Source organism: Astatotilapia calliptera, chromosome 7, assembly GCF_964374335.1.
Source record: "Astatotilapia calliptera chromosome 7, fAstCal68.1, whole genome shotgun sequence".
Taxonomy (NCBI): domain Eukaryota; kingdom Metazoa; phylum Chordata; class Actinopteri; order Cichliformes; family Cichlidae; genus Astatotilapia; species Astatotilapia calliptera.
This window is the reverse complement of record NC_137428.1, coordinates 14,874,672-14,932,302: the sequence shown is the minus strand read 5'-3', so window position 1 is coordinate 14,932,302 and position 57,631 is coordinate 14,874,672. Positions and strand designations below refer to the sequence as shown.

Here is a 57,631-nt window from a genome sequence, read left to right as displayed (position 1 = left end):
TTTTTTAACACCCAGAAAGGACTGTCCATACCATGCTACAAAGTCATCTGCAACTGGGCCATGGTCACGATCTGCATCCTGGAGCAGAGAGACATTCACTGAGTCGTCTGCAAACTCGATTATATGTTTGTCCTGGTAGAGACTCTAACACTCATTTTTATTAAGGACAAATAAAAGTGGGGAAAGGACACACTCTCACGTGGAAGATAAAAGTGCATCTGATAAGATGACTCTCCCTTTCTGAGGACTATCCGTTAGAGTTGGATGTCTCAAGACCGGCCTCGAGACATCCAACTCAACTCTTACGTGGTCTTGGTCTTGTCTTGGTCTCGACGGACTTTGGTCTTGGTCTTGTCTTGGTCTCGGATCCTTCGATCTTGTCTTGGTCTCGCTGTCTCGGTCTTCCTGTCTCAGCTCGACATAGTGGTCGGGAGATTTGGAGTCAACAGTATCCATGACACACAACGTAACGGTCGATAATTTGTCATGTGCATCAGCTCTAAGAGCCGTGCTTAGAGAGTGCTTTGTAGTGAATCAGAAGAGTCGACTCCTATTGAGTGAGAGCCGGCTCCTCACTTAATTTCCTTTTGCTGCTCAGCTCTCACACAGTGGCTCAGCTATACTCCAATCCCTCCATATTGTGGCCAATCACATGCGAGGATATAGGATAATATCATTATGTGAAAAACAGAGAGGGTGAGAGACGCGACAGTCAAGTGGAGCGTGTGTCTGTCCTCTCAGTACTCAGTAAGTGAGTGAGACAGTAGACAGCGGTGAGGAGGGCTGTGCGAGTGCATCGCAAAAACACATGAATATGCCCGACACCCGGAAACGAAGCAGCATCTGGCTGCAGTTTAAAGACTTTTTTGTCTCAGTCTCGGTCTCGTCTCGACTTTGTTTTGGTCTTGACTCGGTCTGTCTTGGTCTTGGTCTTGTCATGGTCTCGATACCCTCTGGTCTTGGTATTGTCTTGGTCTTGGTTTAGGCGGTCTTGACTACAAGTCTACTATCCGTAAGTCAATAAGCCAAGAAATCAGATCCAAATCAAGATTACGTGTACTGGTGAGATGTCCTGCTAAAATATGGAGCTGGATACAAATAAAAACAGATCAAAAATCCACAAAAACAAACAGTTTTGGACACCATCCAGGTACTTTAGAACCATATGGAGCAAGGTGCACACAGCTACCCCTCTCTCCCCCTATCTGTTCAGCAAATTGGAGGGTCAATTCAAAAATTCCGTTTTTACAAGTTTCTTGGATAATCTCATCACAGGGGAAGTCAAAGCAAAAGGCTTTGCAAAATCATTTAAAAATTAAGTGCTTTCACTTTAGGCACTGGTACAATAGTCCTTCTAGATTTGAGGGACTTTCCAAAACTCAAGAGACTTTAAGAAATGAGGAGAAAAAAATCCCAGCCAACTCATCCACACAATTTTTAAGGAGAAGGCTGTTTATTTTATCTGGGCCTGCACCTTTCCTCTCTTTCACGCTCCTAGGGAAACATCCCCATACTTCACATGTCTGTGAAGGTTCTCAGTCATCCAGGTCATCGTAGTCAAAGGAGCTTGGAAAGAAAAGCATCTGGACTTCTTTAAGTTGCTTGAAGACGTTTCACCTCTCATCTGAGAAGCTTCTTCAGTTCCAGGGTCAAATGATGGAGAGTCCCATTTTTTTGGGCTTTCATCAAGTCAGGAAAGATGCACAGTAAAGAAGATCAAACACCAACTAGGTAGGATCAGAAAGACAAATGCAACAACATTAAAGCTAATGTTTTGGGTTTTTTTCTCTTGTCTTCTTTTTTTCTCTCATGCAATTGAGTGTTTGTGTACTGGGCTTTGTTATACAGTCCTTGCAAATGAGTGTTTTTGATCACCGTTGCTTGGATTTTGCTCTGCCTTTCTCTGCATATTTTCTCCAATTCTTGTTTCTCATCCTCAATATTTCAAGATTTTTGTACTTTGCTGCATTGCAAAACACTTGCAATTCAAAATCTTTCAGAACTTGTTGCATCTATTTCTGCATCTCCTCCAGTTCTTCCTTCTCTTTTAGCAGTTGGGTATTTCTTTACAGCTGTTCCACACCGTCTCCATACTTTTGTCTTGCCATCATTCTGGTAGAGGTTGATCTTGGCTTCATCTGTCCAAAAAATATTTTTCCAGAACTGTGCTGGCTGTTTTGAAGGGGTTTCTCTTCACTATTGAAATGATTCTGTGATCATCCACCACTGTCTTCTTCTGTGGATGTCCAGGTGTTTTTGCCTTGCTGAGTTCACCAGTGGCTTCTTTATTTCTCAGGATGTACCAAACTGTAGATTTTGCCAGTGCTACTATTGTAGCAATTTCTCTGATGTTTTTCTTTCTGTTTTTTCAGCTTAAGGATGGCTTGAACTCCTCTGAACAGGTTGTCTGTTCACAGCAAAATCTTCGCATTAACATTTTGCTTGCTCCAGGCCTTTTATTTGCTTAATTGATAGTGACATAACGACAAAATTGCCCACACCTGCCTTTGAGTCCAATTACTTTTGGTCCCTTTAAAAAAGGGTAGCACTTGTTAAGGAGCAGAAACTCTTAAACCCTTAATGCAATTTGAATGTGAATACCCTCAAATGAAAACTGAGAGTCTACACATTATGTCCATTATATAATTATATTTGGAATATGTTTCGGTGAACAGGTATTACTTTTGTCATTGTCCAAATATATATGAACTGTAAATCCTTTGTTTGTAAACGGTCAGTTAAATGTTGACAACTACTCTTTCAAAAGACTCCTAACAAATATCAGTAGTTATTAGACTTGCTGTACTTAGTGGCAGATTTGTGGGAGACTGGGAGTAGAAATTTCAAGTACAGGGGAGCAAAACAACAGGTAAGAACAACTGAAAATATTTTTTTGAGGGTGGATAAGGCTAAGAGTCAGGCCTTGAAATTAATTACAATTTTGTCTTGGTGTTTGGTTGACTATCAAGCTAGAGTGAAAGATTGCTGCCACCTGTGCTTTGAGGATTCTGACAGTTAGGATGACTTGGAGGTGTTGATTTATTTAAACTAATATAATCATCCTGCTGTACCCAGGTTTCTGCAATGCAGATTAGATCAATATGTTGATTCATTATTAAATAATTTGCTAGCACAAAGAGACCTAATGTTTAATACACCACATTTAATTGATTTACTCTTTGATATAATGGTAATGGTAAATGGACTGATTCTACAGCACTTTTCTACTCTCCCGGAGTACTCAAAGTGCTCTCTGCAGTTGAGGTAGTTATAATATTCTGTCTTTGTGCATTTTTATACTAAATTCATATTTTTATGATGATATTTGTGATTATTTGGGGTTTGTCTGAGTTTTGCTCTATCTATAGTGGGATTGATGTAGTCTCCTCATAAAATCAGGTTTTCCCCAGTAAGGTTTTCAATTCAGTTATCCATTATTGAATTAAAATGTGGCTAAGCATGTCAATCCTGGTCTGACTTGGAAGTGGACCAGAGAAAAACTACTTTAGCAAAATTACATGTTGACTCAATATTAATTTTAATGATGCAGCCAGGTGTTATTACTGCTATTGTCAATTAGAGTCTTACCAAATCTGTGCCTATAAATCTATACGATGACACATTGACACGTGACATTGCCCCCTAAATGAACAAACTGATGCTTCCACAATGATATTCAGTTCTTTTTGTTTGTTTGGCAATAAACTGACTGGAGGCTTTGCTTTCCACTCCAGCAGAATCTGTTACAGTGAATGTAAACCTTCACCTGAAGATGAGGCCAGACATTAATCTGTCGCTGCAGGTGTAATCCATGTTTTCACTGGTGTCAACACATACTATCACACAGCCTCCAAGAGCAGTTACACAGAGGAAGGATGATAAAGACAAGAAAAAGATAGCCCTTCAAACTTCTCAGCCCTCAGGTGTTTCCAAGAGATTTGGTGTTGAAAATATTGTTCTGTGTATAATATTCACACAAATATATCAAGGCCGGCTTATCTACGTCAACTCTCTTGAGTGAGGCATCAACCTTTAACCTTTTAAGTTTTCCCTAAACTTTTGTATTTGTTACTATTTTTGTGTGTTGCAAGTGAAAAGAGTACTCTTTTAGTTACTAACTTATCTTACTAATTACTCATTTCCAGTGCATTTAAAATTATCAACATGACAACTCGTGTCATAAGTAGATATTTATATATTTATACAGATATTTTTATATTTTATATATTTTTATAGTAACAAATAGTAGTATATGTAGGTTCCATTGGTGTTCCATTCCACTGATTATGTTTATGCTACACAGTGCAGTTCCTCATCCACTGAGGAGGATTTCCTTTTAGTCACTGCTCTCTTGCACTATATTCTATGACTTCTCTGCTCGAGACTTGATTGCTACTGCCCTCTATTGGCAGCTATAAAGAAGTGTGCTGATCACATAAGAAATGAACATTTTGTGCAATTGGACTCATGATGAAGTATTACGATTATCTTCTTAATACTTTGAATTTTCTGTTGTGTTCAGTGAGTCGCTGGGCGTTCATCATAATTTTACTCTATTTTATTATACATTTCAGTATACACAGTAAAAATTGTTAGTTGTTATAACTGAAAAACTAAAATAGGAATGTATTTAATGCACTGCACTGTGTGTGGAAAAGTACAACCTTATTTGTCATCCACATGAATTAAAAGTGCTGTAGCAGCCAGGTACTGCTAAACAAATCCACTGAAATAAATGATCGTCAGCAAGTGACCATAAAAGCAGTTTTAGCAGTATGATGCAGGGAACACATTAGTGTGGTGGTAAGTGTCATTGCCTTGCAGTAAAAAAGTTTTGTGTTAAAATCCAAACAGGACACTACTTTCTGTTGCTTCATATCCGCACTGTGCCTTGGGTTCTCTCTGGGTCCTCCAGCTTCCTCCCACAGTTCAAAGACATGCAGTGTTGTGTTCAGTCATGATTCTAACTTGGCCATAGATGTGAAAATCTCTTTTGTGTCAGCTTTCCCCTTTGACAGATGGGATAGGTTCTAGTGATCCTAAACTAGTAAGAAGATGGAGGTGTTGTACAAGAAACATGCAGCAGGCAGAAAAAATATAATAGGAGACAGAGTCTTATGGAATATGCAGTACATACAAAAGAAATATTTCAGTAAGTCTTCCATTTGACTTGACCTTGCTCTAAAAATACAAACTCTTAAGATTCTAGCCTAACTGTGGCCCTGAATTGGATAAGTGGAGAAGGTCAATGGATGGCTTGTTTGGGAGAAGATTCTTCTTTTCTCTAAAAAAGATGATGGCAGCATGGGTGATGTTTGCAAAGTTGCATCTGAAAAAAAAAAACACTCAAGGCTTCTGGACAGACATGTCCAAAGTAGAGCTGTTTGGCCATAATGCACAAAACCACATGACAGTTGATGATTTAGGTTTGTTTTAAAGCCACAACACCTGGCCTTGTAATCATTAAGTCAATCACAAACTTCTCTGTATACCAAAGTATTAAAAAATTAAATGTGCCATCTGCCCTGGCAGCTAATACTTAACTTATGTTGGAGTCATACAGCAGAACAGTGATCCCAAGCATGGCAGCAAGTGACCGCAGAATGGCAGAAACATGTTGCATGTTGCTTTCAGCCAGTAAATACAGTTCATGACTGAACTCATCTACTAAGTAAATGACATCAAACACACTGGAGAGATGAAAGCAGACTGGACTATGACAACATTCACATTTAACTCATGTAGTTGTTACAGAATGGAGCTCTGCTAGTTGAGACTGCAGGCAAACAGGTGTTGACTCGTGCAGTTTAATCATTTTTCAGGTGATTTTTTTAAATCTTTATTGTGGAATGGGTACAACCTGAAATACAGTAAAGTAAAAATTTGAGACAATGCACAATTACAAGGAGTAAATAAAAGTTTTTATTCTACAATGCAACTGCTTTTCCAATATCATAAATTTTATGTTTTATTTGTATTATTTTTAATTTACCCTTTGTAAAGCTAAGAAATGTGTTTGTACAGTTTAAGATGTGTGTGATGGTGTTTAATGAAACATAGCTGTTGAAGACAGAAAACTGACCAAATGTATGCCTACAGAACATCACATGAAACCTATTAAAATCTCTGCTGTGCAAAATTATTTTATCATACTATAGAAGCAAGAGCTGTGGTCTCTGCCCCACTTATGAATAATAGCATCATTTCTTTTCTGTAAACAAGCTGAAACTGAGCAACAAGCCAATTACTATTCAGCATCAGAAAGGAAGTGCTTTTGAATGCATGTCTCATTTGACAACTTTTTAGTGATTAATTACTGTTTTGGTCTGATGTTGTGTGTATTGGTGTGTGTATGTGCGTGTTCCCTGTCTTATGATTTGAGAGTGAGGGGGCAGAAAAATGAAAGGGCTGATTGTTAACATGCAGTAGTGAAAATATAACTTGGTATGTTTTTTTCTGAGAATGTTAGGAGCTAAATGACATCGTCTCCGAGTTGAATTCTCAAGAAGACGGAAGCTCCCTCGATGATTTGGGTCAAAAATGAGAACTGTTGAGGCCCGGCTCCTGAGTCCTGGCTGCAGTCCTTGTGCCCATGAAAAAGGGCCTTTAAAAAGCGCCTTCTTTTAAAATGCATGGGGGTGGAGGGGATGGTGGAGGTGGGGCTTGAACATACATAAGAGGCTAAGACAGTCCACCAGTCCAATTTGGCACACCATCACCAGGCAATTTGCTGTCGCTTAACCTATTACGAGGAAGCTTGGATCCCTCTTTTCATTCAGACCCTCTTTATCCTCTTTGGTTGCTTGTTAAAAATAATCCTATTGGATCAGCCATCTTTGGAAGAGAAACGCCACATTAATGATGAGCGTGGGCGGGTTACTCAGAACTGAGACTTTATCTTGGATGTCATATGTAGACAATGTGACTGGGGATTATTCCCAGGACTTGGTCCTGCAGCCTATTTGGGACTATCTCCGTCAGAACTACCACGACCTCCTAAGAAGTCCTCTCTTCCCCGTGGTCCTCTCAGTCACTACCTATTTTCTCCTGGTCGCTCTTTACACTGTGTTGGACCTGCTGGCTCCCACCTGGCCGTGCATCAACCGCTACAGGCTGCATCCAGACAGACCCATCACCTGGCCTAACATTTGGCCCACCTTGGGTGTCACCATTTACAACCACCTGCTTTACATCTTTCCTGCTGCAGTTGCACAGTGGCTGTGGAGGCCACCAACCCCTCTACCCCCCGAAGCCCCCACTCTGTTCAGTTTTTTCCTGGGCATCCTGGGCTGTATGGTGGTCTTTGACTTCCAGTACTACCTGTGGCACCTGCTGCACCACCGGGTTGCTTGGTTGTACCGCACTTTCCACGCCATCCACCACCAGTACAACCAGCCTTTCAGCCTTGTCACCCAGTACCTGTCTGGTTGGGAGTTATTTAGCGTGGGATTTTGGGCCACAGTAGACCCCATCCTGCTGCAGTGCCACTGCCTCACAGCATGGAGCTTCATGGTATTCAATGTCTATGTTTCCACTGAGGATCACTGTGGCTATGACTTCCCTTGGGCCACACATAACTTGGTGCCCTTTGGCCTCTGGGGTGGTGCTCCGAAACATGACACTCACCACCAGAGACCTGGCACTAACTTTGCCCCATTCTTCTCTCACTGGGACTGGCTGGGGGGCACCCACACTGTACCAACCGCCTCCAGCCACTCTGCCACGGGAGAGCCAGAAGAGATGAAAGGAAGAAAAGACTAAAGAACTTGAATTAATCTTTCAATGACTCCATCGCTAGTTTACTCAAACTGCCTCTTTTGTTGATGCTTTTATTCCAGCAGACTCATTTTTCCTCTTTACTCTCCTGCAGACTAATTTCTCTCTTTTACGTCTCCCACTCTTAACTCTCACTTTGATAATAACGATTTCCACTATGTGGCTATCTTTGACTGCATGGATATTTTTCACATTTTACGAGCTGATAATCAATCTAACATTGTTTGACAGTGTGGTAAGTTGTCAAAAGATATTTTTTATGTTTGTATTTTGTACAATGATAGTATAGATTATCTTATACTTTTGTGCAATGAACATATATCTCTTATTCATAGAGATTTTCCACTTATGTCAGTGAATTGATGTGCTGTTAATTGTCTCAGTGGCATTCTCAGGTCAGGTACCTTACATGTGTAATTTGTTTGGAGCTACCAGAAATATAAAATAAAATTTAAAAAATGATTTGAAGTCCTTCCTTGATTTGTCGAATGTCACTGAGTAGCTCTGAGTCTTTGCTGACGGAGGATGGTGTGATCTGTCAGAGTGATTACACAGAAGTTTGCACGTACATTCTTCCTCTCTCCCTCCTCAGCAATGACCCTCTCACTCCCACGCATGAATGGCTGCCTTTTAGCTGCATCCCAGTATGATGCGTGGGCGCAATACTAATCCATCATTCTCTCTCTTTGAGACAAAATGGTCCTGCAGGAAGAGTTCTTAATTAAAGCCCCCGAAGAGAAACTGCAATAGCTGCCCTGACAGCTAATACTGAACTGCAGGTGCTGTTCTTTTGAAAGATTTTTATTGACTACGATAGAATATTATTTGCTTTTATGAACATCAAATGATTTTTCGCTCTTTTTGATTATTTTTTTTTACAAATTATTTAAAAGTAGAATCACAACCTTTTTTTCAGGTAGTTTTTCCCAAATAACTTGGTGTTTAAATAAAATCATGAAATCCTAGTTTATATTATTACAAAGAAACCAGTAGGGGTCAGTCTTTTTCCAAACCACAAAAAGAAGAACAAGTGTACAAATACATGTAAAGCAAAAATTACATCCCACTGGGAAAAAACAAAAAAAGACCAAAAAAACTCCCAATGCATTCTTGGTTATTTTCCAGTTATGCTTCTGGTTATATCACAGTTCTAGGCGATAGGGATTCATAGTTCTGCAGTAACAGTTATTGTGACTTATCTGTCCTTGTTATTCATCACTGTGCGTTCCTACCTGCAGTCTGAACCGGTTTAGCATGTTTTTTGTGCTCAAACATGTTGCGTTTATTTTAGAAACACTGCAGACAGGGCTCTCGGGCACAACTTATTCTTTTGTTAATCCTGTTCTAATTATGGGATATGCATGTTGAGGAACAATATGAATAATGTGTATATTTTTAACATGAACTATTTTTTTTTATTGCAAATGAATATATGTAACACAAGAGTAATATAGGTATTTTCTTTCAGGACAGTATTGAGGTTTAACTTATTTGCCTCAATTCTTATTTGTTTAACTCTTCTCGGAAAAAAAATCTATTCCCTTGAGCAGAAGTTGTTCTTGTTGTAATATTAAATTCAACAAGGTTGTGTTAGGTCTGTTATCTCATTTTCCATATGTCAGTTAGAGCACGCTTCAAAAACATTGCATGTGTAGAGCAATGACAAGAAGTGACATCATCATACACATCACATCTTCGGGGGTGGCTGTGGTTCAATAATTACCTCTTCCAAACCATCAACGTGTCTTTCAGAGCCCATTCCTACAAAACTGCTCAAAGAAGTCCTGCCATTAATTAATTCTTCGATCTTAAATATGATCAACCTATCTCTAATAATCGGCTATGTACCACTACAGCCTTCAAGCTGGCTGTAGTGCTATGCAGAGGACACCCAGCTCTATCTATCTATGAAGCCAGATAACACACACCAATTAGGAATGTCTTAAAGACATAAAGATCTGGATGGCCGCTAACTTTCTGCTTCTTAATTCAGATAAAACTGAGGTTATTTTACTCGGCCCTGAAAATCTTAGAAATATGGTATCTAACCAGATTCTTACTCTGGATGGCATTACCTTGGCTTCCAGTAACGCGGTGAGGAACCTTGGAGTCATTTTTGACCAGGACATGTCCTTCAACACACATATTAAACAAATATGTAAGACTGCTTTCTTCCATTTGCACAACATCTCTAACGTTAGAAATATCCTGTCTCAGAGTGACGCTGAAAAACTAGTTCATGCATTTATTACTTCCAGGCTGGACTACTGCAATTCATTATTATCAGGAAGTCATAAAAACTCCCCGAAAAGCCTTCAGCTAATCCAAAATGCTGCAGCAAGAGTCCTGACAGGGACTAGAAAGAGAGAGCAGATTTCTCCTGTTTTGGTTTCCCTTCATTGGCTTCCTGTTAAATCCAGAATTGAATTCAAAATCCTGCTCCTCACATACAAGGTCTTAAATAATCAGGCCCCATCTTATCTTAATGACCTTGTAGTATCATATCACCCTATTAGAGCACTTCGCTCTCACTCTGCAGGCCTACTTGTTGTTCATAGAGTATTTAAAAGTAGAATGGGAGGGAGAGCCTTCAGTTTTCAGGCCCCTCTTCTGTGGAACCAGCTTCCAGTTTGGATTCGGGAGACAGACACTATCTCTACTTTTAAGATTAGGCTTAAAACTTTCCTTTTTGCTAAAGCATATAGTTAGGGCTGGACCAGGTGACCCTGAATCCTCCCTTAGTTATGCTGCAATAGATGTAGGCTGCCGGGGGATTCCCATGATGCATTGAGTTTTTCCTTTCCAGTCACCTTTCTCGCTCACTATGTATTAATAGACCTCTCTGCATTGAAGCATATCTGTTATTAACCTCTGTCTCTCTTCCACAGCATGTCTTTTATCCTGTCTTCCTTCTCTCTGTTAGGTATGGCTGTGTGCAGGCAGGAATAGGACCCAAGGTGCAGACTCTGGAGACAGACGTGAACTCAAAAAGGCTTTAATTTAAGACTCAAAATATAACATGACTGAAAAACTCAAAACAAACTTAAACTGGAAAAATGACAAAACACACAGCTTGGTAAACGGTAGATCGCGACACGGACACAGAGAAACACAGGGCTTAAATACACAGAGGGAGCAATCAGGGAATGAATAACAGGAGGGAAATACAGCTGGGGCAAATCAGAACTGACGAGACAAAAGGAAGCGTAAACTGAACACACTAAGACAGAGACCTTCAAAGTAAAACAGGAAACACATAACACAGACTCACATGCAGGCACTACAGAGGGAATAGAGACGTGGGACCAGGGCAGACACAAACACTGACTGAACACGGGGATATAGGAACTAAGGATACATAGAGACGCGAACTAGACAAGGGGATGCAGGTGATAGGGGAGACAGAGCAACTAAAGAAGACAGAGACATAAGCCATAAGACGGAACTCAAAGAAACCAAAAACTAGAAATTATAAATAATAACATAAACTCAAAAACCCTGGGTCGACGACCCAGGCATCCTAACACTCTCACCCCAACCGGTCGCAGCAGATGGCCGCCCCTCCCTGAGCCTGGTTCTGACCGAGGTTTCTCGAGTTGGATGCTCGGATGGAGCCCGAGTAACATGGAGATGGGGAGGAGGTGGATTGAACATAGGTGTCTGCGAGGTGGAATGACAGATGTTGGCGGTGTGCAAAACAAACCATGACATGAGTGGGGCAATGACAAGAAGTCAAATCAGTGGTGAAAAAATTATTCAGACATTTATTAAAATAAAGTTTATTCCTACAATCACAACTTTGCCATTAAATTATCAACTCATATTGAAGAAACTACTTATCCTACTTCACTGCTGAGTGCTGTATTGGACAGACATGTGTTATATTCTTTGTGATCACCGTGTGTAGTGTGACTATATCTCTAAAAAAAATTGTTTTTTCATTTCACAGTGAATTTAGAGTGAATTAAACTATAAAATAGTGACTTATATAAGGGCCAAATGAGTTAGAGTAAATACAAAATACAAATACAAATACAAAAGTGTCCAGATGGTGGATCAACCTTTAGACTAGTTTAAAGTGTGTTTAAATGTGTAACAGAAATAGAATGACTTCCTTTGGTTTAAGCATTTTTTAAAAATTATTTGTTAAATGAGCTAATGTTTTGTCACAACATCCTTATTGAGACAAAACATGTGATTGCTTAATTCTAGGTGACGTGTTATTTAATTCCCTTTAATTCCATTTGTCATATGTGAAAAGTCTTTTTGGTCTCTTCGGACCGTAATTAGTTACAGCTGTGATCCCACCTGTTTCCCATGCTCTTGTTGACCTGTGTTGACCCCTGCTGTTTTTAACTTAAAGTCCTAGTTTGAAACCTGCAAGAGTTGCAGGTAGTATATTTATACAGCAAAGGTCACAGTGGTATAAGCATGCTACGTAAAAGATGACAAATGTACAAAATGTGTTGTATTTATAACTAGACGAGGTGTACCTCTTCCTGTATAGACAGAGGTATACTTCAAATAGATCTGTGTATGCATGTGTGCATTTGCTCAGCATAGGGGGGAGGCAGAGTAAAGTGCATGACTGCTATGAAACAACCTCTTTTATTATGGTCAGGACAGGAACTTCATAATTTAAAATTTCCTCCCAATACATCAGTCATAAAGTCAACTATTTGTCCTAGATGTTGTTAAAGCCAAATTAAAGCCGTACAACTATGACAAAATTACGTGTTACCTAAAATCCTGCATCTTCAAATACCGGTATCTGTATTGTAGGGCAATACTGACCTTGCTATATCATGATTGTGTTCAGTATTTACAATCAGCTTAATGAAAGATGTAATAAATAGGTCCAATAAATATGTTATGAATACAAAAGTGTTCTCTTTATCACAGTAATGTGGAGGTTATCTCTTCTGTGATTCATATTAATGATCTATGAAAATTCATTTATGTTGGGTTTAAGTGGACCCTGCTGGTAAACAGAACCTGTTGCTGAAAGCAACCACACAGACACCAGTGTACATTTTACTTGCGAGGGGAGCGTTGGAGAGCAGTGAGTGCGACTCGCCTGTCCAAGCAACTCCAATTCCTCTGCGTCCGCCTCACTCTTATTGACAACAGAGGTTACACATATTTCAGCTAACCACGTGACAGTTTTAAGCAGGCATATCTGTACAACATCAGTGTCTGTATTCTGTGTGTTTCCAGCTATACCATACGTAGGCATACGACCTTTCAATGAATTTAAACTGTGTATGAGGTATGCGGAAAAGCAGAAGTAAGCATCTTGCTAAAGTATAAAAACAGTGACCCTTCTGTGTTTGTGCTTTAGTGTGTCCTTTGTCCTGTGTCACAGCATCTGTAAGTTCTTTGACTTTTTGTTTTAAACTCGATTAAAGGTCAGTTTAACTTCACCAGTTTGGACATTTCAAAATGCAAAATCTTCATGCATTTTGAACATTTTGTACCTTGTTCAATAGCACACTGTTTTGTAACATCCAACACTCCTGTGCTTTATTAAAACCAGGTTCTCAAGGTCAAGGTAACTTTATTTATACCCAAAGGCAAGGTAAATTTGCTTTACAGAAAAATGACAGCATTTGGCATCCCTTTAAAAACACACATACCTAGTATATATAAAACTCACTGTGGCACATATATAGTAGTTTTGATATTTCGAATCAAAAACAGTTTTTATTTAATTCAGTGACAGCAACGGGGACAAAGCTATTTTTATAACGCTTTGTCCTACATCTCGGAAATAGAAACCTCCGTCCTGAGGGAAGAAGCTGAAATTCACCCCTTAGAGGATGGGAACCATTTTTAAGGATTGATAAAGCCATCCTCTGTACCTGCTTAGAGTACAGGGAGGCTAAACAAGACTGTGGCTCACCTATCAGACGACTGGACCATCTCACTATCTGATTTAGAGAGTTTTTCTCTGTGACAGAGGTCTGACCAAACCATGCCACCAAACAAAAGGATAAAACAGACTCAATAAAAGAACGATAAAACAAAGTTAAAATTTTTTGGTCAATGTGGAAGTGAACAAGTTTCCTAAGACAATAAAGGTGCTGGTGACCCTTTTTACAAACTGATTTGCAATTTTGATCAAAGTTCAGTTTTTCATTTATTATGGTCCCAAGATATTTATATGATTGTACTTGCTCTATTTTCTGACCTTTAATTAAATCTGGTGGTTAATTCTTGCCTCTTTTTGGTTAAACTATCTTCCTTTCCTTTCTTTTTTTCTCTTTTTTTTGTGGCTTACCAATATTATGCAAACTCTATTTCTAATTCTAAGGTGTGAAACCCATGACACACCAACAAATGGTTTACTCTGGGCAGACGTGTAAAACCTGCCATAAAAATGTAAGTCGCCCCTTTACTGATGAATAGCAAATTGAGTCGGGGCCTAAGAAAGAGCCCTGGGGAACACTAGGGATGACTGGGGAAGCTTGTGATGTGAGATGTTTTAACTGTACATACCTGATTACAATCTGAGATTACAATTTACAACATGACATGGAAAGTGCCTTATTTAAAAGAATATCATGAGAGACAATATCAAAGGCAGAGCTCAGATCAAGGAGCATTTGGTTAACAGCCCAGTGTCAGCTGCCAACAGAAGATCATTTGTGATTTTGACCATGCCTACCCCTGCTCTATGAAGTGGCTGAAAACCAGATTATCTATTTATAATTTTATTTATCAAATAATTCAAAAAGATGATTGCTAATAAGTTGAAGTTAGATCTAAACAACAAGAGTTATTTCCCAAAGGTAAATTAGCATATGGACAATAATTATTTGAAAGGGTCTGTATGGGGTTTCCTAAGAGTTGGCATTATCATTGCTTTAAGCGGTGCAGGAAAAAGCCAGATATTAGGGAAGAGTGAATAATATCAGCTAAAGACAGAGAGAAGATAAACAGGATTTAGCCACTTGAGTGAGAAATGGGTCTTTATTAAGATTTCTTAATAAATCCAGATATTTCCCCAACAGTCAGGAGGAAAGAGTCCTAGTATTCCCTTGAGCAGACCTGATGAGTGTTGTATAATATTCAAATTAAGGTGTAGACAGGGCATCCTTATTGTGGTGCCTGTGTTCCTGATACATGAACCAGGGAACATAGTGGATGAAAGAGAGTCTGACAGTTCTGTGAATTTTCAAAGGAGTGAAGTCCATAATTGTATTAAGACACCAGTTTATCAGGAGTACATAAATTATCTCTTCGAGGCAGACTGTCAGTTACATGGGAGAAAGTAGTTATGTCAATGTACTTAATGCTTCAATATGAGAGAGTGAAAAGAGTTTGACTTAAATATACAGTTCTTAGGAGTAACACCAGAAACTCAAAAGGGATCAAGAATATGGCCATTAGAGTGAGTTAGGAAATTACTGAATTCTGATTAACGAAAATGATCAAGACATGAGAAAGAATATTGCCTCTGTAAGAGTATCCGTGACATTTTCCACACATACCGTATAAGAACACATAAAGAAAGCAAGGTGCAAAAAGGCAATACTTTTTCCTGTGTGATTTCTCATTCTTACACATAACTTAATTCACAAACATCTGTGATTTTATTTCTTTATATGGGTGGAACACATGGGTTGGTACTGACATCTGGTGAGAATTTTATGTCAATAGCAACTTTAGAAATATATTTATTTAGAAAATTGATGGCGTGTTAATTACTTATTTTACCCTCTGAATATTATTAACCCCCCAAAAAATAGCAGTGTGGGGTAAATAAAGATGTTTATATTAATAAAGGCATGGTTTGGTGACCATTAGAATAGTTTCGGAGAAACTGAGACCCTCACTAACCTTTGATGTACACTATAAGCAGGCCTGTAATATGAAAGAAACTGCTCAGTTCAAAAAAGTTTTAGGCACCTAAGAGTCTAAGGTGGCACCAATTCAGCGTGAGAAATTTATTTTCACCATTTTACATTTTGCATGTGAAACAAAGCTTGCTTTGTCTGCGGTTCAGCATGTCATAACCACAGTGCCACTGGTTTTATTTGGTCTCACGCACTGCTACTTCACTGCTTGTTAAATGTAGCAGTAGTTATTGCCATTATTCCAGCATAGGCAGATCATTCAAAAAAAAAAAAAGTCTTACGCACACAGAGGTTAAAGTGAAATTTCCACCATGCTCACTGTCTGCATTCTTTGTTTACTTTAATAACATAAAACCAGACTTCTGTTAAGTGGAAGTCTTTTGGCTTAAACCACAGGCTGCATTTCCTCTTTTCTAGTTGGCCCAGCTGGAAACCATGAGGTCTTTCGGTAAATAAAATGAGTTGCAGAATGAACAGCAACCAATAGCAGTCTTTTACATATACAAATTTACATGAAAGTCTGGCTCATTGGAAGCAACATATTCAAAAAAAATAAGTGGCGATCAAGACATTTGCAGAGTATTGTACATCTTGCATATTGTCTGATATCCACCACTGTAAAGGTCAACAATGGAACACATTGTACTGTAATCATATTAAACAGAAGTACAGAATCACTGCAGCCATTTGCGTTGAGACTGAACCTGTGCACTGACTATTTGGAGAGCTAAATGTGATGTGGAACAAACCATCATAATTGGAGCCTTTCCAGCCTTTTCTACATGAATTCTGTTTCAGAAAATGTGAGTCCTTTCATAAGTTCCTAACTTTAAAGACTCACAACCAAGTCCTACCTTCATGAAACCAGTAATATAAAATATAAAAGAGCTTAAACTCATCATTTATAGAAGCTGAAGCCATATCCATAAAACCCATCTTTGAGTCCTATTTTTTTAGCAGTTTTCTGTACCAGTCACGCAACGCTTTGTTAAAAATAATTTTGCTCAGAGGAAATCCAACAAGTGGTTCTTGAATAAACGGGAACTGTGTCTGTGCCTGTGCCTGTCTGTGGCGCTACGTGAATGCAACCAGGGCAGGGTGTGTCCTGTCCCTGCCCCCAACATGTGCAAAGAACGCATTTTACACAGAGCGCTGACAAAAGGTAAGGTGACACTCCATAACAATCATTTACCTCAGAGCGCTCCCACAACCAGTCGTTAAATGGGAAGCAGCATTCTTGGCCTGTTTGTGTGTGTACGTGTACCTGGGGGGGATGGTGGCAGGTAAATGGGTGGGGTCAGTGTTTGAACCACGGCAGTTTACCTACTCCTTATCTACAGAGAAAAGACTGCAGTAGATTTTCCCTTTATACATTTGTTGACCATATTGTCTTTTAGACGCTGGCAATGTCGACTGAAAAAAAGTGTAACAATACTGGCCTCTAAGAGGACTGCACGCCATTAATTTTTTTTATAAAATACAAAACACTAACTGGGTTAAACCAAATGAATAAAGATGACGTGAAACTAGCTATTTATGTTTCAGAGGTGAAACTAGTCTGCCACTAAAACCACTCGGTAGAAAATGCAATTATATGTAGGTCGTCCTCACTGATCTGTTAATCATTCCTCAACACTCTCCACTCTAAGCTCATTTACCGAACAGGAGTGAACATTAAAAGTTCAAGCTTAAAACGCTGGCCTTTACACTGTGTGAAGTTGCACCGAGTTTCTGCACAACAACATTCCAGGAATTACTGCCCGAGACTCATCAATGACACTGCGTCTCATCCAGATGCAGTACGAAAATGAGAATAGTGACTCACGAGTCACAGGAACGTTATCAGTTACGTAATAGCACAAAAGAAGTTTCGCAGATACTAAATCCTGTTGTTTTACCATTTATTTAAGAAACTTAGTAACAATGTCAACTGTTCTCCCTTCATTTTTTTTTGTTTTGAATAAGCAAAAGTGTGATAAAAGGGCTTTAAAATGACAAAAATAAAACTTGCTGGATGCATGAATTGTGTGTGTATATAAAAAAAAGCAAATTTATCTCATAAAAATCAATATATTTACAAGCTCTCTGAACAGGTTAATGTGTCTATAGTATAAATGTCATTCATATTAAATTACATTTCTATTGATATTCAAAGATAATCAGTCAAAACCACAGGAAGAAGCACATTAGTCCATTCAAAGCTCTGCATGTCAGTATGAAGCAGGTGTGGACCCGTAACACAGGCACTCATATACATTTCACATTTTAATGCCAAGCGGCTCAAATTATAAATAAAAGTTCATCTTTGGTTACCAGAGTCCATCTGGTATGTGTTTTTTTTAGTTTTTTTGTTTACAGTGTTTACACTGTAAAAGCACAACCAGGCCTGGAATCAGAGTCTCTCCTCTCCTTTTCTCACTAACAGGTGCTGCTCTGCGTGGTCCCAACATCTGACACGTATGCTTTGCTCTTCTTGGAATATTTCATGGAACTGAAGGAAACTCTCATTTGCTCCACAGCCCTGCTGCTCCTACACAGCAGAGTGTTCTTCACATGGTTTCTGAAATCCTCAGACACAAAGTAGTAGATGAATGGGTCCAGGCAGCTGTTGAGACTTGCCAAGCACAAAGTAGAGATGTAGACGTTGTAACCATGATTTCCTATACTGTTCTTTTGTAAACCGTAATGCACCAGCAGCATGATGTTACTGGGAATAAAGCACACAAGGAAGGTCACCAGGACGATTCCGATCAACACCACAACTTTGTGTCGGTTCTTTGATGCTGTACTTTCCTCCATGCTTGTCCCCAGAGCCTTCAGCAACATAGCATAGGCTACAATGATCACTATGCAAGGGATTAGGAACACAACTGTTCCCATCATGATAAAGTAGATGAATGGCAACCTGATAGACTCGAATGGAATTTCTAGGTCCTTTATGACAGTCACATCATGACATGTGGTTACATTGGGGTCTTTTAGCTTGGTCGTGTGGTCATACAGGTACAGAGGAGTGGTGGTGACCCAGATAAAAGCCCAGATAGCTACAGAGACACCAATGGCAATTTTATTATTCTTCCTCTGCTGAGAGAGCGGGTGAGCCACAACCCAGTACCTCTGCACGCTCAGGCAGGTGATGAACAGAATAGAGCAATACATGTTCCCGTAGAAGAAGCTCACTAGGACTTTGCAGAGAGGCTCTCCATAGATCCAGTTGTTGCCGTTTATGTGGTAGTGTATTTTTAATGGAATCCAAATGACAAAGAGCAGGTCAGCCAGAGCCAGGTTGGCCATGTATATTGATGAAGGGTGCTTCTTTTTGGTCCTGAAGAGAAAGACCCAGATTGCCATGCCATTGGCCGGAAGTCCAACTGCAAATATGATGATGTAGATGATCGGGAAGAAGACTGTGGTGAGGCTACTCTTAAGCGTAGCTGATACTTCCTCATCCACAACAACTTGGTTTGAATTTTCAGGGTCCTTTTGTCCGATGAACGTCCGGCCTCTCTCTAAAACACATATACAAACGGAAATAAATATTACAGTTTAAATTACTGATTAAACAGCAGACAGAACACCAATGACAGCTTATCATTTAAGTTGTTATTACAGACCCCCCGCCCCAAACTAAATTTGGGTTTAGTTCTGTTGGCTGAGCCAAACAAGTTATTTGAGGCATCACAATGGCCTCAGACAGGAGTCGTTTCATTAGGTACAGGAGTCGTTTCATTAGGTACAGAACCTTTTGGTCTAAAGCATACATGATAATGATAAGGATCTGTTAAATCCGTAAAAACGATCCTGTGTCCAGTATCTTCTTAAGTTTTGAAAAGTAAGCCTTTATTTCCCGAAAGTTTTCTCTTTTGTGAAGTTACTACAATCCCAGTTTAAAAAGAGCTCGGTTAAAATATTTGCTCTTTAGACACCCGTCTTTAGACCGTGACAACAACAACAAAACAAAACATGAGCCGAGCTCGGTATAACAGCACCCTGACATTTCGAGACAGCGCAGGGATTTTGAACTTACGTGATGAGACGGAGCCGCAGCAGAAAATAACCAACAGCCACAGTAACCGTGTCGAACCCATGTTTCTATCACTGAGACTCTCTCGGTGCAAATTCTCCTTTTCTCGACCTCTTAACAGCCAGCTGAGTCTTAAATGTCCGACGACTTCTCCAACATTGAAGGACACACCCCGAGAGTACCTGTTCCTACGCTTGCGTCATGTCCAAACCCGCCCGCCCGGTCCGCCCTCAGGTGCATTTCCTGTTACGGGTTTCTGTGGAGCTCCGTTGATTCAGTGAGAACAAAACACGCAGTAAATAAACATGCCATATAAGTTACAGGCACCTTTACCACACATTATAAAGAATTATTTTATTATCATTTTTAAAATTCCGTTGTCAGTGGTAAATGAAGGGTGGCTGAATTTTATTGATACTGAAGTAGAAACTTATTTCAAATCTGACATTAGTTTTTTGAGTGTTTATCGTTTAGAAAAAAAGAGAAAACATGGCCAGCAAACAGGCCTAAAGTCAAACACGTTAAGTTGACGAATGTTCTGTTGATTGATGCTTTAACTAGTCATTTGGTTTTATTTTCAGAGTTACAGAAACTACAGACCACCGCACAGCAGACAGGAAATATCAACACTGTAAATATATAAATGAACTGTAGGGAAAAGGTGGGTCTTAAGTATGTTTTTGTGTGGCTGAAATTATGATTTTGTGAATACACACTGTTTGTTTTTTGATATCATGCCATCTCTCTTCCTCTTGGTATCTAGCCATGTAAATAATTAGTTAAATTATATGAAAATAAGCGCAAAAGGGGCAAAACATGTAACTGTGTAAGTGATATGATCTGTCTCTCCTGTGTAGGTGTGCCGAGGTGTGCTGTGGTACATTCTGTACAATCCGAGCTTGTAGAAAGAAAGAAAAAAAAATTGTATGAACTCATAGTTCCCTTTGTGAGGGAACTTCAGGAAACCCAACTCTGCTCAAAGGCAAAAATTATAACTGTATATTTAATGCAGGAATTCTCACTGTACTGTAGTAAGTGATCATTATTTGGCAGGTCATGAAAACAAGAAGACCCAAAATGAAGCTCTTTAGTCCTCCAATGAGATATTCAAAGTACATGATTTGTGTATATCTCTCTCTCTCTCATATATATATATATACACACATACATATATATATATACACACATACATATATATATATATATATATATATATATATATATATATATATATATATATATATATATATATATATATATATATATACACATACATATATATATATATATACATACATGCATACATACATACATACATATCTCTATCTGTGTGTATGTTAACCCACCAAAAAGAACAGCGGTGGAAATTTCTGGAACACACAGCTAACTGCGTTTTGAAAATAAGGAACATCTAGCTTGACATTTCTAAGTGTTTACCTGATGATACAGTCAGAGGAAATGTTGATGACCAAACAAAGTGAGTAACAGAAACACTTTTAATGCCACATGCAATGGCATTTATGCAACTGCATACTTGTTTCACAAACTGTCAGAAGCATAATGGAAAACTGATAAAAGCAATATCATTTAATATTATATTACATTTTCCAGTTTTATAAAACATTATTTTTACTTATTAAATTAATGGCACTGAAATCAGAGAACTTCAATTAATTTAAAGAATTGTGCACAAATGTAACCAGTTCGGTTAGCAATAGTGAGCTGATGGATGACACCTAACAAGTATGCAGTGAGAAAGCACAATTAATTGAGGTGATACTTTTATTGAGAACCTTTTAAATATAGTAAAAAGATTTACCAAAAAACAAACAAAAACTGACTTCATCTTCTTTGATATACGCTAAATGTTATGTAAGCAAGGCAGAAAAGCACTCTAGCACAAGCTGTCAGAGTTGCTCTCAATAAAAATTATGGCACAATTTTGGACACGTTTGTAATGTCTAAAGCAATTGATCACATCCTGGATAAATTAAATTAAAGCAGCTTTAAGAAATGTTACACATTAAACAAGAAAAAAACAAAAAAAACAAATGAAAGCAAAGATTTTACAAAACTTTAAAAATCAGTAACATTAAAAGTCAAACTGACTTGTTCACCTGTAACAAACCAGGAAGTAAAATGATAAAAACAAGTCTTAAAAAAAAATAAATCAAGAATTCACTAACAATCCGTGCTCCGTGTGTTCCCTGACCCTGACGTATACGAGTTGCTTTTTTTGGAGAACTTCAAAGCGCTGAAGGAGACCCTCATCCTCTGCGCTGTCCGCTCACTTCGACACAGGAATGTGTTCTTCACGTGCTCCCTGAAGTCTTCGGAGATGAAATAGTAAACAAAAGGGTCAAAACAGCTGTTGAGACTGGCCAAGCACAGGGTCGTGATGTAAAACCCATACAAGTTGTTGTCCGCCCCTTTAAGCAGGAGGATGTAATGCACCATCAGCATAATGTTACTCGGGGTGAAGCACAATAAAAACATAACAAGGACAGTGACGATCAAGACCACAGCCTTTTTGCGTCTCTTGGCAATGGCAGGATCCTTCATGCTGTTCCTGAGAGCCTTCAGCATGAGAACATAAGATACGATGCACACAATAGTGGGAACGACAAATCCCAGCATTCCCATTGTCAGAAAGTAGCCTGCTGCAATCTTCTTCTGAGAGGGCTTGGTGACATCATGGCAGGTCAGGATTTTGAGTCTTGCTATCTTAACTTCTTGATTATACAGATAGAGAGGGATGCTGATGAGCCAGACCACCACCCAGATAGTGACGGAGACAGAAACAGCTACACGGTTTCTCTTCTGTTGCTGAGACAGCGGGTGAGCCACAGCCCAATAACGCTGAACACTTATACATGCAATAAAGGCAACTGAGCAGTACATGTTGCCGTAGAAAAATGCTACCAGCACTTTGCATAATCCTTCTCCGTAGATCCAGTTGTTGCCATTGAAGTGGTAAGCGATTTTTAAGGGGAGCCAGATGACAAAGAGCAGGTCAGCCAGAGCCAGGTTGGCCATGTAGATCGAAGATGGGTGCTTTTTCTTGGTCCTGAAGAGGAAGACCCAGATTGCCAAGGCATTGGTGGGGAGACCCACCAAAAACACAATTATGTAAATGATTGGGAGAAAGACGGTTGTAAGGCGACCGCTCAGGACGTTTTCGTCATTTGGATTGATCCACAGGCTTCCATTATTCTCTGTACCTGTGAAGCCTCTGTTTTCTGTGAAGTCACAATATGAAAATATATGAAAAGCAGAAGAATAACAGGTTTACGGTGTGTATAGGAACAAATGTCACACCCAGTTCCTTAAGCTTAGGGCACTTTGACCCGTTTGCGTTAGTTTATGAGTCACCTGTATGCATTACAACATCCATTAAACTGTAGCTGTTTCTGACCAATCACACTGATGCAAACAAATGAATGTATCCAAGACTAAAACATCAAGCAATGACATAAGACTTCAGCACTTTAAAAAAAGATCAAATTAATAAATCAAAACATCCAATTATTTTCAAAATGAACAGTTTGCCAGTCACTACGGTATGGTAATAATGGCTAAATCAACAGGTTGAAATATTACCTGGGTGCATCGTCAGGCAAGTTTGTGTAAAACACAAAATCAGGAACAGGTGAATCGATCCTGTAGTCCACGACATGACTGCAAAACTTAGTTTAAAACACAATATTATAGCGAACGCGGTCTATCGGCAGCGACCTTAAACCATGTTTTAACCGCTAGTGCCGGCGAACTAGCTGACAGAGCCCACAGTCAGCTAATTTACATACCAGCGTGATGTCAGGTGACTTTACAAGAGACCTTGCGTAAGACTCAGGCCAGCCCTGTCTGGGCTTGACTTGCGCTTCTAGCCGAAGCTTTATGGCAGTGCTTTTCCAGCTTTGCTGATCAATGTTCAGGGGTATGGCGTGTTATTATTTATTTAAAAATAAATCCGCGGAGAATTTCACGATTTTTGTATGATACTAAAAGCACTGAAAGTTACATTGAAGATTTTACGGACCTAAACAATAGTCAGCGAAAGACAAACACTACCATAAAACCTAGAATGGAACCACAAGAAAATTTAACCGGCGGGTGCGGCTTATGCGTCCTCTGCCGCCCCAGACTGTGATGTGAAACGCAGTCTCAGTACATGTTGTTGAAGGATGTCTGAATTCCTAAAATGCATCAGAAGGACAGCCAAGATGGATTTGGATTTAATTGCAACTTGACAATGCAGAGTGTTTGTGGAGAGTGTTACTTAACTGTAATGTAGCGCTACCTGCTGGAGAGAAAGGCACATGGACATTGCTGCTTACAGATTAAAAAAAAAACATCTCCAATGTGTAGATGTTTATTCTACAAGGTTTTGCATGTATTTCAATACAAATAAAAAATGAGTATCCCAGATATTCTGCCTAATAAAAAGGAAAAAAATAGAAGACACATTTTTTTAATCAGATTATCTCAGTTATGCAAAGATGAACAGCCCAATATGCACAAAACGACCTCCAGCAGGACACTGGTCTGAATGTATCTGACCAAACAATCAGAAAGGTCTCAGGCCTGAGCTCCTGATGTCCTCTAGTGGGCACTGTGCTCACGGCCTGGTGCCATGGAGCCAGATTGGCATTTGCCATAGAATACCAGAAATACCAGGGCGACCGCTTGCACCTTGTGCTTTTCACAGATGAGAGCAGATTCCTATGGAGTAGTTATGTTGCCTGTAAATCGTTCAGCATGACAGATTTGGAAATGGGTCAGTGATGCTCTGTGGAGGCATATCCATGGAGGGATTCACAGTGCAGGGTTCTTGTGGTGCAAGACAATGTGAGAATATACAGGCAGTTCCTGCAGAATGAAAGAATTTATACCATTGACTAGACCTCACGGCCGCCTGACTGAAATCCAACAGAATACCTCTGGGACATTATATTTGTGTCCATCTAATTCTAGATAGCTAGAAGAAAAAAAAAACACAATACACATAATAAAAGATTAAAGTACAGTTTATTAAACACAGAAAAAAAATACTTCTGAACTGCCCAAGACCAACAACTCCTGAACCACACGTTGTCTTTATTTTCTAAGATATAATTACTCATAATGTTAGCTTTGCAAGAGATGGGCAACTTGCACAGGTTGGACCCCACCTCTTGTCCTATGGAATGTATATTGTTTATGTAAATGCATATTTTCTCTCCTGGTGTTTTCTTTCTTGTTTCTTAAAAGGATCTCTCATTGACCATGTGTAGCCATGACCCCAAGATTTAAAACTATTTCTGTTGACATGACCGGTTCACAAAGAAGTGGAAGGTATTCAGTTTATTCTAATCATGAATATAGAGAATTTAAAATCTTCCTGTTAGCTACATGCTCTTATGTCAGCAGCTTTGACAAATTATGACAAATTGCTGATGTTATATTATAACTTTAAAATAACAGTTCAGAATCAATGAAAGTGTGACAGTCAGTCAGGCTAGTAGTTTCTTGTTTGGCTTGTCCTTTTTTGGCTTTTGAGGCTTGTTTGGAAAGAACCCGCTCTGGTAACTGAGGTCTTGATTCTGGACTTTTCTGTTTGACTGGATTTCAGCATTTGTCTTTTGCTGAATCTTCATAAATAAGACGGTGAATGAGTGCTATTGTCATTATTACACTTCAACATATTGGATAGTTGTTTCCGGAACTGCGAGGATCCAAAGTAGTAGAGCAGGGGATCCAGGAGGCAGTTCAGACTTCCCAAACAGAGAAACACCAGATAGAGTGCGTAAGAGCCATCAGGTGCCTCCTGGCTCTTCTCTGTGTTAAGTTGCAGGTAGTGTGCGAGCAGCAGGCAGTTTGTAGGCACGAAACACAGTAAAAATATCAATAGCACAGTCAAAGTCATCACTACTGCTCTTCTTTTCCTGTATGATGTTTCTGGAACATCATATTGGAGTCTGCTCAGCGAGCAGATGACTCCAGTGTAGGACACCAATGTGATGAGGAGAGGTATTAAGAAGAGGAAGCAGCAGAGAGTGACGAAGTATGTCTTTAACCAGATGATCTTATTTGTGGAGTGGACATCATGGCAGGTGGTGATGTTCAACTTAGTTAGGTTAAAAGTCTGATCAGAGGAAACAAGAGGCACAGAGCCAGCAAAGGATAACAACCACATGGTTATGCAGGCTATGACTGTGGTCCGTGAGCTTCTCCAAGCCAGAGAGTCAATGGGATAAACTACAGCAAGTAGACGGTCCACACTGATGCAAGCTATGAGAAGAACAGAGCAATACATGTTCCAGTAAAAGGCAGCAGTGACCACGCTGCACATGGTCGAGCCAAATTTCCAGTTGTTGCCTTCAAAGTGGTAGGAGATCTTGAAGGGGAGCATCAGTGCAAAGAGCAGATCGGCTAAGGCCAGGTTCAGCATATAAATTGCAGCTGGCGTCTTGGGACGGATCCAACAATTGAAGACCATTATGGCAAAGATGTTAATTGGCACACTGATAAAGCAGATCAGTGTGTAGAAGCAAGGTAAAAGGATGGTGGACACAGGGCCAGTAAGAAACTCCAGTGCCTCTTCTGAAGTAACTCTTTCTTTTGATGATGGTAGGACAGCAAAACCTGCTTCAGTTGGTGTCTTTGTTTTATTTTTTTGAGTGCCTAAAAGGAGAAAAAAACACTGTCACTGTGATCTAAGATATAGATATGGAAGCAGAAGGAACATTAAATCTCATAATAAAGGAGGAACTCCAAAAACTAAATGGGTAAAACACAGAAACATGAATAAAGCAAACACAGACGACATGGCACAGAAGGAAGAAAGACTGAAGGAGGGATTAGGGATGGGTATTGATAAGATTTTAACGATTCCGATTCCATTTTCGATTCTGTTTAACGATTCGATTCCTTATCGATTCTCTTATCGATTCTCTTATCGATTCTCTTATCGATTCTTTTTTTTTTTTTTAAAGGAGAACACTAAGGTCGATTAGCTTAGAACTGTGTTTTATATCTTCTCTTTGAACAAGATAGAAATTTAGGAGTAACATGGCCTTACAAACCCAACAGTGAGATCTAAAGAGATCCACAGCCTACGGCTCTTCAATGGGGTGTCACAGGGTCCCCAGGAAAAAAAATGTATAGGTAAAATAATAAAATAAATATTCTCCTGTAGCAATAACAAAGTTTAACATAAATTATTCTGTAGCAATTACACAAGAATATCCAGTAATGTCCTGCCTACAATTAAACACATTCACTTACCAAAGTGAAATCGGGGCATGTGCTGTGGCAAATGGGTGCAAGCCTTTGACCACAAACTTAGACACTGCTCGGTGACATTCGTCTATCCTGGCCTGAAAGGAGACGCTACCGGTAGACTGCAGCGACAACTGCCAGCATCTGAGCCAGCCAGACTCTGTCTCTCTCATCATGGTTATCTAAATGCAACGCACAGTAATAGCAGGTTTTGTAATAAGGTAAATCGCGCTAACATAATATGCAATGCTAATTGATTAGTTACCTGCAGTATTAACGGGAGAGGACGTGGAAACGCTACCGCTGCTGCTGGGTTGAGCTTCGCTAGTCCGGAGCGGATCAAAAACACGACATTCGTTGAAAGCAATCGCGTGTTTTTTGAGCAAATGCTTTTGCATATTCGTAGTGTTTCCTCCCTTTGATGAAATCTCTACTTTGCAAGTATTGCACGTTGCCCTGTTGTCATCCTTTCTCATAAAGTGTAACCAAACTTTTGAGCGTTTGTGCCGCTCAGGCGCCGTGTTTCCTACTGGGTAAAAGACGCTACTCAACGTGATGACGTCATTCGGGGCGACTGGAATCGATAAGGGAATCGTTTATAAAAGTGGCAAACGATTCCAAGGAATTGAAACAGTGGGAACCGGTTCTCAACAAGAACCGGTTTTCGATACCCATCCCTAGGAGGGATTAAACTAAAGAAACTGAGAGCTATAGAAAATACGCCAAGAATACACAAAACAAATATGCTGAAAATATTAAACAAATCAGAATAGAACATTTAAATCAACAAAACTTTAAATGACCCAGTGCCTTGACAACATTTTACTGAAAAGTTAGTATCTTGGCTGTTATTCTGAAGCGCCACTCTAGCTTGTAACATGAGCCATTACTTTTTGACACTTTTTAGCCTTAGACATTCATGATAGTTATAAGACGTGATCTACAGGCAACTGAAACTCCGGAGGTTGAATGAATGAATTCTTAAAAAATAAACCTGTCGCTAGAATAGACTACTTTCATGTTAATATTTTAAAACATTAGGCACATCCTGAGATTCCTCTCTTTTGTGCACCGACCCCAAATAGGCTGTTGTGGCTGTGTATGATTATTCCACCCTGAAGTACTGGATTGTTAAAAGAAGATTGTTAAAAGAATAGATTGTTTAACTGCCAATGTGTGTTTTTACTTCGACAAATGACATTAATAAAGAAGAGCAGCATATGCTGTTCACCATCAGCATGAGTACAACCCACATACTCAACTCTGTTGCTCAACCTAAAAATGCATTTTCCTTACAAATTTGGCATTATTTATGTCAGGGGGTTGTGTCATTAACCTTTGGCTCTCGTCCCTCTGTGTCCACTTGCTCTCTCGCCCCGTGTGTTTCCACACCCCTCCTCACCTCTCTGTTTATTTATTGTGTGAGTTTCCCTTTGTTCATCGTCACGTCGTCTGGTCTTCTCATGTCACGATCCAAGTTCCCATGTTCAGGTTTTGTTATGCCCTAGTTTCGTGTTCTATGTCCTTAGCATTTAGTATTTGAGTTCTCCCTGTTTAGTTCTTGTTAGTTTTGTCTTACTGTTTTCCTGCCTTTTGTTTTGTATGTTTCACCAGCCTTATTAAGTGACTCACTTTTTGTTAAGAATTTTTGCTTCCATGCATCTGCAGTTGTGGACCTCGACAGTTTAGGGGGACAGAAAGAGGTTTTCCAACAGAAATAATATTTATTGGCAAGGAGCATAGTTATCATCAAGAAATAATGAACCAACCACACATTTCTTTAGTTTTTCTGCTAAGGTATTATTTTGTGATTGAAATGTGTTGCAGGTAGATTGTCTCTAGATAATTGCATAAATATCTTAAATAAATAAATAAATAAATAAATAAATAAAAAATACTGACTCTGTGTAGGATACTGAGTTTAAAATATTAATAATGACAGGTAACAAAATCTTATTAATATATTAATATTCCCTCTGTATATGAGTAGAGGGCAGAGACTGAACAGTTCAAGACAAAACAGTGTTTTCAAGCTTACCTGAGGTATTTGAGGCAGAAATGCAGCAGAAATTAATGAGAAGGAACAACAAGAAATGTGGTGAAGCCATGTCTGTAGCTCTCTTGTTAGGAAATTATTTGACTTCCTTAAAGGTTTCCGTCTCCTTAAAATGCCAGCTTCAATGAATACACCCTTAAATGACACGTTTGTGCCTGCTGTTTGCGTCATATCTGCCTGTGTGATCTGGTTCAGGTTTCTTCGGAGCTCCATTTACTCAGTGGGAAAAAATTATCGGTAGCCAGATACATTAAGAACACATACTGAAGAACATTTTCCACACTCATGTATGTATCTTATCATGCTGTCAGTGGCAAAAAATAGTGCTTTTATTTTATTCAAACTAACGTGAAACTCTTATTTTCAGTCTCAGTAAATTTGGCATTACTTTCTTCACTTTATTTATCATTTGTTCATGTTTATTTTTTAATAAATGTTTATTTGTGATCTCACTTCTTAAATTAAATAAATTAAGCATTGTCTTTGCCATATTTTAGGTTATGAAAGCAAGGACAGATGATCTAATCCCATTTTTACAAAATGTGAAATGTGAAAAATGTGATCAATATGCGTTTGCGCTGCCAACGGCCTCACAATTTACTACTTCTACGCACTGTGGGCCTGCACAGGTAAGTTTCCTGGCAGGTGACTTTAGGCAATACCATTCAGGGAAATGAAGTGACTGTTGTGTAAAGAAATTAAATCTCGTATGGTTTCCAAATCCTCCTGTGCTGACTTGTCCTTTCCATTTGTCCCTCTTCTTTGTTGCTCTCTCTCTCTCTCTCCTGCAGGGGACTGCAGCGTTTGCTGTAAACTCAAACAGCTTTTATCCAACTGCAATAACACGTCTGAATACTGCTACAATAAAATCTCCATCACGCCACTCGTATTAATCTATTCGCTGACTGAAGTATGTATGTGGGAATGTATGTGAATGTTTGCTGATACTATTCTTATTAGCACTTTAAGTATTTTATATATTTTATTTTTTGATTTTATTGAATTTTATTGTTTTATTTATATTTTGATATTGTTAGGGATGATGCACTGATCGGGAACCATTTTTAATTTCGTTGTACCTGTGACAATGACAATAAAGACATTCTAATTCTGATTTTCTGCCCTTTAATTTTGCACATCTGGAGGAGCAAAGTTCACCTGTTTGCAATCATGTCATCTCCTTGCTCCTATTTAAAGTTGAGGTAGCTTTGCTGTTAATGGCTGATTGCTGCACTGATCCTGATAGTGAAACTGGTTCCTTTTGTCTGAATCTTTCTTTCTGAGAAGCCATGTAGATCTGAGGGACAATCTGAACAGTGATGATCCAGACGAAAATTCTCTCAGTACCTTTATTTCTCATATTAATGATAATATCATAAAACTGTTTACTTAAGGTAAACCTGTATTTCCTCAACAGTAAAAAAATCCAGACTATCAACACAGTCATGCACAGTCGAGGAGCGTGTGAGGATACATTTCACTGCATGTTGTACTGGTATAACTATGCATGTGACAAATAAAGAATCTTGAATTTTAGGGAGGAGATTTCCAAATAAAACCCTTCCGATTCACCTTCCTTTTACTACCTCCAATGCCAAAATAAAAGACAAGAAAAAGAAAAAAGGACGATGAGCCACAGATGACAGCAGAGAAATATGACGTTATTCTTAAAAATGAATTAAATACAGCTTTAATATTAATGCAAGGTTGCCACCAGCAGAGGGCAATATACAAAAACTTATCAGGAAAGATGTGTCACTGCTTCTCAGTCCTTCCTTGTTTAAAACACAGTAACAAATTTGATGTACCCTGAAACTTCATCTTGTATGTAATTTCTCTCTGACATGTTTTACCCTAAAGAATTTATAATTATAAAACCATGAATGAATATAAAATCAAGTTTCTATATAATTATAAAAACCCGTTCACAGGTGAAACTTGGATGTTGGACAAATGATGTCTTAATAATGCATAAATACACATGTCCCTATAGTACAGCTACAGCACATGGTTTGGCCTTATTGTGCTTAAATCTACAAACCCTTCCCTTAAACTTTTCCTTCTTGTTTTCCTTAAAACCAACAGTGTGTGAAATGCCTGTTGACAACCTTGAGAAAACAGACCCTAAACCTACCTGCTGTACCTGTTGATTTAGTAATATCTTCCTGGATGGCCTGGTTCCAGGTTTTCTTGGAACAGTGAAAACCAATATTGTAAATAAACAAACAGACGATTAATTCAACATGCATTCTGAAGGAAAACTGACACATGCAGCATAATAGACTTGTGAGAAAAAAAAACATAAAAAGCTTCTGTTACTGCACGAACTGGTCTAGATAACTAGGAAGAAATATTCCCATCATAAAAGATAAAAGTAGAATTTACTGAAAACATAAGTAATACTTATAACCTGGGCAAGACTGCTCCTGAACCACTATGAGTTTTTGGGTTGGTGTTAGAGCCCCTTTGTGTTTCTTTTTTTATTTCTGTGTTTGTTTTATAAACACTAAAAATGGTTGCCCTGGAACAGAATGGTGACTTGCCCGGGGTTTACCTTGCCACTTGGCAGCTGGGATAGGCTGCAAGAAGGAGACGGTATTCACTTTTAGGACTTCCTGAGCTTTTACAGGTCCAATTGACTGCACAAAGTCGCACAGTGGTGAGGCTAGCCTTCAGTGTATCTGATGCTGCATGTGACAAAATGGGTGAGAGTACCACTTGTCCATATTCTTAGTTAACATTCTTGTTTTGATTTAACCATATTTCATGTGTAGTCTGCAATAAACAAACCCTGGATAGTAGATGTTTGCCTATCTTTTGCACTTTTGCAGATTATATAACATCACATCTTGGTTTAAATCAATTTTTGACAAGTTTGTTAAGTTAACATGTTATTTAGTTCAACTGTTAATTCGTCTTGTTTAAACTCACCTTACCTACCTGTGTTCCAGGAACAAAAGGAGGAAGGCTTTACTTCCTGTATTTATACTGTAGCTTACTGGTTAATCTGAGGTCACAGGAAGAGACCAGGAGGAGAAGTGGGAGAATCCTTGTAATTTAATAAAGTTGACTTTAGAGTGTTAGTAGGGAAATTGATTTGTTGTAATATGTATTGACTATACCTTAGAGTTTTATTGCTAGGAAGAGTAGCAGTACAGGTTGGAGTATAGAAGAGTTTGACTTACCTACCTTAATCGATTAGTACAGGGGTGAATGAACTATTTAAACAGATGAACGCAGGTGTTCAGGGAGGAAGGATCAGGTCAGTGTAGCTGTGTGCAGTTTGACCTTAATTTCCGTCGATTTAAGTTCAGTTATGTTTATTTGAACTGAGTTAATTATGGAGTTGAGTTTTTTTATTTATTTGTGTAAATATTGGTCACAAAATAGTGAATAAATCACTTGCTCACTGGACAGTATCTGTCTCCTGCACTTCTTTGGCTGCTTAAGTCAAGTCCCACCACACTGCACTATCATATAAATATTTGAAAAATTCTTTTTTTTTTACATTTTGAGAGCTCGAAATTATGTTTGGGTTTTTTTTTCTAGTGCTTTCAACACTATCGCAGACATAAATTTGAAAGACAAGCTGGAGTGCATCTCACCACATGGATCCTGGACTATCTTACCAACCGCCCTCAGTATGTAAGGATCCAGACCGTGGATTACCCTTCTACAAGTCGTGAGCTGTCACGATTTATCTTCTACTCCAGGAGCTGCTTTGCGGCTAAATTGTTAAGTCATCGTTGGATATGCCCTGTTGGCCCTCATACCTATCCTACCTGCCCAGTGGCCTATCACTCTGCTCGGTCTTGGATTACACCGCCTGGCCGCGGTGTTCAACACAGCAATCTAAACACCCTGCGACGGGCTACCGCTAATGACCTAGCTCCTCGGACTCGGATGGCTTTATTTAATGTTAGGTCTCTTTCAAATAAGGCCTTTCTCTTAAATGACTTTTTCCTTACCACGGGACTGGATGTTCTATTTCTGACGGAGACATGGACTTCTCCGGGTGAGTTTATCCCCTTTTCTGAGCTTCTCCCTCCTGACTGTGCCTTCTTTAGCTCACCAAGGCTCACTGGTAGAGGTGGTGGCCTAGCCTCGGTTTTTAAAAACAAACATGAAGCACGGCTGCTACCCTCCCCAACCTATTCTAGCTTTGAAGCCCAGTTATTGGAATTGACTGGCCCTCGGACTACTCTGTGTGTTGTGGTTTATCGTCCGCCTAAATACCACAAGATGTTTATTTCTGAATTTGCTGACTTCTTGGGATCCATTCTTTTTAAATATGGTTCTGTTATTATTTCTGGTGATTTTAACATTCATGTCTGTTGTATGGATGACAAATTGGCCAACGATTTTCTAGCACTAACTGCTTCTTTTAATCTTACCCAATGGGTGAATGAGCCTACCCATGTTAAGGGCCACACCCTTGATTTGGTTTTTTCATACGATGTGGATATATGTATTAAGGAAATTAGAAACACTGGACTTTCCGACCATTCTCCGGTTATTTTCGATCTTGACCTTGGCAACACCGGATCACGCTTTGAGGCTCCTCTTTGTCCTACGCGTACTGTGAATGCCGATACTCTGTTGAAATTTTCTAATTCTTTTGTGAACTTTTCATTTACTACGTCAGACTGTCTTACCCCACATACACTTGAGAATTTCGCCAATACTCTATTAACTACATGTTCCTCTATCCTTGACATTGTAGCACCGATCAGAATGAAATGCCCCAGAACCTACTCACAATGTTGGTTAAATGATTCTGTTCGTGCCTTACGACGTATGTGTCGACGGGATGAGAGGAGGTGGAGGAAGGATAATCTCCACTTTATGCGTTAGCCGCTCGAAGTTTCAATCAGCTGCCAGAATGGCTAAAGCTGCTTTCCTATCTAAAATTATCACCACCAATGGAAACAACCCTCGAATTTTATTCAAAATTTTCAACTCTGTGGTAAACCCCTGCCCCTCTATGCCTCTGCCATGCTCCCCGGGCCTTTGTGAAAAATTTTCAAGTTATTTTTTGGATAAAGTCGCATCTCTTAAATCTACCCTCCCTTTGGTGACCGACCGTATGCCCACCCCCGATTGTTCCACTACTTTTTGTCAATTTGAACCCGTTTCTCTCTCTACTCTGAAGCATCTAATTGAGAAACTCAATAATACTAATCTTGTACATGATGTTCTTCCATCCCGTATAGTCAAGGATTGTTTTAGTACAATTGGACCTTGTCTTTTGTCCATATTGAACTCCTCCTTGCTGTCCGGCTATGTACCATCAGCTCTTAAACATGCCATAATCCAACCTGTTCTAAAAAAAAGTAATCTCGATCAAAATGATTATGCCAATTATAGGCCGATTTCCAAACTTCCCTTTGTGGCTAAAATTCTTGAGAAGGTAGTTCTGCTTCAACTTCAGACCTACCTGGATGAGAATAACATTAATGATAAATATCAATCGGCCTTTAAACAACACCATAGCACTGAATCAGCACTGCTTCGAGTTTTTAACGACCTTTTACTAATGGCTGACAATGGACGCCCCTCTGTCCTAGTGCTATTGGATCTTTCATCGGCATTTGACATGGTTGACCATAACATACTATTGGCGAGACTAGAGCACACTGTAGGCATCAAGGGCACTGCCTTGGATTGGTTTAAATCTTACCTCTCCGATCGGCTCTCTTCGGTTCACTTGGCTACCTCCTCCTCCTCCGCTGTACCTGTTTGCTGTGGTGTTCCCCAGGGATCTGTGCTAGGCCCTACCCTGTTCTCACTGTATATGCTTCCTTTAAGTGTCATTTTGGAGAAATACCACATTGCCTTTCACTATTATGCCGATGACATCCAGATCTATTTTGAGCTGAATGATGATCTAGCTATGTCCGTGAGTAACTTTCGAGAGTGCATGTGTGAGGTCAAGCAATGGCTTCTGGCAAATTTTCTTATCCTTAACGATAAGAAAACTGAAATTATGATCTTTGGCAGTGACGCTCTTCGTGCCAAACTTCATGATGCTTTTGGTTTTCTCACTAGTTCTTTCCCTGACACTGTTAGGAATCTGGGTGTGCTACTTGACAGCTCATTTAAACTTGACAAACAAGTATCTGCTGTCGTCAGATCTAGTTTCTACCAACTTCGCCTTATTTCCAGGGCCAAACATTACATCCTGCACAATGACTTGGAAAAGCTTATCCATGCCTTTGTTACGTCACGACTAGATTACTGTAATTCACTTTATTATGGTCTCCACTCTACCCTTTTACATAGATTACAGACAGTCCAGAATGCCGCTGCACACATTCTAACTAAAACTAGGAAGTTTGCTCACATCACTCCCGTCCTTGCTGATCTGCACTGGTTGCCTGTGAAATTTCGTATTCAATTTAAAATTCTGTTGTTTACTTTTAAAATTACTAATAACACAGGGCCAAGTTATCTTAAGGAACTCTTAAATTCATATCTTCCTACGAGGGCCTTAAGATCTTCCTCACAGTCATTGTTGGTTCAGCCCAGATCTCGCTTGAAGTCTAGAGGTGATCGAGCGTTCGCTCTAGCTGCACCTGAGCTGTGGAACAGTCTCCCGATTGGCATCCGGGCGTCTGATTCTATTCAATCTTTTAAATCACGGCTTAAAACATATCTGTTTGAACTTGCTTTTTCTACCAGTTAAATTCTCGCCTTGCTTCTAGTGTGTTGTTCTAATGTTCTAATGTGTCTGGTTGTTTTGCGTTGTCCTGTGCTGTCAATGTTTTCCATCACTGTGTTTGATGGTTCAGCTTTACAGCTTTACTCTGCTATAGCTCTGTGCTATAGTTTATTCTTATTAGTGTTTTTTTTTACCTGTGAACATAATCTCACACTTATATGACTCTGACGTTATAGTCTTAATTATTTTATTATTTTATTGTTGCGTTGCCTATGTCCTCTATCACTGTGTATGATGGTACAGTTCTCTTTGCTACAGCTGTGTGCTATTGACTGTTCCTATTAGTGGTTTTTACCTGTGAACATAATCCCACACCTATATGATTCTGATGTTTTAGTGTAAATCATTTTATTGTTTTATTGTTTCATGTAAAGCACTTTGGCATGCCCCTGGCTTTTAATGTGCTCTATAAATAAAGATTGTTGTTGTTGTTGTGTGTCTAGTAGAGTAGTTGTGCCTGCAGCAGACACTCCACAGGGAGTGTCTGCTGCAGGCACAAACATTCTCTACCTACACCACTGAACCTAGGTGTTCACATGACTTGACTGGACACACCCTCTTGACCCAGTGGAGGTAGCCAGTTATAGGGGAATGGTGGTCAAACTGTCATCCCTGCTGGAGAACACCTCCCACCCCCAGACAGATCACCCGGACAGCACTGAGCAGTTCCTTCAGTGACAGGTTGCTGCACTGAGCAGTGAATGTACAGATGTGAAAACACACCACATATGCACAGACTGTGGTCTGTACATATCTTAGTGTGCAGTACACAATACCTGCAGCTAATAACAGCCAACCACTGCATTGTGACAGGATCTGTTTTCCTGCTACTAGTAAACCGTATCATTTTATCATATACACAAAAACACATTTAATGTTTATGTACATATATTTAAATTATATTTCTTCTACCCTGTATAGTGTATATTTTCTTCTATTTTTGCAATATATTATTGTTGTTAGGTAAGTTGCATCTATTTATTCCTGTCTACTTTGCTGTTGTAACAACTTCCCCATGTCTTGGGCTAATGAAGGCTATCTTCTATCTCATCTTGTCCCTGATAAATTAGTATCACTGGGTTTGATACTGTTGACTGAGCCAGATGAGTTATTTTGAGGCATAACACTGGGGTGTCTTTTCATTTTTATCTGACACGTTTTAGCCTGAAACATTGATCATAATGCTAAAAATCATCCACGGGGAACTGAAACAACAACACTGGGTAAAAAATAACTGTTAAAATATATATCCACAATTCTAAAAGAAAATATAAAAATTATGACCCACTGTAAAATGTAAATAGTATTAGAATTAAATCATTTGCAAATCTCATAAACCCATAGTTTATTCACATTGAACAGATATCAAATGTTTAAAATGAGAAAACTTATCTTTGTAAGAAAAAAAAAGTCATGTTGAGTTTGACAATAATTCAATTTAATTTTATTTATATATCAGTTTTATATTTTCTTTTTTGGCTTCCTTAAAGCCAACTGAAATGTCTGCAAACAGTTCCAGCCTTGAAGAACACACCCTAAACCTACCTGTTTGTACCTGCTGTTTCAGGCTTCCTGCCTGGCCTGGTCCCAGGTTACTTTGGAACACTGTTAATCTAGTGAAAACAACTCTACTCTAAATAAACAAACATACAACCTAAATTCAACATGCACTCTAAAGAGCATTCCAGGAAGTCTTTAGCGAGCATGATTGTTCTAAACTGAAAATCCTGTGTGTGAAGAGAAATAGGTTATGATGCACACAACAGTGGGGATTACAAATCCCAGAGATCCCACAATCAGGAAGCAGACTGGTACAGTTTTTTTTATTAGCGGGCTTGGTGAAGTCATGTGCACAGGCGAGTTTAGATCCATATAGTATCATCCTTAAAAAGAAGTATAGAGATATTAGGAATTGCTCTGACATCTGCTTTCTCTGTTATATTTTACTTCCTGATTACAAGGGGTCACGACAGCAGGTAACCCCACATGTGGCGACTAAATTTAAAATTTAAATTTAAAAAACAAAACAAACTTCTGATTAGAAACAGTTTATTATGAATAGTACAGATTCCACATATTTATCTGATCAACCTAAATGGTGGCACTTTAATATTACTGCATTAATATTACTGCAGTTGATGATGATAACCCTTTATTTCAGACATATAAAAGTTCAACCAAAGACATGCAAACATGAAACACATAAAGGTTGAGGGAAACTTAACCTTCCTGCCTTCTTGGGACCTTTTTGTGCCACTGCTATGTGTTAAATGGCTGCCATTTCCACTGTGTTCAGTGGAATATAACCAAACTTGCCACAGGATAGTTTTTACCTGTCAATGTTAATATTCCAGTGTGAATTCCTTAAATCAGCCTAAAATGGCTGAGCAGCAGAAATCCCCACACCCATCACCCTGGGGACCATTTTCTGCCCATTGACTTCCATTATAAACGCTATTTTTCAACCCCAAATTATCATCATATGATTTTATTTTTTCTTCTTTTCTTGGATGTCAATGAAGACTCAGGGCCTTGAAGTTTTAATTTTTAAATTGCAAAAAAAAATGCAAAAAAAATAATGGCAGGTCAAAATGTATGTTGGTGCCAATCTTTGGTCCATCTAAAGGCCTACTTATAATGACAATCACATATTACTTCAACTGGTTTTTTGTGGAAATATTTAGTTTCGTTTTTTGGTTTTTGGGGCTTATAACACAGGGCGCTCATGTAATAACACTGGGATTTGAAGGGTTAAAACAACGAAAATATAATTAAAACTTTACATGAATATTTCAGGGAGAAGTAGTTTTACAAGGTTGGCTAATTTAAAGTGGAATAAAATATGGATATATGGTCTTTTTATGGCGTGGCTGAGAATGGTCCCTAGGGTGATGGGTGTGAGTTTTTTAAAGGATGGCAGGAGGGTTAAATACAGGGGAAGAAGACACAAGGGGAATCTAATAAAGAAATGAACTTGGCTAACTTAATGAACTTAAACATAAACATCAAAATAAACTAAAACTTAAACGCTGGGTCAACAGACCCAGGAATGTGACATTCTGTTGATTTACCTTATCCATCATTACCTCCACTTCCCCTCAGCACTGGCATACGCTTGACACAAAGAAAAAAAAAGAAAGGAAAATCGATTTATAAATGTAGATATAATGATAAATATAATTCAGATCAAAATCAGCAAATGGAACTATGAGGGAGGATGTTTGAGGCTTATTTTTTATATGCAGTGGAAAAATCGTGTTTATTTTTACGATATGTCCTAGATTTGGATCAGTTTTTAACATATACCAGTTCAAAGGTTTTTTACTTAATCTGCACTAACTGGTCTAGATAATTAAAAATAAATATTCACATCTTAAAAGATACAAGTAGAATTTATTGAACACATAAAAACACATCTCACCCGGGTAAGCCTGACTGCTCCTGAACCATCATGAGTTCTCCTATTGAGGATTGGTGTCAGTGTCCCTTTTGGCATCTGTGACTGATCATGTGTGTCTATGAAACAAAGATTTAAAGCTGTTTCTGTTGAGATAGCCGTGGAAGGTATTCAGTTCATTCTGATCATGAAGAATGATATGCCCAGAACTCTAAACGCTCCTGCTAGCTACGTGCTCATGTTCACAGCTTCTGAAATTTCATGACAAATCACTGATGTTATTTTATAACTTTAACAGCTAAGAGTCATTTAAAATATCAGCTCAGAGGAGTAGTATTTTCTTATTTTGGCTTCTGAGGCTTGATTGAAAAGAACCCCCTCTGGTGGAGATGTTTTTTCCAGACCTCCTGAATCTCCATGAAGAAGTTGCTGACTGAGTGATATCTCTGCGCTGTGTAATGCTCTTACACTTGACCATGTTGGATAGTCGTTTCTGGCACTGGGAGGATCCAAAGTAGTAGAGCAGGGGATCCAGGAGGCAGTTCAGACTTCCCAAACACAGAAACACCAGATAGAGTGCGTAAGAGCCATCAGGTGCCTCCTGGCTCTTCTCGGTGTTAAACTGCAGGTAGTGTGCAAGCAGCAGACAGTTTGTGGGCATGAAACACAGTAAAAATATCACCAGCACAGTCAATGTCATCACCATTGCTCTTCTTCTCCTCTGTGATGTTCCTGGAACATCATGTTGGACTCTGCTCAATGACCAGATTATCTGAGCGTAGGACACCACTGTGATGAGCAGAGGCAGGAAGAAGAGGACACAGCAGATGGTGAGGAAGTATGTCTTTAACCAGGCGATCTTATCTGTAGAGTGGACATCATGGCAGGTGGTGATGTTCAACTCACTGATGTAAAATGTCTGGTGGATGGTAAAAAGGGGAATCGAGCCAGCGAAGGATAGCATCCACATGATTATGCAGGCTATGACTGCAGCCTGTGGGCTCCTCCAAGTAAGAGATGCTATAGGGTAAGCTACAGCAAGTAGACGGTCCACACTGATGCAAGCTATGAGAAGAACAGAACAATACATGTTCCAGTAAAAGGCAGCAGTGACCACGCTGCACATGGTCGAGCCAAATTTCCAGTTGTTGCCTTCAAAGTGGTAGGAGATCTTGAAGGGGAGCATCAGTGCAAAGAGCAGATCAGCTAAGGCCAGGTTCACCATATAGATTGCAGCTGGCTTCTTGGGACGGATCCCCCAAGCAAAGACAATCACGGCACAGAAGTTAATTGGCACACTGATGGAGCAGACCAGCGTGTAGAAGAAAGGTAAAAGGATGATGGACACAGTGCCAGTTAGAAACTTCAGTGCCTCTTCTGAAAGTCCAAAAGATGTTTTATTTGATGAATTATGTGGTGAATTATTATTAACAAAAATAAAAACTGCTCCAGATGCTCCATGCGCTCCTGTTTTAAAAACAAAATAGACTTGTCAGTGAATTCTAAAAAACAGAAATCAAAGGTTATTTGCTGGATATAAAACTATGATGGTAACATTTTCTTAGAGTTTACAAATCAGAAACAGACGCAGTTTTAAATCTGTTTGTCCGCTGAATTTACTTTTTAAACAAAAGAATTAAAACACATCCAAAGTCTTCTCTTGTCTAGTTCTGCCCTAAAACTTGCACAAAGCTCAGCGACTGGGATGGTTTGCCAATTAAAGGTCTCTCATCTCAGTTGCAAGCAACTGCAACCAACAAATAAAGCTTATCCATCCATCCATCCATCCAAAATAACATTGATGAGGCTAGTCTTCGGATGCTGCTGTTTGGTCACAACAACTCAGTCTGACCTTTACGTGTGCACAAATTTGACAGACCCAAGAACATTATCTCAAATATATTTTAAAAGGAAATGAATATCACAGTTTCAATTTCTGAACATGGTGAATATAATCTGATGTAAAATTTGTGTATACCTTTCAACACTAATGTTCCTCTTCAGATGTGCAAGCTGCCAGTGCCATAGCCATCAGTGCAAGACTATACATGCAGGCTTTTGAACTAAGGGCTGATAACATGCCTGATGTTTGCTTTCCTTTTTAGTCTGTACCAAGGTCATTATAGTTAACTAAAGCTAAACTAAAACTAAACATGGATGTGAAAAAAAAAAGCATTTTAAATAATTAAGATGAAATAAAAACTACAAATTTGAACAATTATGTGAAGTTGGAAACTAAAATAAAACTAAAACTAAGGTAAAATATGGATGAAACATCTTTGCTTTCTGACATATGCCCTCCATCCAATAATTATAATTTAAAAAACTATAACAAACACCGAAAGCCATTCAAAATGAACTAAAACTTAACATAAAAAATTGAAACTAAAACAAAAATAATCCCCCTCTCGACACTAACTGACACTAAACAAAACGGGAAATCTTTAAAAAAATCATTAGAAAATATAAAAATATAACTCTTGTCTGGAGAATGCAGTATTTTGTTTTTTTTAAAAACAGTTTTGTCCATTTTAAAATCTAACATTGTTCTTGAAATAGTACACTTTTTTATGTCAGGATTTCTATTGAAAATTATTGCATTCACCAAAACATTTTTTGAATTAGTCTTGTATTTGTTCTAACACAGATAACAATAAGTAATTTATTTGGATTTTATGAGTAGAGACCAACCAATTCAAGACATCACAGTATTTTCAAACTTACCTGAAGTGTTCGCGGCAGAAATACAGCAGAAACAAAACAGAAGTAACAACAACTGTGTTAAAGCCATGTTTGCTTCTCTCTTTCTTTCCTTTTTGGCATCCTTTAATTCAACAGTGTCTTAAATGTCTGTTTTAGAGAACAAGAAGAACAAGAACATGCCCTTAATGTACTTGTTTGTACTTGCTGGCTTTCTGCCTGGCATGATTCCAGGTTTCCTTGGAACTCTTACACAGGGAAAGGAAAATTCCTGGATGTTGGATAAATTGCTTCTCAGTTCTACATGGGGTGGCAAAATATCCTTAGGCAATATACTAACCCCAAGTTGCCTTCCGATGCATTCATTGGAGAAAAACACGTTTTTTTGAGTCAATTTTTACAACATTTACAACAATATTTGTAACTTTTTATATTAAAATCTAAATGTTACGTCTAAATAGAGCTGGGCGATAGAACGATAACGATATGTATTGCGAAATAACTTTTTCTCGATAGAAAAATTTAACTATTGCGATAGGCCTCACCGCTCTTGTTCTCTTAAAAAAAAAAAACTAAAAAGAACAGCCAATCCAAATTAAGTAGTGCAGAGCCGAACCAATCACAGCCGCAGTGGCACGTCACGTGACTTGTTACATACAGCACAAGTGCCAAGCCGCACATGTGTATTTGTTTTGGGAAGCAGCCCGCCGCCGTGCCGCCCGGGTAATGGAGGAAATGAGTGTGCCGATTAGAGAAAAATCAACCGAGAGTGTGACCGAAGGTTACCGAAGAGAAAACAGATGATGGCTCCAATGCCGGAGAGATTGTTGAACGGAAGAGCCATAGAAGTTCCGTAGTGTGAAGGTATTTCTGCTATTTCAAGTCAAACAGAGTAGCGCGCACTGTAAATTGTGCCGAAAGCAAGTCTGGAAATACAATAAAGCGGTGCATGCTCAATCTCTGACTGGAAGCGCTAATTCGTCATTCGGCTTTTGTCAGACTAAAGTAACTGTTAAAACTGTTTGAAAAGCTAAGCTATACAACAAGGAGAGATTGAGAATTTCCTTTGAGTTCTCAGTTTATTTGATATTGACAAAAGTTAGTCAATTTTGTCTGTTCTTCTGTAAAACAAGCTAAGATTTATTTTTAGAATTAATATTTTGTTTCTAAGTGGAATTGACAATTTAGTCTGTTTTGTTTGTTCTATTTTGAAACGCTTTAGCGGCTGCCTTTTGTGTAGTTTGCAATATTTGCCATTATTTATCTGAAAAAGTCTCATGTTCCTTAAGTACATCTACCCTGTTGAACTTATTATGGGAAATAAATATTTAAATAAAAACAAGCTGCTGATTATTTCACATTTTACTTGTGAGCAACGGCACATTTAAATCTTACAAATATAGTTATTTGGCTTATATCGTGATATATATCGTTATCGCCTGAAATGAAAAAAAAAAACATATCGTGATATGAAAAAATCTTATATCGCCCAGCTCTACGTCTAAATGTTTAGCTAATATGCACATTTATCCTGCTGGTCAGAGGAAATACCAAAATAAAAGCTTTGTGAAAACCGTGCCTGTAGTGGCGAGGATGTGTGACTGTGGTCCCCTAACGGTTACTTCTAACCGCCATATGTTGCTTCAGTTATTTCCTACGAGCATTTCTGGTAACTTAACTGAAAACATTAGAAGAGCCATTTTGGTGGTCTTTCAGCAGTAGTGCAATTTTAGTGGATGCAGTCTCCACAATCACCAAAGCACTTGGTGAGTTTATTGCAGGGGTGGGCAAACTTTTTGATTCGTGGGCCACATTGAGTTCTAACATTTGACAAAGGGGCCGGAACAGGAGTAGATAGATGGCATGCTTTGAAAACATCACCTCATTGGGGGAAAAATACACATCTTGGGATATGGAGAAAACATGTGCTTTAATTTCCAATGAAAATGAAGAAAAGCATTACAATAAAATCTCTGACTTCGAAATGAGCCTTTAAACACTGAAAATCAAATAAATGAACATTTTATTTTAAAGCACTGAAAGTTCTGTTATCCTTCAGGATATCACATCACTCTCCTCCTAACTCTTTTTTTTTTTTTTTTTTTTTCAAAAACGGTAGGAGATGCAGATGTACTTGTCCTGTTCCTTTTATTCAATTTGTTTCCCCGGTGCCAAAAGTCAACAACGACCAGTGCAAGGACGAAACAGTGTCAGCAAGTCAGTCTGTGAAGCGTTATATTTGATCTGCGCGCACTGTTCATTTTAACAACGTGCGCATCACGGAGAGACACACATTTTAATGGGAACAGTGTTGTTGGTCTCCTTTTTTAACCAGCGCATCAAAGTCTGGAGTTAGTTTTGTTGTGGCGATTCTCAGGATTGATCTGAGGTGTAGGTCTGTTAACTTGGATCTGTGGCTGGCTTTGTTGATGTTCATGACGCTGAATGTCTGTTCACACACGAAGGTAGAGCCGAACAAAGCCAACATCATCTGCGCTTTTCGCCTTAGATTTGGAAACGCGGCATCATTGAGTGAAGCATAGAAGTCATTTAGTTTCAGAGAGCTGAATTTCCCTTTTAAGGCAGGGTCGGACTGAAGGTCGATGAGTTCGAGCTGAAGCTCCTCTGGAGCTGTTTCGGGGTCTTGTGACAGAGGGGGTCTTGTCAATTTTATCGAAATCCAAAAACCGATGGCAGAATTCTCTGTGCAGTGCATCCAGTGACTCACTGTATTTCTTTACTTTTGCTCCGGCCTCTTTCAGCGTGGCTAGTGTAGGAAAATGAGTGAATGACTTGTTCAAAATCTGCCTGGAGAATAAAGCCAGCTTTAATTTGAAGGCTTTCACGTTTGTGTGCATGTCATGCACAAACTGGTCCTTCCCCTGCAGTTTCACATTGAGCTCATTCAAGTGTGAAAATACATCCGTAGCAAACGCGAAGTCACACATCCAGCTCTTGTTGCTCAGCTCAGGAAATTCATCAGTCTTCCCCTGCCGCTCCAAAAACACGCCAATCTCCTCTTTGAGCTCCCACACTCGTTGAAACACTTTGCCCAAACTCAACCAGCGGACACGGGAGTGATAAAGCAGGTCCTGGTGATCCAGGAACGCAATGAAGGAAGTCCCCGTGCGCGTATGAAGTTGACAAGTTTCACCACAGGATTCACAACATGATTCAGCTGTAACACCGATTTACATAGAGATTCCTGGTGGAGGATGCAGTCGAGGAAAATCACATCCTGGTCAGGGTTTTCATCTTTCACTTTATTCTGGATTCTCCTCAGCAGGCCAACGTTTTTTCCCGTTAAATTTGGAGATCCATCTGTGGTGACGTTAACAAGCTTACTCCAGGGAAGCTTCATGTTTTCGATGGCAGCAGACACTCGTTCAAACAAGTCCTCACCCCGTGTTTGTCCTTTCAGAGACTCCATTGTCAAAAACTCCTCCGTTATTTCAAAGGTTTTGTTGATTCCTCGGATAAAAATGAGGAGCTGAGCAGTGTCTTTGACATCATTGCTTTCATCCATTAAAATAAAATATGTCTTAAATTAAAATAAGTAAACTGTCATGTTTATTGCTGCCAAAAAAAAAGTTAAACACATTTGGACAGTGAAGGAATGTCAGGATTCTTGCTCAGAAAAAGGAGCTGATCAACATGCTCTGAAGTCAGAGCATGTTCCAGTCCACGAAAAAATTATTTGTAACAAAATATCGATTTCTGCTGTCCCTGTATCAATACATTATTAGCAAACAAAATATCACGATACTACACAGTATCGATTTTTTCCCCCACCCCTATGAAATAGTCAATAATTTAAAAAAGTAGAATATAACCGACAGGGGCATGTGATAGGATGTGGTACTGCAAAAGAACAAGAGCAAAGTAAAGAAAGAAAAACCTATTGTGTTTAGTTTTGATAAATTAAAATTAAAATGTATCATTACACTCAGAGGATCAATATGAAATCATAAAATATGCAACTTCTGTATGAAGCACATGACTGATAACTGTTCTGTCCTGAGCTTTTTGTTTCCTATAGCACCCGCTTGACCATAACACCACGCCTAAGGAGGGTAATTGCAAATATTCGAGGGAGGAATATCACCAAAAGTGGGAAAGGTAAGCCCTGATGGGGGTGATAACACCATGAATTTCACTTATGGTCAAATTCTAAAATTCGACACCAAACATAAAATTTCTCCAAAATTTAGAGACAGAGTGGAGCTCATCTAGATTTGGAGGGTTTGAATCTATAATATTTTGAAATAACACTCAATATAATGTTGACCATGTTGATTATGTTTATACTAGTGTGCAAAGGTTGGCTAATCTGACCAGGGAATGCAATAAACAGGAGTGTCGGAAAAGTTGGTGTTAAAGCCACCTCTGACAGTCCAGACTAGGATGGCGTTGGACATCCTCGGATGGGAACAGGGTTGGTGTGACCAAGGTGTGGTTTGGCTGGTTGTATGTATATTTCAAAATAATACAGCTACCAGTTACCAGGGCATGGAAGAATGACAGACATTATTAAATGAGAAGGAATTTTCTGGGATTGAAGATCCTCTGGGTAAGTGTTTGACCAAAGCATCCATAAAATAAAAGCTATCATTTTGTTATTGATTGGTAGTAGATTGATAATTGGCCACATTCAAAGCTGTATTGACTTGTTGTGGATGCAGTCTACGTCATGTTTAAGAACTCTAATTAACAGATTGAAAACAGCGACATTAAGGGAAGAATATGCAGTGCCGCACAATCAGATGCCAGTGACGGTTGGGCTCAGTGATGAATCAGGTGAGCTGGATTCATGGCTGAATCAAGACATAAATTCCCCTGCTGTGGGCAATAAGGGAAAAACAGTGGGTAAAAAGGGAGTTACAAATGTGAAGTTCATATTAACACACAGGTTTTGTTTCTAGGCAGTTCTGCGGACGCAGGCTCTGGGCGGAGCCAGATCTAATATGATAATTAAATTGATTTCATTCCCTAACACAGGATGACAAGACTGGAGCAACGATACTTGAGAGAAGAATTTCTGATTTTTATATTATGATAGGATGTCACTAACCTTTTCTTTTAATTTTCTCCGATGAATTGACACATGGGAGTGTGTCAAAAAGGGGGGAAGTTGAGTTTTAACATCAAACAATGGTTTTATGAACATTTTTATGACTTTAGTTGTGTTTTTACTAATTTAAGTATGGTAAAACTTCAGCTTATAATGATCCAAAAGTTCCCAGACATTTTTAGAGAACCAATGAGAAGCATATAGCATTATTTTCATGTTTAAGCATTAATGATTGAAATAAACTGAATAGCGTTTAGAAGATAAAATGCCTGTGTTCATGAGAAGCTGAGTATCATACTGGAGAGGAAACTGTGGGACGGCAGGCTGAATGAAACACATGATTTTTGTGAAAAAGGTGGCAAATGTTAGAATTAAAAATGGTTAATTTGTTTTTGATTTCTTTTACTAAACTAAGTGGTTATCATTAATTTCAAGGTTCAAGGTTCAAGGTTCTTTATTTGTCACATGCATAGTTATACAAGTATAACACACAGTGAAATGTAGCCTGACACGCTCCTCGACATGTGCAAAAATTGGGGGGGGGTGTAGAGGAAGAACATTTTATATATATATATATATATATATATATATATATACATACATATAATGTTCTTCCTCTCATATATATATATATATATATATATATATATATATATATATATATATATATATATATATATATATATATATATATATACACTCATCAAAAATATAAACGCAACACCTTTGTTACTGCTCCCATTCCCCATGGGATGGACGTAGAGACCTAAAATTCATTCCAGATACACAATATAACCATCCCTCCCAAACAGTGGTCACAAATCAGTCCAAATGTGTGGTAGTGGGCACATCTGCTATATTGAGATAATCCATCCCACCTCACAGGTGTGCCACATCAGGATGCTGATCTGACATCATGAGTAGTGCACAGGTGTACCTCAGACTGCCCACAACAAAAGGCCACCCTGGAATGTGCAGTTTTTTGCGCTATTGGGGGTCTGGGGACCCAGAACCGGTCAGTATCTGGTGTGACCACCATTTGCCTCATGCAGTGCAACACATCGTCGCATGGAGTCTATCAGATTGTCAATTGTGGCCTGTGGAATGTTGGTCCACTCCACTTCAATGGCTGTGCGAGGTTGTTGGATATTCGTGGGAACTGGTACACGCTGTCGTATACGCCGGTCAAGCACATCCCGAACATGCTCAATGGGTGACATGTCTGGTGAGTATGCTGGCCATGCAAGAACTGGGACATTCTCAGCTGCCATCTGCCCTGAACAATGTGAACCATGATTCATCCGTGAAGCGCACACCTCTCCAACGTGCCAGACGCCATCGAATGTGAGCATTTGCCCACACAAGTCTGTTACGGCAACGAGCTGGAGTCAGGTCAAGACCCCGATGAGGACGACGGGCATGCAGTTGAGCGTCCCTGAGACGGTTTCTGACAGTTTGTGCAGAAATTGTTTGGTTGTGCAAACCAATTGTTCCAGCAGCTGTCTGGGTGGCTGGTCTCAGACGATCTTGGAGGTGAACCTGCTGGATGTGGAGGTCCTGGGCTGGTGTGGTTACACGAGGTCTGCGGTTGTGAGGCCGGTTGGATGTGCTGCCATATTCTCTGAAACGCCTGTGGAGACGGCTTATGGTTGAGAAATGAACATTCAATGCACGGGCAACAGATCTGGTTGACATTCCTGCTGTCAGCATGCCAATTGCACGCTCCCTCATTGCTTGTGGCATCTGTGGCATTTTGCTGTGAGACAAAACTGCACATTCCAGGGTGGCCTTTTGTTGTGGGCAGTCTGAGGTACACCTGTGCACTACTCATGCTGTCAGATCAGCATCCTGATGTGGCACACCTGTGAGGTGGGATGGATTATCTCAATATAGCAGATGTGCCCACTACCACACATTTGGACTGATTTGTGACCACTGTTTGGGAGGGATGGTTATATTGTGTATCTGGAATGAATTTTAGGTCTCTACGTCCATCCCATGGGGAATGGGAGCAGTAACAAAGGTGTTGCGTTTATATTTTTGTTGAGTGTATATATATATATATATATATATATACATACATATAGTATATACACTGGGTGAATGTGCAGTAGTAGCAGCAAGCAGGTGAATTCTGTACATTAATATGAATAGACATCTGAGTATTTTACAAGATAGACAATATAAACATATTTAAAATTAAAGGAATTGAAATGTACGTACATTGTGCCTTGGTTTAGAGTGTCTGGAAGAGAGTCCTGTCTCAGTCAATTATAGATGATGTGAGAGGGCGGGTGTGTGTGTTTAGGGCTACGTTCACACTGCAGGTCTTAATGCTCAATTCCGATTTTTTGATCAAATCCGATTTTTTTGTCTGCTCGTTCACACTACAAATAAAATGCGACAGCAAACGCTCTCTAGTGTGAACGCTCAAAGCGGCCCGCATGCGCAAAAGAAGATGTCACACACAACGCGCTCTGTTTAGACCCAGAGCAACAGTATTGTTTGACTGATGGCCCTTAATATAAAGACTTCGGTCTTCACGTTTCCCAATTTTTGCTTTAAGTTATTTTGTTATTTACATAATAATGTAAATAACCTAATAATGATCCTTATTGCCGTTTAAGAGAGGAGCGGTGCTTCAAAGGATAGCTGTAGATTTCTGTCAGAATCTGCAGATTATACAGTACAAATAAAATGTTTACGTTGTCTTCCCAACAGTTTCACTGACATCCACACTGGATGGCCAGGAAGCGTTCGCGATGTCTTCTCGGGCGCTTCTCTGGCGCTGATAATTGGCTTCAGTCTTGTGTCGGTGACGTAAAAGGCGGATTTAATGCGACTTGACCGTTCAAACAGCAGTCGCTTTCTAAAACATCGGATATGTATCGGATTCAGTACCACATACGAAAGTGACCCAGATCGGATTTGAAAATATCGGATTTGCGCCGTTCACACTGTCATAGCATGATCGGATATGAGTCGCATAGGGTCAAAAAACCGGATTTGATGCGCTTTCGCCTGCAGTGTGAACGTAGCCTAGGGCACGGATGGCTTGGGGATAGAAGCTCCTCTTGAGTCTCTCTGTCCTTGCCCGGAAGATGCGGAACCTTCTACCAAATTGCAGAAGTTGGAACAGTTTGTTGCCTGGATGGGACAGGTCCTTCAGTATCTGCGCTGCTCTAGTCCGGCATCTCCTGGTGTAGGTGTCCTGAAGCAGGGGGAGAGCAATCCTGCAGCAGCGTTCTGCTGTACGGATCACTCTCTGGAGAGCTTTTTGGTCCTTCACACAGCTGTTCCCGAACCACGATGTCATGTTCTGTGTGAGGATGCTCTCCACAGCGCCTGTATAGAAAATCCTGAGGATCTTTGGAGAGACCCTGAACTTCCTCAGTTGTCGTAGGTGATACAGGCGCTGCCTAGCCTTTTTGGTCTGGACCTGAATGTGGGCAGCCCATGTCAGGTCTGAGGAGATGTGGACACCAAGATACTTGAAGGACTGCACCCTCTCCACTGGAGCTCCATTGATGATAATGGGCTTGTAGTCTCTGTGCTGACCCCTTCTGAAGTCCACCACCAGCTCCTTGGTCTTGCTGACGTTCAGCTGGAGGTGGTTGTCCTGGCACCACGATGCCAGATTCTTCACTTCATCCATGTAGGCCGCCTCATCGTTGTTGGAGATGGCACCCAACACCACTGTGTCGTCAGCAAACTTCACAATGGTGTTGGAGCCATGGGTGGCCACACAGTCTGAAGTGTAGAGGGAGTAGAGCAGTGGCGAGAGGACACATCCCTGAGGTGCTCCTGTGTTGATGGTGATGCTGTTGGAGAAGCACCTGCCCACCCTCACCACCTGAGTTCTGCCAGTGAGGAAGTCCAACACCCATGCACACAGACGGCTGTTAAGTCCCAGATCCCTCAGCTTTGTGAACAGTCTGCAGGGCACTATTGTGTTAAACGCTGAACTGTAATCAACAAACAGCATTCGCACATAGTTACCCTGTTTCTTGTCCACGTGGCTGAGAGTGGTGTGTAGGACGTGGGCGATGGCATCCTCTGTGGATCTGTTGGATCTGTAGGCGAACTGCAGCGGATCTGTGGTGTCTGGGATGGAGGAGGAGATGATGTTCTTCAGCAGCCTCTCAAACACCTTCATTACTACCGAGGTCAGTGCAACTGGCCGGTAATCGTTCAGGGATGAGGGTTTGCTGTTCTTGGGCACAGGGATGATGGTGGATCTTTTGAAGCATGTGGGGACCACAGACTTCGCCAGGGACTCGTTGCCTTCTGAATAGGAAGATGTAGGTAACACCAGACTGCAGATGAGCTGCATACATGGCTGGACTGGGAAAGAAAATTGGCCCGGACATTTTGACTAGAGACTGGCCCACCATTATAGCAAAAATCATAAAGCCTTTGAATGAAAATAAACACTGTTGTGACAGTGATGTTCACTGTTTTGATGGTATATATGCATCAATCTATCAATTGTTTGTTGTAAGATTCAGATAATTATTTTTTAAAAGCGAGACATTTTAAATGAGAATAAGAAAGTATTTCTTTGTGCCCCCCTTTCCCTGTTAATGCCCTACCTGCCCCCTGGCAACACTTTGCTAGATCCGCACCTGCACAGTTACCAGCTGTCAGCTACATGAAAAAAGGATCCTGGGGTTATTTGTCTCTCAGAAACAGTTCATAACTTCCCTTCAACTCATTCATGTCACCTAAAAGGTAAACCTGTTTCTCCATCACCTGCTCAGCTCTGATGATCCAGTAAGGACATCTCCTGGTTTCATCTTCATGTTTCCCTCTCACCAGATATCCAAACCATATCATGACCAGCAGCTTTTTTGCAGCTGTGGCTCCAGCAAACATCAGCTGATACTAGAAATTAATGTTAAATAAATTCTAACAATAGCTGATCAAGCTTAAACATGCTGCTGTTGTTTAACGCGACATCAGCCGGTTTCCTCTTTCTGGCGCAAAGTGGGCGATAAACAAACAAGAGAGCCGATCAGCTGATCATTGATCAGTTTCAGGATTGAAGTAGAAACGGGAGAGGGAGGGGAGAGGATGAAAGGAGAAGAGGCAGCTGTGCAGCAAAGACACAGAATAACTCCAGCTTTGTGCCTTTTTCATTGTAGCTGAATTACGGGACAAACTGTTCCTTTTCACCTCAATAAGAAACGTGTAATATTTTCTCTGAATACCAGACGGGATGGTTGGCAACTCTAATAACTTATGAACAAAATAAAGTGCAACATCAGTAACATCATAGCACCACCCAGCTGTATAGAAACTCTGTCATGCTATCTAGCATGCAGTACGAAAAATCAGCATAACGAAAATAAACTCCGCCTAAACTTGGTTCATATCTGACCCAGAGAGACTGCAGGTCATAACTTCTTACCTGAAGTTCGTTCACACTTGGACCGGCGGCCGCCTCGGGTCTCCTTTCCTTCTGCGTCCCTTTTCCTTCATCCACCTGCTGGCCTCCACCACTTGCTAATGTTACTGAATCTGTGGAAGCCACCACACGAAGTAACGAGTAACGACCCTATCTAAATCCCAGTAACAACTAACGCGTTCCTGATTTTGGCATAATAACTAGTTACCGTGCTCGTTACCACAATAATAACGTAGTTACTGTAACGCGATACTTAATAACGCGTTAGTCCCAACACTGATCAACACTACAATGAGCGGGTGGAGGGAGGTTTGGAGTCTTCTCTCTCTGGGGGGGGGGGGGGGGGGCTAGGAGGAGGAGTTGGCCGTCCAACTGCGGTCTGGAGTGTGGGGCCTCCCTGCTGCTGCGGAGTCGGGGCGGTCCGCCTCTCCCCACCGCAGGGAAAAGGGTAACACCACCTGGGTCTGGGTGCAGTTCCCCCCTCCAGGGGCAAGGGTACCTAGACCCGGTTCGTAGAGTACGCTTGGGGAGTGTGATTGTGTGTACAGTGTCTGTCTATGTCTGTCTCCACGTTGGTTGAGTGTGGAGTAAGTGCATATGAGAGCATGAAGGTGGGAATGGATGTTTGTATCTGTGTGTGCCTGTATGTCTGTGTCTATATGTCAGGTTGGGTATCAGACGCCACCTCTCTGGGGACATCTCAGGCCCTCCAAGGTTTGGAGGCCTATCTCCCCCCACCACCACTTCTCCTGCCAGTGGCAGACTCCCTCAGACATCGGTGCGTTGGTGGTTCTTTGTGTCTGGGGATGGGCATCCAGGTACACACCGGCTCACTCCTTGGTGGCCGCTTATCGGGGCCTGGAGCCTGGGGCTCGCTCGGGCCACTTCGGAGGTGGGGTGCCCCCGGCCTCTCGGCCTGGGGCTCGGTCACTCAGGCACAGCTGGCTGCTGGCAGAACTCACGGACGCGTCACTGCAACCCCCCCTGGCTTCTGCTCCGCGGCTGCTGAGTGAGCCCTCATCTGGGACTCTCCTCAGCTCTTTCTGGGACAGTGGCGCAGCTGCCCCTCTGTTGGTCTTCCTTGGTCTCTTGTGTTCTGGGGGCCTCTGGATGTCTGGAGTTTTGATCTCCTCCATACCTGCTTCATGCCCTGGAGGTCGGGGCTGTGGCCCCCCCACACCCTCTAGCAGATCATTACATGAAGGAACCTTTTAAAAAAAAAAACAAGCGCGTCCATGCTCACAGGTGTACACACGGGTGATCACACCCACAAACTACACCCTTTTTGGCTCCTACCTCAAAGCACACTGTGTTCTGTTGATCTTATGTGCTGCACAATAATGTTTAACATTTAGTATTTACTGTCATATTCCCATATATCATTGTGATGTTGTTTATTCTATTACTCTTGTTCTCTTCTGCTTCTTTTCTTTTTTCTTTCTCAACAGGTGATCCAGGTGATTGATATATGCATTTTTTTTCTGCCCATTCTGTTGGTTTTTGTCTTTTGCCCTTCTCCCCCGTCCCTCTTCTCAGCTGTTTCTCTTTCCCTCTTTCTTTCTCCCCTTCTTTCCTCCAGTCCAGTCTGTCCCGTATTCAGCAAGTGAAAATAAAATAAACAATAAAAGGTGAATCAAATGGACCATTATGGCAAGGCTGGGATGGTCAATTTGGTAAAGTAAAGGTCATCTCATATATGATCCACCCGTTGAAGGGGGACAGAGGGCCTTAGGGGTAAGAAGAAATGAACCCTGCAACACTGGATTGCAAGGTGTAAGTGATCTCTTTAAAAAGAGATCAAAGGGGGAATTGTGAGATTATTATATTATCTTATGCCACGTTAGACCCCTAATTAAAGATTGTGAAATCATTATGTAGTTTTAATTTGCATTATTCTCCTGACTTAGAAGAGGTGATAACTATTACACTTATTAAACTGATTTGTATTACATTAGACTGCTGATTTATTGTGAATGAATGATATTGTTCTATGATGCATGATACTGCTGAGGTATAAGAAATACTGTTTTCAGAGAGTCATCACCTTATTTGTCTGATTAGAAAAGAACAGAACATACCGCACAGGAAGCCAAGGTCATAACTTAGGCTCACTGAGAGAGAGAAAGAACGTGAATGTTTAGGTTTCATGACTAGGTGGAGGGTGGGCTGAAGCTATAAGAATGTGAGGCACGCTCAGGGATTAGGCGGACACCCTCCCGCGCTCATCTCCCCTCCGGATGGTTTATGCTCATAAAGTGTTGAATTGTATGGAATAAAAGATTGTTGATTGAGCATTTATACACAGAGTCTTGTCCTTCCTTCAGCCCAAAGATCAAAAGAATTGGTAGTTGGTCCAGCAATGCATCTGGACCAACTACATAGACCTACTACCTCCACTGGAATATCATAGTGCTTGGTAGGCTTAATTACTCATGTAAATTAGCTGGCAGAATTTTATATTTCCGTGGTATAATATTGCAGTTGATTCATTTTAAACTTGCATTTTATAATTGTCAAAGTAGTAATTCTGATTCAGTATACATTTTTAACTTCTTACAGCTCTAGCATGAGCAGTGTCACATCAGCACCAACAACATTAATCCCACTCACGTGCCTGCCTAAAATACAAATCTCTAGCTAATCTGTCACAGTTTAATTACCTTGAATTGCCCATCTTTTGTTACAGAACTATGCTTATTGGCATAATATTTGCTGTGTTCTAGGATGGTTACCAAGCAAACCAGGCATCAAATTTCCAACGTTTCAAAATGTTAATTCCCTAAAAACATCTTTTACTGAAGCAACATCTTGTCATGGTCAGGGTGAGTGCAGTGTTTTTCCATAGAGCTGGGGCTCCACCTCAGGCCAGAGTCTCCATTAAGCCATCTCACCTGTCTGCAATCAAGCTACCCATATTTAAGACCAGCATACTCAGAAGTTCTCCACCAGATCTACAGCTAATCAGTGTTAGGCTGCCAAGCTAACTTGTGATTTCCTCAGTATTCTTGCTTATTGTGTTTTCTCTTTTCTTGTAACCTGGCTGGTCATCACGTTGCTTTTTTGAACAATACTCAGCTTGATTTTGGACGCCGGTCTTCCTCCAATCACACAGTCTGGTTACGCTCACTTCCCCGCTGCACTCCACCTGCCTGCCTCCCTGCCACAGCTTCTGGAACAGTACATCTTGGGTTCACTCAGGACTGAACCCAAACCTTTGGACTGCGCCCCTTCCACACCGTACTCCACTTGCAACGTGTAAGCCATTAGAAACATTTCCCATCATACTTACCGTTAATCACTGGAACCTAGCAGACTCCCTGTTTACTCTCATTCTAGTGACTCTGCACTTCTCTGCCCGTGCCACAGCCCCTTCTTCCCCCATTGGATCACTTTCATGGACTTTTGAATTTAACATTAGTTCACAAATTACGCTTCTCGTTTCTGGTTTAGTCTCATAGTTCACAGTTCATCGTCGATACCTTAAAACTATTGTCATAGTTCACAGTTTATAGTTGTCACCTTAAAGTCTTGTCTCACTTTGTAAATAAAGCACTGTTTTCACATCTACTTGAGCCTCAGGCTACGTCCACACGTACCCGGGTATTTTTGAAAACGCAGATTTTTCTATGCATTTGCACCTTTCGTCCACACGTAAACTGTGTTTTCGGTCACTGAAAACAGATTTTTAAAAACTCCGGCCAGGGTGGATATTTTTGAAAACTCAGTTTTTGCATTTATGTGTGGACGACGAAAACGGAGAAAACGCAGCGTCAAAGGTGTGCGCCTTTTTTGACGTCACACTGTGCGCCACGTTATTGTTTCAGTGAAATGAATTTCTACAATACTGTTACTGTTAATTGTAGTCTCTGCAGTGTTTAAATGCTTACATATACACACACACAGTTACTGTCCTTCCACATATACGACTCGGTTCTGCTTCTATGCCCCATCCTTGTTTACTATTTCCCACCGAGGCTTCTATTGGCCAACATTTCTACACGGTTAGGAATATATCGCCACCTGTTGCTTTGGCATGTTCCTAGCAGCGTTTTCCTTCATTTCTGCGTTTACGTGTGGACGGGATTATTTTTTTAAAATAATCCGAAAATCTCCATTTTCAAAAATACCCGTGTACGTGTGTACTTTTAAAAAGTCTGTGTCTGCTCTTTAAGTCCTTGCACCTAGTCTGACCTCTCAGTTGTGACATGTCTATCCTTTCCAAATTTCTAAGAGTTACTGCAAGACTATAATATCTGTGTCAAAATTCAATATAATGACTGACAATACTTTGGATCAGATAGTGTTCAAGATAAAAACTGAAAATCCAAATGATAGAGAAGTGATGCTGAGGCGAAGTCTGTGTTCTAAAAACATAGTGGTTCAAAGACAGCATGTAAGAGAGTCACTGTGGAGGGTGTTCTATCTACAGAAAAACTGCAATAGTGAGTTTGCTGTTCACGGTGCATGGTATGTTTCTTCAGTGCTCCAACAATAATCGAGCTGAAACCATTTACTGCAATTCTTGGACGATTTGGCAGACCCCTGCACATCAGGACTGATCATAGAGGAGAGAACCCTCAGATATGGAAGAACGTGTGAGCAAGCAGGGGTGAAGGCTCGGTCTTAATAGGAAGTTCTGTGCACAACTCAGATCGAGCATTTTAACCGACACTTAAACGGCAACTGCAGCCATATTTATGCACCTGTATTTTATGAATTTGAATAGCTTGGTACCCTACAGGGCAGGGATAGCTCAGTAGGTAGAGTGGTTGCCCCATGATCGGAAGGTCGGGGGTTCGATTCCCCTTAACAGCTACCCTGAGGTACCCCTGAGCAAGGTACCGTCCCTACACACTGCTCCCCGGGCGCCCAATGGCTGCCCACTGCTTCACTGAGTGAATGGGTTAAATGCAGAGAGCAATTTCCCCACGGGGCTCAATAAAGTACAATAATGTACACACTTCTTATCTTCTCAGATTTTTCTTCACTTTTACCAGGAAGAAACCAGGCTCAGGGAGCGGCAGCCATCTGCTGTGACTGGTTTAGTTAATTTACCTCTAACATAAAGCGTTTGTAACTGGTGTTTGTATTGCCATATTATGATGAGAGGAGCCTAATTAACATACTTGTGCAGGCATGGTACCAAACAAGCTATCCTGATTTTTGAGCTTGGGAAAAATCGGGTGATTTGTGAATGAAAAACACATCAGGGCCTTTGAAGAGCCAACCACCACTCACTTTTTTCTGGCTCTGTGATAATTAAAATGTTCATTTGTTTTCAAATACAAATATTTGTATGATCATGTATGTTGAAGTTACAATTATTAATAGTATTGCTGCAATTGAGCCAAGTGACTTGA

At 40.0% G+C, this 57,631-nt stretch overlaps 5 protein-coding genes, 1 long non-coding RNA gene and 1 pseudogene across 8 annotated transcripts; 2 read left to right on the top strand and 5 right to left on the bottom strand.

The window, feature by feature from the left end:
* The first annotated feature begins 6,400 nt into the window (after window positions 1-6,400).
* On the top strand, window positions 6,401-8,582 carry ch25hl2 (cholesterol 25-hydroxylase like 2). Its single transcript, XM_026176913.2, has one exon. It carries the CDS (start codon window positions 6,859-6,861, stop codon window positions 7,759-7,761), a length of 903 nt encoding a protein of 300 aa, XP_026032698.2. The 5' UTR covers window positions 6,401-6,858; the 3' UTR covers window positions 7,762-8,582.
* An 8,940-nt stretch (window positions 8,583-17,522) lies between these two features.
* LOC113025430 (proteinase-activated receptor 2-like) lies at window positions 17,523-19,834 on the bottom strand. Its single transcript, XM_026173149.2, has 2 exons — window positions 19,663-19,834; window positions 17,523-19,144 (listed from the first exon to the last, which is right to left on the bottom strand). Exons 1-2 carry the CDS (start codon window positions 19,721-19,723, stop codon window positions 18,054-18,056), a joined length of 1,152 nt encoding a protein of 383 aa, XP_026028934.2. The 5' UTR covers window positions 19,724-19,834; the 3' UTR covers window positions 17,523-18,053.
* A 1,307-nt stretch (window positions 19,835-21,141) lies between these two features.
* On the bottom strand, window positions 21,142-23,456 carry f2rl1.1 (coagulation factor II (thrombin) receptor-like 1, tandem duplicate 1). Its single transcript, XM_026176887.2, has 2 exons — window positions 23,260-23,456; window positions 21,142-22,898 (listed from the first exon to the last, which is right to left on the bottom strand). The coding sequence occupies exons 1-2, from the start codon at window positions 23,333-23,335 to the stop codon at window positions 21,841-21,843; spliced, it is 1,134 nt and encodes a 377-aa protein (XP_026032672.1). The 5' UTR covers window positions 23,336-23,456; the 3' UTR covers window positions 21,142-21,840.
* Window positions 23,457-24,670: 1,214 nt separating this feature from the next.
* LOC113027267 (proteinase-activated receptor 1-like) lies at window positions 24,671-29,397 on the bottom strand. Of its 2 annotated transcripts, XM_080304133.1 has the most exons (3): window positions 27,185-27,595; window positions 26,926-27,101; window positions 24,671-26,322 (listed from the first exon to the last, which is right to left on the bottom strand). In XM_080304133.1, exons 2-3 carry the CDS (start codon window positions 26,942-26,944, stop codon window positions 25,292-25,294), a joined length of 1,050 nt encoding a protein of 349 aa, XP_080160259.1. In that variant the 5' UTR covers window positions 26,945-27,101; window positions 27,185-27,595; the 3' UTR covers window positions 24,671-25,291. The 2 variants fall into 2 exon arrangements, with proteins under 2 accessions (XP_080160259.1, XP_026032671.2); XM_026176886.2 differs by lacking the exons at window positions 26,926-27,101; window positions 27,185-27,595 and adding an exon at window positions 28,958-29,397.
* On the top strand, window positions 29,116-30,089 carry LOC145429971 (uncharacterized). The gene is made up of 2 exons (XR_013910332.1): window positions 29,116-29,262; window positions 29,473-30,089. It is a non-coding gene; the product is annotated as an uncharacterized LOC145429971 (long non-coding RNA).
* Window positions 30,090-37,502: 7,413 nt separating this feature from the next.
* On the bottom strand, window positions 37,503-42,925 carry LOC113027266 (proteinase-activated receptor 1-like). 2 transcript variants are annotated; one of them, XR_003273009.2, is made up of 3 exons: window positions 41,818-42,925; window positions 39,118-40,560; window positions 37,503-38,810 (listed from the first exon to the last, which is right to left on the bottom strand). XR_003273009.2 is itself a non-coding variant. In XM_026176885.2 (2 exons), exons 1-2 carry the CDS (start codon window positions 41,882-41,884, stop codon window positions 39,416-39,418), a joined length of 1,212 nt encoding a protein of 403 aa, XP_026032670.1. In that variant the 5' UTR covers window positions 41,885-42,925; the 3' UTR covers window positions 37,503-39,415. The 2 variants fall into 2 exon arrangements, 1 of the variants encoding a protein (XP_026032670.1); XM_026176885.2 differs by having other exon boundaries at window positions 37,503-40,560.
* Window positions 42,926-44,339: 1,414 nt separating this feature from the next.
* LOC145430224 (general transcription factor II-I repeat domain-containing protein 2A-like) lies at window positions 44,340-45,223 on the bottom strand (annotated as a pseudogene).
* Window positions 45,224-57,631: the final 12,408 nt, after the last annotated feature.

Excerpts from the sequence above, each read along its gene's own strand:
- LOC113027266 (XM_026176885.2), bottom strand. The coding sequence starts at position 41,884 with ATGGCTTTAACACAGTTGTTGTTACTTCTGTTTTGTTTCTGCTGTATT. Across the intron at positions 40,561-41,817 it reads TTCTGCCGCGAACACTTCAG|GAGCGCATGGAGCATCTGGA; the intron begins GTAAGTTTGAAA and ends TTTTTAAAACAG.
- LOC113025430 (XM_026173149.2), bottom strand. The coding sequence starts at position 19,723 with ATGGGTTCGACACGGTTACTGTGGCTGTTGGTTATTTTCTGCTGCGGC. Across the intron at positions 19,145-19,662 it reads CTGCGGCTCCGTCTCATCAC|AGAGAGGCCGGACGTTCATC; the intron begins GTAAGTTCAAAA and ends TATGTGTTTTAG.
- LOC113027267 (XM_026176886.2), bottom strand. The coding sequence starts at position 29,027 with ATGGCTTCACCACATTTCTTGTTGTTCCTTCTCATTAATTTCTGCTGC. Across the intron at positions 26,323-28,957 it reads TTCTGCCTCAAATACCTCAG|GCACTCAAAAAAATAAAACA; the intron begins GTAAGCTTGAAA and ends TTCTCCTTTTAG.
- f2rl1.1 (XM_026176887.2), bottom strand. The coding sequence starts at position 23,335 with ATGTCGTGGACTACAGGATCGATTCACCTGTTCCTGATTTTGTGTTTT. Across the intron at positions 22,899-23,259 it reads TTGCCTGACGATGCACCCAG|AAAACAGAGGCTTCACAGGT; the intron begins GTAATATTTCAA and ends GTGACTTCACAG.
- ch25hl2 (XM_026176913.2), top strand. The coding sequence starts at position 6,859 with ATGATGAGCGTGGGCGGGTTACTCAGAACTGAGACTTTATCTTGGATG.